The 72,089-nt window shown below is 42.5% G+C and overlaps 2 protein-coding genes across 6 annotated transcripts; both read right to left on the reverse strand.

Annotated features, from left to right (window-relative positions):
- Positions 1-645: 645 nt before the first annotated feature.
- On the reverse strand, positions 646-45,105 carry lrrc4b (leucine rich repeat containing 4B). Of its 2 annotated transcripts, XR_909112.3 has the most exons (4): positions 44,365-45,105; positions 19,197-19,706; positions 7,747-11,333; positions 646-7,247 (listed from the first exon to the last, which is right to left on the reverse strand). XR_909112.3 is itself a non-coding variant. In XM_004071226.4 (3 exons), exons 2-3 carry the CDS (start codon positions 19,440-19,442, stop codon positions 9,390-9,392), a joined length of 2,190 nt encoding a protein of 729 aa, XP_004071274.1. In that variant the 5' UTR covers positions 19,443-19,706; positions 44,365-45,105; the 3' UTR covers positions 646-9,389. The 2 variants fall into 2 exon arrangements, 1 of the variants encoding a protein (XP_004071274.1); XM_004071226.4 differs by having other exon boundaries at positions 646-11,333.
- Positions 45,106-49,506: 4,401 nt separating this feature from the next.
- med25 (mediator complex subunit 25) lies at positions 49,507-66,813 on the reverse strand. 4 transcript variants are annotated; one of them, XM_011477805.2, is made up of 20 exons: positions 66,668-66,813; positions 65,981-66,114; positions 65,852-65,897; positions 65,633-65,757; positions 65,441-65,539; positions 64,288-64,408; positions 62,651-62,807; positions 60,841-60,956; positions 60,640-60,700; positions 60,252-60,454; positions 59,883-59,975; positions 57,422-57,507; positions 57,292-57,349; positions 57,108-57,215; positions 56,339-56,515; positions 52,827-52,943; positions 52,594-52,665; positions 51,297-51,467; positions 51,095-51,218; positions 49,507-49,994 (listed from the first exon to the last, which is right to left on the reverse strand). In XM_011477805.2, the coding sequence occupies exons 2-20, from the start codon at positions 66,103-66,105 to the stop codon at positions 49,891-49,893; spliced, it is 2,163 nt and encodes a 720-aa protein (XP_011476107.1). In that variant the 5' UTR covers positions 66,106-66,114; positions 66,668-66,813; the 3' UTR covers positions 49,507-49,890. The 4 variants fall into 4 exon arrangements, with proteins under 4 accessions (XP_011476107.1, XP_011476109.1, XP_011476108.1 ...); XM_011477806.2 differs by having other exon boundaries at positions 49,535-49,994; positions 51,095-51,215; XM_011477807.2 differs by lacking the exon at positions 52,594-52,665.
- Between the last annotated feature and the right edge of the window lie 5,276 nt (positions 66,814-72,089).

Raw genomic sequence — 72,089 nt, forward strand, 5'->3', positions numbered from 1 at the left:
CCCACACGTTAAGGGAGCCCTTAAGCTTATGAACACATTTTTTGGAGATGCATTGAACATGGAATGACACGCATCATAAGAGGCAGCAGACACTAATTTAACATGCGTTGAAAGAAGAAGCAACAGATGCAAATTTGATGCCCAAATCGTGTCTGGTGTAATAGCAGCTTTACACTTGGCTTGGTGGATTTGTTCAGAAGTGTTGCACTTTTTCCTCAAAGTGAAATTTATATATGTTTTTTTTTTTTTGTGGCTCCTGCAACTTAAACTCTGGTGTGACTTATTCTCCAAAAATTACAGTAATTGAAGGGAACTTGTGTTCAGATTAAGGGGAGTTTGCTTACTGCTCACGCCCACACACATTTGCACACGTGTGAGCAGATCATTCTAACTCTGAGTCAGAAGCATCCTGAAACTGACCTCTCTGTAAAACTCCTGAGAGCAAAGAGTTCACCCGGGGCAAAACAGCATCACGCAACAACACATGCAGACATGGCAGCGCCAAGACACAAGCGCAGACGCAGTGCGCAGACGCAGTGCGCAGACCTAGCGCGCAGAGTGCAGATACAGGTCAACACTGAAAAGTGTCATTTTTTTGCTGATGAGACACGTTTTCCTGTCAAAAATAAGCAACACAATCTCACCTTGAAAATTGTGAAAAACGTTATTTTTATTTCATAAATTTCTCAGTATGGCACATAAACAGAGATTTAATGTTCTGAAAATAGTTTTGGCACAGAACCTTGAAGCAGAACAAGTCCTCCTTCCTCCAAACACACAAGCAGACACACGCCCCCCATGACATGTTCCTCCGGTGTTAATATGCACACACCTGTGGTTATAACAAGGTTAAAACACAGTCTTAAGAAACAATCACAAAAAAACAACCACAGTCAATATTGCAGAAGAAAAGCCGAAGCGAAACAAAGAAGCAGATGGAGGCCATGTTTAATTGAACAGAGGGAAGGAAATATCAGAGGCCTTGGTTTGTTGTGAGTTTGTTTATCATTTTCCTGAGAGACGGTCGCAGTTGCGAGGAAGGGGGGGGGGGGGGCAACACGAGCATGTGATGGTGTTTGGGTAGATGAGACTTAAAAGTTGACATCAAGCTGCAGGGGGGTGAAAAATGGCAGAAGGAGGTGGCGGGAGGGTTAAACAGTAAGCATGAGGTAGATAGAGAACAGCGGAGGAGGGGAACAGAAGGAAGATGAGAGCCACAGGAGGAGAAGAAGGGGGATAATGCAAGCGTATGCCTGTGAGCAAGTGAGCATAAGAAAACGCCTGTGAGTGACTCAGAGCCGGTGGGGGAGGCCATGATTGAGGCTTTGGCTGCATTTTTGGGGTAGAGGGTGAGAAAAAGGCAGAGGAGCGAGGGTAGTCAGCCGTGCTCCTCCTCTGCCTCCCCTGGGTCGGGGACAGAGAGAAGTCATTTCCCCTCTGGCACTGGGTGACATATAAGCACCACAGCGGCCCTTCCTCCTTCATGTCTTCATACCGGCCACACACGAACACGCATACTGTGCTCATGGAGCCCACTTTATACAAACTCATGCAAATATTGAACGAATGCTTGAAGAGCACCCAGAGTTCAGGCTTCTTTGTGTGCATGACATGCAAACTGCAAATCTATCAGGATATGGACTGACAGGGAACCTCTCAGTTATATCTTATTCCTTCTGTCATTTCAGTCTCTTTTCACTCCATGTCTCCGTTTGCTTTCTGCCTTTCCGCCTGCTCTGTCCTCCCTTGTCACTCCATTTCCTCTGAGCTCACAATCTGGGGAGGCCCGAGGCAACAGAAGCTGTAGCGTGGTAAGCGGGCCCACAAAAACACAGCAGCTCGGGCGCGATGGAGACGGCTGCTGCGCCTGCCAAGTGTCGCTCGTGGCGATCCAAGAGCACGTCGGGTAGGAATGCACGCTGCTGTACTGCATGTGGACGGCATGAGAGTCGAGAACATGTGCAAAATGAGGCTCCTAAAGGCCGAACCAGAGGAATAAATCAACACCAATGAGAAGAGATGAACTCACTGACATGTGGAGGTGGAGACAAAAAAAGAGTAAAGAAAAATCAATGCGGACAGGAAGAGTTTATTTCATATTGATGACTGTTTACTACAGTTTCCTGCTTAATAATAAAAAGAAAAATCATCAAGAGGAGGCTCTGATTCAGAGCTCAGCTGGAGCGGCGTATCTGGGTCAGAGCTGGATCCTGCTCCAGTTTCACCTTTCTGAGACTAAACGGCTTCCGACCCGTGAACTCGAAGGCAAGCAGAGGTTTGACCTCGTGTCATCAGAGGTCAGTGCCACCAAAAGAGACGGATAAGGGATGGAAGGTGCCGTCATCAAACCACCAGCTTGTAAACAGTACGTATTCAGCTGTCACTATCTCTTCCCTTTCCTTCACGAGGTTCTTCAAAAAGACCCAAATTTACACTTCAAAGCACTGAGAGGTATAGCCTTTTCCCAGAATCTAAGAACATCAAACATAGCTGAGTATGAACACTATCCTGAGCCATAAACAGCATGGATGGATAGTGGGAGTGTGGAAACTTAAGTCCTCTGAGAGGTGCACAGCTGCTGGGTCAGCAGTCCTTTTAATAGTTGAGGCTGCTTCAGAACAAGTCCCAGAGTCCACACACATCATCACACTGAAAAGGAAGCCTGCTGCAGCTCCCAGGCATGAGTTTGCTGCAGAAGTGTGTTTCCAAATCCCAACACGAGCTGCAACATCCCAGATTGTTTTTGTGAAGTAAATCCGTATTTGAAAGAGCAATATGGTTGCTGTCGGCTGAAAAGCTCGCACGGCCCCAAATGTCAGCTTTTCAGGATACGAGGAAAAAAGGAAAAGCCTCTTTTGAACTTGTCACACAAACATTTTTTTTGTTGTTTTTTTACCCCATGGCGCTTTAAACGGGTCCCAGCAGTTCAAAGGGCTGCAGAGCAAAAGTTAGAAAGGCTGGAGATTTGAGATTTTTACACGACGACAATAATATTCTCCTTTATAAAGCATTCACGAAAGGCTAAGTGATAAGCAGCGCTCTCGCATCGTTAAGCTGTATTTTACAATTTCATGGGCTGTAAGCGTGTCTGTTACAGCTTTACCGGATTTTTGTTTGTCTTGCTCTGAGCTCCAGTTCAGACACCCTTTGACTAGACCCATGGCTGAGTGACAAGAGGAGATGTTCATCCGAGACGAAGCCACTCCTCCCCGTTACGTCACACAGACAGTACTTACTCTGAGCCCACCAGGCGCCCACAGTGGGCATCTTGTGATCAGAGACCCGGTATCCAGAGCAACAGGGACATAAGGCATGTGCTAATGTCCCAGCCATTCTCAAATTAAGGACACCTTCACAGGATATAAAGCACGCACAGAGCGCCATGGCAGCCGGCGAGAGGGTTGCATTAACCTCCACTGCACTCAGCTGCAAAGTGTTGAAAAAGGCTCCTCCTCAATCAATAAATCACTCAGTCATTCAGTTTCAGCGAGTCTGTGTGTGTGCAGGCATGTGGCTCTAACTTGTACTTGAGTGTGTGGTCAGGTTTGATAAGTGGCTCCAGGGCAGGGTTTTCAATTTCACAGTGATGACACAGAAAAATGTCTGCACACATCTGACAAAACTTCTTCATTTTCCCATAATGTGACTGAACAGAATGACCGGGGCACCAAAAAAAAAAAAAAAAAAAGGCATTGTCATTAAGTCAGTTGAGGGTGATAAAACCAGCCTATGACTGCCAGCATCCAATGGCAGAGGCACTGCGAAGCCTGGCGAGCTGCTGCTGCTGCTGCTGCTGGCTGGGGAGGGGCAGATGATGACACAGTGGCACACAAACCCGCGCTGCATTTAACAGAATCATAGAAGCTGTCATGTAAGAAGACAAGCTGCAGCATTTGGCCAGATAGCTACAATGGCCGTGTGAAAAATAATAGCAATAACCACGCTTATAAATTAAAACCCAGTTTGATGCTTGTGGCCTCTGCAATATGGAGAAAATTAGCCCTGCTGCCTTTGCACATGCATCATTGACACCATATGTATCAATAATGCATTAAGCCCAGCTATCGCTTCACTGCTATTTTTAAATGGAGGGGGGGAATTATGCAGTGTGGAGCTTGCAAAGAGCTTGTAATGCAGGGGTTTACAAGTGTGTAGTACAGCCCTCGGGGGCTGGCACAAACACAGCCGTGGTTTCAACACTGCTGGTCACAAGGTGAACAAAACAGAACCTGGAATGTTCTCATCATTGAAATCACACAGCGGCCCCAGACGGTTTCGTGTGCATCGTTATGACTAAAAGTCACGTCTCCGTCAAGGTGATTAACCTTAAATACAGCTACTGAAAAAGCGCATTAAAAATCACTTAAGCTTCACCAACAGGTGCTGCTCTCCCATACAAATGGGCTCCAGCAAAACAATGAAAAAAAAGAAAGCTGGAAGCAGCATTGAACGCCCTCGCCTCGGCCCGTAATCACCCTTGGCTGAGCCTCCTGCAGATTGCGTAGAGCAGTTTCTATGAGGACAGAAAAGAATGGCTGAAGTTTTGATTTAAAGTGAGCCTGACAGGCTCATAGCAACCATCCTTTTCATGCGCAAGGAAAGAAAATATGATTTTTTTTGTTTTTGTTTCTTTTAAAAACAAATTTCCTAATTTTTCTTAAGGAAGTGTTGTTGGCATCCATGCCCACATTGTTACCATGACAACTGTGACAACAAGCCTTGTTTCACACTGTTCTTTTTGTCAATGTAATTAAGTACATGTGAGAAATGAGGAACGTTCCAAAGGTGAAGAACTTTTGCAGTAAGTTTAAAGGCCCACTCTGATGAAAATTGTGTTTTTAACATTATCTTGTGGCATTTATGAAGAAAACTAAGCTTAAAATTGCATTTCTGAGCATTTCTTTATTCAAATTGTTTATGAATCCAGTGCAGACGAACAAATACAGCTAGAAAAAGCTTGGAGGTGTGATGTAGAAGCTACTATGGCAAGGCACAAGCTCCCTGCTCCACTCCATTCTGATTAATCTACTTGTAGACAATTAGATTCATGAGTTGTTTTCCCCGTCTGAGCTAGAATCTATCTCCAAACTGTGCAGCTGCATAGTCCTATTGCTCATTTTTGTTGCACCGCTAATGTGAGGTTGGAGGTGTGAGGGTTGGTAAGCTAACGGTAGAGCATGTAAACAGATGGATGATGGAAAGTTAGGGAAGGCTCACTCCACCCTAAGAGTCCCGCTCACAACTCTGAGGAACTTTTCTAATGAACTCCCGCTGTTCTGCAGAAACTATGTCCTAGAAAACTACTTTTTTTTTTCTTTTTTTTTTTTAAATAGATCCAAACATGGTCAAATAATGTTTCATATACAATATAATATAATATAATATCATATAATATAATATAATATAATGAAATATAATATAATATTGTATTATATTATATAATAATAACTTAAAGCTCTAGTTATGAAGGGGACTAAACGATCGGCGCTGAATATTTGTCAGAAGATGTTTGTGTGTTTCAATGTAAGGTACCTTTGACAAGCTCCTAGCATTTTTGACTTTAGCTTCAGTAACCTGAACTCTGCCTGGTTGCCATGGTGAGGATGTTCTGGGCAGTCAAATACTTTATTTAAAGACATTTCGTACTGACGTCAACCTGGGATAAAAAATATAAGAGGGTCAGATTTTTGATTGTTTTTAAACACCAAAAGCCTTTTTGAAAACAGACTTTAGGATTCATTCTGATGATCAGGCAATAATAAACAGTCCAATTCAAAGTATTAACCTTGATCAAAGCCAAAACTACAGCTGTGTGCACTTGACCATTCGACCCTCTGCAAGCTGTGGCCGGGGGGGTTAAAAAAGGCCAGGGATGCTTTTCTGAGAGCAGAGGTCTGAGGAGTCCTTTTATGAATTGGTTTTACCCAAATACGGAGAGAAAGAGAGCAAAGAGGAGGGGATCTGCTTAAGTATATAAAAAAAGAAAATCCAGTTTTTACTTAAAGTGTCAGTGAGAGGATCATTAAAGCAGCCTGAAGCAGAAGGAGGCAGACAGAGCTGCTTTAAAGTGGGGATTTAAAATGGAGGTTTGACCGCCCCTCCTCCCTCTTAGCCTTCTTACACAACCACGCTCACAGAAGCCCACCTGAACCGTGCCGCATCAATAAACGTGTGACATCTTTCAAAATCTGCACGCGCACTACAACGGCCTGAAACGAACCACTATTTTGGGGGCTACTCCCTATGGGTGACTGGGTGGACCCCTTCCTGCACTGTAAACACAGCACTTCCATTAAATTGATGGGAGCTTGTTCACTGCTGTGACTCAGACACTGCAGCACGGTGACTGAGAGTCTCCAGCACCGCCACTGCTCGCTCTCACGCCAAAGCCTCAGTGACACGGCCTCTGCTTTGAGCCAGTTCACAGGAGCAACGGGGGCTACGCAATGCTTCATCAGGAGCTACAACAGGAGATGGGCCTGGTGCGACACAGCTTCATGACTAACCAAGGATAAACAGCTTTTGTAACAGTCTTTTGCTTTTCGGCTGGAGATGTACGATAAAAAGGAGACAAAAATCAATCACACAAGCATGCCCACGTGACACTTTCTCCTGTTTGCACACACAGAGGCAGCTGAATATGTAAATGAGTTGTGAGGAATATGTTCATGATGGGGTATGATTCGAAATCCTCAGGAGCATTGAAGTCTTTCGTAGTGGTCTTGGCAGAAAGTTAGTGTTCTGCCAGGGAAAAATGACCAAAATCCTCCGATAATTGAACGAATTTCTTTGCTCTCCAATAACGAGAAAACAGAGACCTATTTTTTTTTTTTTTTTACTGCCTGCGCTCGACTATTTAGCATTCAAAACCAGAATTAAACAGTTGTGATAAGAGCTGTCGCAGCAGCAACAGTTGCCAGGGAAACCTGATGGCAGGATGCTGGGGGTGGGGGCAGTGAAGACACGGGCACAACGCTCTGGCTGATTGGCCTCCACCGAAGGAACACTGGCCCTCTCGGTGAGATGCGGCGGCTCAGAGGAGCGAGGCTGACAGGGAGCAGAGTAGTGCCTCATGAGGCGCTGACGGTGACGCGGCTTGGCGCATTAGACCGACGCGTAGCCATGGTAACGGGGCATTGACACAGCGCAATCACGCTCTGAGTGTGGTGATGGTGATGACATTCACGGAAAAGTACACAGCGAGCACAAGTAAGCCTGTAAACCAGAGCAGGGCCTTTCCTGTCCCCCTGTGCAGAAAACAAAACAAAACAAACAGAACCATAAGAGGACCCACTGCTGACTAGTTCACATTCGCTACGTCTCATCTCAAGAGCAGCTACAAGGGATACAAACAGTGATACTACAAGTAAAGTTGATCAGAACGTGAAGAAATCAAAATAGCCACTGAATTTCACAGACTTCAATTGCCATTTTATGTGCCAGGTTATATATTTTGTTAATTTTTCAAAGTGACCTCTGCTAAAAGAACATCTCTCTTGATTATAACCAGTGTAATTAGCTAATTATAATAACAATAACAATATTACAATAAAGATAACACGTGATAAAAAAAATAACCAAACTAGATAAAAAACAAAAATGAAAACACATAGAATAGTTTTTTTTTTTTTAAAGGAGATCTATCGGGTTCTGTTTTTTTATTGTCTTTTTCATTAGAAAAATGTTTCACCCATCTCTGTATACAATACTGTATGCCGCTTTCCTCATGAAACAAGCTTCGCTTACCTTTCAAACTGCTTGTCTGTGGTCCATTTAGCTCTCTGCTGCCATAAAATCCAATCAAACACGGTAACACTGAGATACAGCTGTGAAATAATCCTCTGCAAAGGTGCAGTCTTCATCAAAAACTTCATGCCTTTCACGCCTGATAACACCAGGGTCCCTGACTGCTCCAGACATCACATGAGTTGGTGGAGACTGGACTTGAAGAAGCCATTTTTTGGAGGTTGTTTCTTTGTGTTGCAGGTGTCGACTCCATTGAGCGTGTCCCACGGCTTTAGGATCAGCTATCACTTTTCTTACACAAACAAACTCGTCTGGTACCTGTTGGCTCCCGAAGTAAGAATAATAGCATGTCTTCATCTATATTTTGAGTTGAAAACTGAATTCTGGAAGCCTGCAATTATAATGTTCAACCCGTTGATGGGCATTATTTGACCAAACCGCCCATCATATAATGTTGTTGATTATTAAAGGATAATCATGAAAAATGCTATGATCTTTATTACTCATACTACAGTGCCACCTGATACCAAACGAGAAGCTTCTTGTATTTTTGCAGGAGTGTAAGGACCCTCTGCTTCCAATGACCCTGTTCAGAGGGGAAACACCGTCTGTGGCTACAAAAAAAAAATCGAAGACCAAAATAAAAGCATTTTGCCAAGCTCACTAGATGCCACTTTCCACTTGTGTCCTTGCGAAGGGCAGTCAGGGTGGCTGTTTTATTCCAAGTTGAGAAAAGCTGTGAGCGGAAGAGCCACCAAAAAATCTCCCTGGAGTACTTTTTTTTTTCTTCCAATATATATTTTCATACATTGTACTTTTCAGTCAGAAGCTTGATAAAGATTCTTTATAATTTATTTATTTAAATGAAAATATATTTACGGTATATATAATATGTATGTCCAGTCTTTTTTTTAATCCTTTGACCTTTATTTTTATGCAGGAAGTTGCCTGTCCCGTGATAATCCCACTCTGCAGCCATCCTCCTTCAAAGCAGACAGCAGACAGTGTGAAAGGGGGAGAAAAAAAAAGCACAGCAAAAAAGCAAATCTGCCTCTGAAAAATACTATTTGTCGTTTTTATGTCCTGGGCAGATCCAGTGCTTTGTTCTAATTCTGGTTCACCTGGATTTGAATGCTTCCTGGAAACCTGGGTCCACAGCGCACACACAAATCAGTGTTTGTAATTCACTGCCTTTGCCAAACACTAATCTGACAACATGTTCAATGGCTAACACTTTGTCTACTTCCAAATATATACACTGAACGTGGCTGGAAATAATCAGAACAATCTGGACGGATCACTGCATATGTTTTTTTTCCACCACTGGCGTCTTTGTCAAGAAGGGTGACCTCTCTTCACTGACTAAAACAAGTCGCCCACATTCTGGTGTTTTTTGGCTAAAAGTTGGTTTTGTGTGGAAGCGTTAATAGGACTGTTGGACTGTCTTATTCTGTCTTCCTGTCTGCTTCTCTCGGTTCATAAACAGAAGTCACAAAACTGTGGTTTTCTGGAACATCATTAGAAAAATCTACAAGTACGAAAAGTGAGCGACAGCCAGCCTCTCACCCTCAGCTTTGCAGACGTTCTCTATATGTGCCTTTTTCCCTGTAGTCCGTTCCTCTTACTTCACGCCTCACTTTTATTTAGATCTGAGTCTCTTGCACATTTTCCTTTGAGCCACTCTTAAAAAGTAGTGGCTCGTTCTGGCCTTTACCCTTCAGGCCTTTCAGAGAACTGTGAAGGCCCAACTGGGAAAGGGGTACAGGTGAGGGCAGGGTGCAACTTGTGGGCGCTCCCCCACCACTAGCTGAAATCTGGGAGCAGGATAAGGTCTGTGATTGCGAGCACGGGTTGTTGTTGTTGTTAAGGCCCGCACCCGAACCCGTGCCAATGCCCAGGCCCATCATATTGTTGTTAAAGTGGTGGGTTTTGTAATAGTGGTTGAGGTGCTCCGATCGAGCCAGGTTGGGTATGTTGACTATCTCTGGATGGTGCAACCTGAGGCTCTGGCCCCCTCCTATTCCACTGCTTCCACCCTGCATCACTGTGGATCCTCCGGAGATGCCACTGCCCCGACCGCCGGCTCCAGGTCCCAGCTCATCCTCCACGTTGATGATCTCGATGGCCCGAGCTGGCCCATGATGTTTGTGTAGCTGATGCTGCTTCCTCAACTTGTAGAACACCACCAGCATCACTGCTGCCATAAAAGTAATAGCTACAAAGCAGCCAATAATGATCTTGGTGGTCTTCATCACATCATCCAGACCGGAGAAGCCCGGTTCAGTGATTGGCACAGTGAAGGTTGGTCGAGTGGCACGAGGGGAGGAAGAGGATCTGCCAGGAGGAAGGGAGGAATCTGTGGTGGGAACACCACTAAACCACAGTTCAGAGGACGTGGGACCAGGGTGACCCGGAAGGAAGGTCCCATTGATTGGAACCAGGTCATAACTGTTACCTCCTTCGCCCTCCGTCTCCACCGTAACCGTTGTAAAGTAGGTGTAGTTGACATTGGTATCAGCAGCAGTAACGTTGAGGACAGCGGTGGCCGTGGTGTTGCCGGCAGCGTTGGTAACCATGCAGGTGTACTGACCCGTGTCTCGCAGGGTAACATTTGTGAAGTTAAGAGTGCCATCATGCAGGACGGATATCCGTACCCTGTAGGACCCGTGCGTCATCAACGTGCCATTGGGGGTGATCCAGTTGACAGACGTTGTGGAAGTGCTTGTGCGACACTTCAGCTCAGCAGCCATTCCCTCTGTGACATTTAGGTCAGTGGGCGGCTCCACAATGACAGGTGCATAACAGGTAAAGTGGCTCTGGTCAAGCTCACCAATGTACTTGCCCTTTAAGATTGGGGGAGCATGACAGCGAGCACAGCAGGTGGTGTTACTTGGCACGGTCTCTTTCAACCACCAACTAAGCCAAAGCACATCACAGTTGCAGACCCAGGGGTTGTGGTTGAGATGGACTCTCTCCAGCTGGTGGAGCGGTGTGAAGAGATCATGTGGCAATGAGTGCAAGGAATTATGAGACAGGTTCAGCTCTTCCAGGTTCTTCAGGTCATCAAAGGCGTTACGTTCGATGACGGACACCTGTGAATGCATGAGCCACAACTTCCGAAGAGCCCCCAGACCCTGGAAGGAACCAGGACGGATGATCTCCAGCCGATTTCCTGACAACTCCAGCTCTTCCAGTCGCTCAAGCGCTGTCAGTTTGGGAATGTCCTTCAATCCACACATTCCGAGGTTCAAGTACCTTAGATTGACGAGGCCCACAAAGGCTGCATCTGAGATGAAATCCAACTTTTTAAGTTCGCCCAAATCCAACCGGCGCAGCGAGGGTACACGGTTGAAGGCGTAACCTGGGAGATCCTCAATGGGGTTGTTGCGCAACCATAGCTCTCGCAGTTTGCTGAGATACTCAAAAGCGTATGACGGCACCTGTGTGAGCCGGTTGTCAAAGAGTTCCAGTGTGTTGAGGTTGGGGAGGCCATTGAACGCTCCAACTTCAATCTGACGTATCTGATTCTTGGATAGTTGGAGGATTTCAAGATGCCTCAAGTGCTTGAAGGTGTCCGACTTTATAACCTGGAGGGACACAGAATAATAAAAGTTACTAAACATAAACAAATAAATGCAGTTTTACAGTTTTATAACTGCTTCAGAGCTTTCTTGTTGGTAAAAAGGTTTACTATAACATACTGGTTATTTTTTAAAAACTTGACATTTTTTCTCAAATTACAGAATTTACAGCAAAATACAACTTATGTTTTATAAAACTTATTTTAGGCCTTTCTTGGCCTCATACATGAATTTTTCTTACTAGAGGACAACCAACATTTTCTTTAGCTTTACTCCGTTGTTTACTTTTACATTGTACACTCACACACACACACATTAGAGTAATGGCAGTGCTGAACATAATTTATAACTATTTGTCAACAATCATTAGTTTTTTTTATGATTTTGTAGCAAAAATCCAACTAGAACCAGTTTGAACGTTTTGGATTTGATTCTGCAAAAAAAACAAAAAAACACAACTTCAAGCTAAAGATTCTGTTGAGGAAAGAAAACCCCCAAAGCAGACGTACTGAAAAACAAATAAACCTTAATCTCTGTTTTTACTGATGCCAGCAGAGTGCAACAGCACAAAGAATTCCCACCTGATCCCATGTACTGTACGTTATTTATTTTCAATGTAACGGCCTCACAACACCACGAGGAACCACTTCATGGATCCAAACAATCCAGACCGCTTAGGCTACCAAGGCGGTTATCTTTCAGAGGTGCAGCCAGATGTAAAAGTTAAGGTGACACAAAACTACAGAACATGTTACAGTTGGGGGTTGGATATCTCCTCTTCACTTGGAGACATTTAGCTTTAGTCCCCAAATGAAAAATGGTCAAACCTGTACGGGCCACACAGATGGCCCACTTGAAATACCAAAATTGTAAATTTCAATCAGTTCAATTCAATTTTATTTGTATTGTCCGAATTCACAACAAAAGTCATCTCAATGGGCTTCGTACCGGTAATAGTAAAGTGAACATACAATCAAAAGGATAATAGATGCATAGAATTCAATAGGAGAATGCTAAAATTTAACTTAACAGACTAAACTAAACTGGACATCCCTGCCCTTAGACCCCCCTTCGCGGTAAGGAAACTCCCAAAACAAAAACGGATTCCGGAAGAAACGAATAAACCTCAGGGGTGCCCACATGGAGGAAGGATCCTCCCCCAGGACGAACAGGCGATGTACCAGTAGACTGCTGTGTTAGATCGTTGAGTGAAAATTGACACAAGAAAACTTATACAATATGAAAAGGTAAATAAGGGTGAAGTAGGTGAGAAGCAGATACTGATTTTTTTATGTTTTCACCCCCCTAAACGGATTTGGGGGGAAGTCCGTTAGTGGGGGGGCATTAACGGGCTTTGCAAGGAGCCCAGTAGTGCTGTTCACGGGACAAGTACGTGTTTGACTGTTAAAAGGTTAGATATGAGACAATCACAGGTTTGTGTGGACATCCTACGATGTCGTACAAGCAATTACACAACAGCTACACACCCTTCGCAGGGGCTGGTACTCGCACTATACCAACAACTTGAGAGTGGCGTAAGGTCACTATACTACATACAGACTGGCCCACTGGCCAGAGGGCCCCGGGAAGACACACGCCGGAGAGACTACTGGGAACGCCACTGGGTCCCCCCCAGAGGAGCTGAAGGAAGTGGCCAGGGAGAGGGAAGTCTGGGAATCTTTGCTTAGACCGCTGCCCCTGCGACCCGGTCCCAGATGAGCAGAAGAAGATGGATGGATGGCATGCCACTTCCAGTCTACAATCCTCCACAGGCCAGACAGCCTAAAAACCTCTAGCACCCATAAAGATCCCCATCCCCCCACCCCTGATATATGTGCAGGCTTTTCTTATGTCTTTAGGACATAAAATCCTATGGAATCTTTTCTCGCTTTGTCTGTAGACGACTTTGGGACAGAACTTTTCACATCATCTAAATAAAACATTCTTTTAGCAAGCTTGTATTTCACTGTTGTTTTTGTGTGTTACTGCTTTGAAATCTCAAATTGATTTGTTTCCTAAAACGTGAAAAATAAATAAAGAAGTGGCTTTTGTTTTCTCTCTGGCTCTCTGCAGTGAGAGAGCCCCAGTTGACCTTTTTTATCTGGTTTCCTGTGAAGGCATGCCCAGGCCATCCGTTTGTCAGGCAGCCACCACAACACACTAACTTGACCTTTGTGACGTCCGTGTGCAAAAGGTCAGTCGTTACTCAGTGCTCACACAGCAAGAGTGTTATCATGGATGAACCTCACGAGCCTCAGCCAGAGGGGAGAATCACAAGTATCCAGTTTATCACTAATGAAACCTAAAAATATAACAGGGATTTACGTCAACAGACGCTGAATAGGTTTATTGCTGGCATTTCCTTTTTCAGTTGCTCGCAATGCATTATCACCTTAATCAATTTACAGAGAGGCTAACATCATTTTAACAAATCAAACTTGCTTCTTCCAGAAGACAAGCGTTATTGTCCTTCTCCCAGCGTGAAGTCATTTGTGCTGTAGCTTTTCTCCATGTTGATAAATAGAGGTGTTGTAGAAAAGCCCAAATCAATACCTTCTGCTGCAGAAGAACACAGTTCCCACCTTGGTTTAAAGATCACCATCAGATTTAGATGTGGCGGGGCAAATGAGTGTTGCAGTCCCACCTTGGAGAAACCGGGGTTAAAGAGCAGATACAAAAGTGACACCAAATCGGTCACATCTAGTTTATGGGTCAAAGCTGTTAAATTTGACTCTGTCACTGGATAAAATTTGTGTTTTAATTACACAGGCCGCCCACAGTCACACTTACAACCTCAACCCCACTGCATTTTTCCAAACTGAAACTCTTTTTCACGGCCGGTCGGACTCAGGAGCCAAACAGCCTCATTATAACAACTCGCTCAAAAGCACATAATCAGTACTGAACTATTTACATAAACTGCCAACATAAATCACAATGAAACCAAATCCACTCACTTTGTTTGAAACTGTGCGTCACTTTTCTTTCCTGCCTTTTCCAAACGAACAACCAGAAGACATAATTCTAAGCGTCGTGGGCGCCACGGGCCCCGGACGCCACTAACGAGCATTTAGTGTAGTCCAATTGGAGCTCATTTGGCGAGTTGTCAGGGGCGAGCCGTAAGTGAGCGCAACTAAAAGCCCCTCAAATCTCTGACTGTTGGAGACATGTGTGGCCAAAGCCCTCAGTGAGGCTCACGGAGCCTCCTGGAGGGAGGCCATCGCCACTTCTGTATGTAGAGCAGCAGTGGGGGTGATAGGCATAAAGTGGAGGGAGGGTGAGGGATGTTAAGAGGGGGTGGGAGCTGTCAAGGCTTTACTCTCAGGGTACTCAGTGGAGGAAAAAATAAGCCAGAGAATCTAGGATGCCTTCAGGTGTTAAAACATTTTTAGATTTTTAATCATTTCAAGTGGAGCTGCAGGATACAACAAACCGGATCGAAATTTGCAGGCTGAAAACCAAATGCAGCGAACGCTGCTGTTTCTTCTTTATTTTCTCCCCCTTCATGTTAGCAGCATCTCCCAGTACCTCACATCTTAAATCATGTGGTTTGATTCGCCATTTATGCTCCGTTAGCATCCCACACTTTAATAAGATGAGCTCTGTAAAGAATAGCCGCTTCCCTTATAATTTCAGCGCATTACAGACGAGGCGCTGGAAATTTTAACATTGTTTAGTAGCTTTTCATTACTGGAGATAAGATGTGGTGGAAATGAATTTAAACCCATAAAACAACAAAGCCCTGTCAGCAACAGGAGGATGGATGCAATTACATCAAATTCTATGAAGAGTGAAATCAACCCACTTTCTTTTACAAATTTAGAGTCTTGTAGTTTTTTTTTTATCAGCACTCGGTGGTTAAATGATCTTCCTTTGCAGCTGTGAAGCCACAAGCGCCGTCTAGGGACTCCAGATGAATTGGTAATGCATACAAAAGGCAGCGTGGTGTTGTGGAAATATGCCATGCTTTCAATTCATAAAATATTCGCTCAGTTCAGCAAAAGCCCCAGTGTCTTTTTCTGTCTTTAGAACTGCTTCTTGTCTTTTCTTTTCTTGGTAATAAAATTTCTTAGAAAAAAACAAAAACGTGATTTAAAAAAAGAATAGCAAAAACACTAAATAAATAAACCCCCCCAAAGATGTTGTAAACATGACCACTCGCAGCCATTTTTAAGGTGTGGGGTTAACATTCACGTCCTGCAGCAGTCCTGGACTGCAAGGACCAGATTGTTTTCACAATTCTTCTTTCTTTTTGCGCCTTTTTGTCACCGCCAGACTCAAAACTAACCAAATAACATCCAGTGAAAACAAAACTTTTGATACAGTGAACAATTTTTGTTGACCTTTCTCCTTGGGAAGAGCCCGTCATCTTGAATTTAATAAAAAGAACAATTAAGAACAACTACAAATTTAAACTCCTCCTAGAGATTTCAATCTATGGCCGCCTAACTCCTTGAGGATCATTGGGAAGCTACTTGGGAAAAAATGTTGGATTTAGTTGTAGATTTTAAAGGCTGTTAGCATGGCGAGCTCACCAAAGTGGCGTTCCCCTGTTGCTCGCACAATTTTACCGAAATATTGTGAAAACTACATGAATCGTTGGCTCAGGCTGAATGAAACAATAATACATACAACATACACATATTAGGAATGTGGGCATGGTTAACAAAAAACCTCTTCCAAACATTAAGTTTTGCAGATTTGACCCCCAGGGGATCAAAACGTGAAATGGAGATAAAAGCAACAGAAATGCCCCCATTTTGAACGACACAGATATTAAATACAGACAACAGATTTCTAATTGTTTCCTGTAGATGTCCTGAAAATGGTGAAAACTTAAAAGGTTTGTGTGTAAAACCTGTGCAAAAATCATTGACTGCATATAAGAACTGGACTAAGTGACCCCTCCGCCAACATTCCCAACAGGAAGTCCCTACTGGCTCCTACAAGCCAAAATCTCATAGAAAAGTAGGTAAGTCAGTAGACTAACTCATTTATTCCCAGCTATGAAAAAAATGCCACCTATATCTCTGCTTTCAATAAAATGCTAAATTACAGTAATTATGGAGTCGAAATTGTTTGATGCATATGCGCATCAAAAGGGATCAAATGGGTTATGTGTTGTCAATTTAATGTTAAACTAAAGTATAAAAGCTCTAAAAAATATTTTTTCCATCTTAGACCCACTTAAGAGCAGATAGATTTGTTTCTAAAGATAAGAAATGGTCTTAGTTTGGCCATTTTTCAGAGTATAAAATGTTGCTGACTAATTTTTCAGAGACGAGTCCAAAAAAACGAAAATGTCCTTTTAGTGCACTGCTGATTAGCTGGAATATACCAAATGTGATGATTTCAGTCACTTTTCAGCCAGCAGTTTGTGCTGCAAAAAGAACAAAAAGCTGCTGGTGAGGCGTCATCAGATGTGACAGGAAAGTCTCATCGATCCTACCGGCTTTGTGTGTGTAAGACTGAAATCAAACATGAGAACAACTTCAAACCAGCATCAAAGAATGAAGTTACAGACGCTTACTCTTGGACTATGACTTTCTGAGGAGGGCTGCCGCCAATGCACAGGTTTGTGGTGCACATCTGCACAGACAGACAGACAGCTTAAAGTGGAGTCAGCCGCCACAACCCTAAAATAGGGAAGGAAATGTCTCCACCAAAGACAGGGAACCTGGAGGCTTCACAGAAGCAATTGAAACCTGGTAATACCTGAGCAGTTTTTGTCAAGTCAACGAGACACTGAAGAGGAGAAAAGAAGTGACAAAATGTGTCAGACACTTCTGACAAACTGAGAAAGAAAGAGTTCAAACACTTTGCTGCACTTGAACTTCAGACAATACCTGAAAATGAGCTGCAAAACACACCAAGTTTTCGCCTAGTTTCTAGAGTGAATGTCTAAATTATTAGTAGTTTTTCAGAAAGATGCAACAACCTTTAGGCAATAAATCTGAAATTTCTTGAGTCATTTGATCCTGAAAACGTCTGTTTTGATCAATAATGAAACAAGCTTGTTTACTTCCACTAATATTTTTATACAGAAGTGTATACAAAGATTTTTATGACTAATATAAATTTTGAGACTGTGTATTCTTAAATGTGCAATTCTAGTCTTATTTTAAAATGATTTTGATCTAGAAATAAGGAATGTTGGACTGTTGTAGTGCTTAAAACTGTGTATGTTTGAGGGAAAAGTGTACGTATCTACTTTAAGAATACAAAACTCATTAAAAATAATCTTAGTTTGAAAAAAGTGACGAGAATCTTTTTCTTAAAGTAAGGGAGGATTTTTTTTTTGGGTGCTTCTTTCAATCCCATTTTTTAAATTGTGAGACATTTTTGACTTGTGTCAAAAATGAGGGCAGGGTGTTGCGTGCTCAAAACGTCCATAAAAGGTGGTTTTGTAGAGAAAATTTAAACCTGGTGTGGGTACCGGATCGACTCGGGCTGCCACATCTTCTCGGGGTCCTTCGACCAATGCTGACGTCACCCTACGGCAACACCAGTTGGACAAACTACTTAGCGATTTTACGTTTCCTTTTGTAAAGGAACAGAGCAAATATGTTCTGTTTATATTTTAAAGAAGAAACAATGGCAATATAAACTTATTTTTCCAATTTGAGCAAATGTATGACTGTATAAAAACAATATTTATTTATGGTGTGCAGTCTGGTTTAATTCTCCCAAATGTCAGTTTTCCTTTTTTTTTATCTCAGAAAAAACATTGTCATATTGATAACTATAATCAAAAGGAGCAGCCTACAGTCCAAAGCGTTAATCGAATTCCACACTATGGAATTACAGAACTTCATCAGATTGAACAGTTATGATTGCAAAGTTTATATTTCCTGTTTAAAACTTGTTGAAAGCATTAAAAAACTAATTACAAAAAACAGCACTTTTTCTGCTCAATTTTTATTTGTTCTTCATGTTTTATCAAAACAAACAAACAACCAAAATTTTTTTTTCCGATGTAATAGTCATCCATGTTTCTCACGAATAGCTGAAAATGATTATAGTATTATCATTCACCGTAAGTGTAACTGACCAATCACCATTGTATACGTCATCGTGCCAACTTACAGCCAATCAAATAGTGTAACGTCACCATTGGTCGAAGGACCCCGAAGGAAGATGTGGCAGCCCGAGTCGATCAGGTACCCACACCGGCAAACGAACCACCAGACTCTAGTTTAGGGTCCCCTTGTTGAGTTCACACAATTATATCTTTAATTGAAATCCATCACACTGTGGAGGGGCTTTTTAGTGCTTGTTTTGAGAGGGCAGCAAAAAAAGTCAAACGAAAGGAGCGAAAAAGCTGAGCAGAGAGGACGCCTTCACCTCCTCATTGAGTCATGTGACCTCGTGTGATGGTTAAGAGCTCTCACCTTAAATTCAATAAATACAGTGGATTGTGGATCAATAAAACACATGCGGGTAAAAAAAAAAAAAAAAGAAAACAGAAGCTCTGCGTGAGTCTGAGAAGTTGTTAAAAAACGAAGTTGCTTCGTTTTGTGAAGCTTTCTGCCTTCAGGGATTGTACATTGTACAGAGTTGATGAGTGCTTTTCGACAGGAACAGTTCTGGATATCAGTAAAAAAAAGAAAAAGGAAATAGGTATTTTATCATTGCATCCTGCAGAGACTTCCAGGTGTTTTAGCAGAACGAGGTAAACAGCAGCAATTAAATCAAGGAGCAAACGAGCTGCAGCGTCGAATCTCAATATTGACCTGATCTGTTCCCATTTTAAGGACATTTGAATTTGTTTTGTCAAAACCATGCACCCTGCATGAAGTGCATCACCTAAATCCACACAGAAACAACAGGATAGGACTTGATGAGTGACGTTCTCCCACCCGGACTCACCTGTATGGAGTTCTCCTGCAGGTTGAGGTATCGTGTGTTAACAGATATGCTCTCGGGGACCTGCTCCAGGTTTTGTCTGGTGCAGATGACTCGGCTGGCCTGGTTGGAACAGGTGCAGAGGGAGGGGCAGGAGGCGGCTCCTACGAGCTCCTGCCCAGGGAGGAGGAGGAGCCACAATAGCAGCTGGGCCAATAGAAAGAGGAAGGGGGAGGGGCTGGGAAGGCAGGTTAGCGTGGCGATGCGCATGGCAACTGGGACATGACCCTGCTCTTTAATCCGGAGGTACAGGTGAGGTGAATCCACTCTGGTGGGAGGAATTCTTTACTTTTAGTCCTGCTGTGCCAGTCTGCTCCTTCTAATTCCGCATCCCCGGAGAGGGTTTTGTCCTCCGTCGATCTGCGTCTCCTTCTCTTGTTTTTGAAGCCAAACTATGCAGATAAACAGATGCTATTCCTTTTTCTCCTGGAGTTGTCGGGGGATTTGAGTGAAGTGAGAGAAACCCAGGAGTAACTGTGAAGAACAAAAGCGAGAAAGACAAAGAGAGGAAGACAGAGAAAGCAGATATTAGAGACAGAACCCAGAAAGATTTTTTTTCTATTTTTTTTTTTTAACTTCACCAACACTGAAACAACAAACAAACGGTTAGACGTCTACAGTAGAGTCTATCATGGGAGGGATTGTCAAAAAAAATCTGTCAAAAGTGTTACGAAGTCTGAGTCACAGCTCGCATCAAATCCCGCCAAATCCCACTGCAGATATTTTGTAAGCAATCAAATCCACACAGGTAAAACTCTAGGAGGAGATAAAACTGACACAAGTGAACGTGCAATTTAAAGCAGGATATTAGGGATGTTTGCAGGATCTTATTGTACATAAACTAAATAAATGTTTGGTTTGTTTTCAGATCAGCTCAGAAGGTGCACAGTTGTATCAGCATACGCAAAAGATTATCCAAACAGGGAAACTCATTCTGTGACCATGTTTTAGGAATAAAAGAAACCTAAAGCCTTCAACAAGGCAGGATGATGATTCAACATGCTGTTCACATGCATTTCAACTTATAGCAACTAAAACAAAACAAAAAAAGCTCAAACAGAAACACAACAGAGGTCCTCAGGTCTTCACTGAGGCCAGTTTTTTGTTGGGGCTCAGATCGTTCACAGATCTTTAATAATTCTAATGCTAAACTCAATCAAACACACATTTATAGTTCAACTTTATTAAAGTACAAAACCCTCAGTTTGTAAACTTCCTGCTGGAGTTCACTTCTCCATCAAGAGATGAGTGAGAACAGAAAGGAGTAAATTTAAAAAAAAAATACTTCTGTCGTATCTAAAAAAAAAAAAAACAACACAAAACGACAGAACAGATCCTGAAAATAAGAAAGAAAAAAACCCACAAAGATTGGCTCTGTTTTGAAATTTCTTTGCTTCAATGAGATCAAATAAATTGTCATCTGTGACAGTTGATCAGTCTATGGTTCACCTTGAGCTATGAGAGCGACTCCCATGATCCTATGCAGGAAGAACTAGGAAGATCGTTTTCTTGTGTTTAATTTCAATTTTCTACTGTATTTCTCAGCATAAAACTCTGGATGGAAACTCCAAGCTGAAACTAGCAAGCAGGTTTGTAAACCTCACAGGTTTTTTGATTTCTTGTGTTTGCCGTCGTCTCAGAGTGAGTCTTCCTGACTTTAATAATGTCCTAATGTTCTGTGGTCTGTCAGGACGGCATTTGATGATCAAATATTCCTCTGTCTTGCTTTTGCAGAAACATTTGATTCATTAATACATTCTATCTTTGAACTGAGACTCTGCAAAGAACACTTTCTCTAAGTTGGCTAGAAAGCGAAAAGTTGATCAGAACTACAAAGTTGTGTTATGACGAAAGAAGGCAGAGAGAGAAATTATTATGTTAACAGTTTTAGGTTGTTAAAAAGCTATTTAAACTAGATGTGAATTTAAGATATGAAAACAAAATTGATGAAACTAAAAAAATGTTTTTTGCATGAAAGAATATCTAAAACCAGCTAAAAGTAAAGACGTGCAAATAAACCACGCAAAGAACACATAAATCTAAAACATGAACCGTGCGTGATTTGTTGCTTTGTTTTTATGCAATTCATTAGTGATTTATTACATCATTCTACTGTGATGTGTGCACTCTATACGCGATATAAAGTTATACATTGGTGAAAAGGTCGTGGAGAGCCACAAATTTGCCTATGCATCTTACAAAAACCACGCACAATTGCGTAACACTTTAGTAATAATTGCGTATAAACTACATAAAATACGTAAAGACTGTGTAACACAGCCTTAACATTTATCATTATTAACCGAAATAAGATGCCCCATTTAGACAACTGATTGTTGACACAAAGGTTTCTGTAGAGCAAAAGTGAAGACCTCAATTAATAAATTGTCTTTTTACAATCATAACAATAAAATCACTTTCGAATTACTTTTATCTGAATAAATACGATCAAAATAAAGTTTAATTAAACTACAAGATGTTTTAAAGAATTAAAATCTAAATACAACAAAACGTTTGAATAATTATTAAATAGATTTTTTTTTTTTTTTTACTTGAAAAACTTCGTCAGGCCTCGACGGGACCGAGGAGGCCAACCGGCCGAGGCAACCACTGATTGCCTCAGCGGAGACCCCGACCCGCTAGCCCCCCCGACCCGTACTAATAATGGGCCCCCCCTCCCCCCCAGAACGCCCCCCCCACAGGACAGGGCCGACAAGCCCCCCACCCCACCCCACCCCAGACCCCGCAGCCGAAGCGGGTGACACCCAGAGCGACAGGGGGCCCCGAGAGGGTTGTCCCGTCCCGCCCCAGAGCCAGGGAAGGGCCGATCCCAGCCCCAGGTGCAGATGGGCAGCCCATCCGGCGCCGCTGGGCCCCCCCCACCCGAGCAGGGCCCCCCGCCAACCCCCCCCCAGAAATAGATTTTTTTTAAAGAATGTCACAAAAATCTTACTTTTGAGAATCTATCATTGGACTTCTTCCTCTCAAGTCTGCTGCAGTTTTCTCTGCACTAATTACATCAAGGTGTAACAGTTAATATGACAATGATTTGTCAATGTGAACATGCTGCTCTGACCCCCTTTTAATTAACGTGATCCCATGTCCAGACTCGGAAAACAAAAAGCAACTAAACCCAGAAAGCAGCTGCGATGCTTCTCGCTGCGTGGCAACAGAACGGGGAGGGAGGGGGGGCACCAAAATGCTAATGTGAGTACTGCCTGGTATGCTCCGGGGGCTGGAGGATGGTGGCAAATGGTGCAGTCTACATTAGCGCTAATACATGGTTGGTTAAGTCAGACTCCGGCAGCCTGTAGAGGCGGAGAGCCTCTGCTCCGCTCTGCAGGTTGTTTAGACCTGGATAACCTTAAAAAAAAGGGGCATCCAGTAATCTGGATATTACTGATGAAAGATGTAATGATGGGACTTTGACACTCATTTTAGATGCTGAGTTCTTGGCAAAGTAGGAGAGTTTTTTTTTTTTTTTTTTTTTTTGGAAGGGGGGGCAGAATTGGACGTAAAGAAGGATTATTAATCTGATAGATGGTTGTATGGCTGCAGGCAGAGAAGGGAATTATCAACACTACAGCAATGGATGAATGCTGAACAGCTGCGAAGAAAGGGGCCGGGGAAAGAGAGACGGGCAGGAAAGAGGAGCGGGAGACAGATGGAAGGAAGACGGACTGAAAGGAATAAAGATGTAGGGAGGTATAAATAGAGAGAAGAGCAGAAAAGAGATAAGTTGCAGTGGGGAAGGGGGGGGTAAAATAGGGAGGGAGCAAATAAAGAGGCATTAATATTAATAATCTCTCTCTCTATAAGAATGAAAGAGCAGAAGAGAAAGGGAGGCTCAGCAGAGAGATGAATATAAAGCAGACAGAGATGGAGGGATGAGGATGACAACACACAGATGCATTTAAGATGAAGAGAGGCAGGTAGAAGCTGTGAAACAGGTGGAGAGCGAGGGGAGGCGTGGGAGGAGAAAGGACTTGGTGGCGTGAAATGGATCAATAACGCTGAAGTCCAATGACATTAAAACACACACAAGGACAGCACAATAAATCACAGCTGCAGCAGTGGGGGGACCGGTAGATGTGCGACCCGCAGCCGCTCATCGTCTGCAGCCTCGCCTGCGCCGCCCGCAGCAGCAAAAGAGCAGCTCCGAGGTATTTTTGGAGCAGCTCTCACCTTTTTATGTATTTAATTTCCAGCAACCTTTTGTTCCAGGTCTCAGAGCCAGAGCTATTTCAGGTAGACAGCTACTGAGCGGAGTTGAAGGGGTGTAAAAAATGAGCGCTGGTGGCTGAGGTTAAGACGCTGGCTCAGATGCTGCGCTTCAAATGTGAGAGTCCATGGAGGAGACTGAGACTATTTGGAGCTGACAGTTAGAGGCCGGGTGATTGTGTTCCTCTTCTTCACTGTTTTACAGCAGGTTCTACCTGTAACTCTTCCTCCACGTCCTCTCTTCTCTTCGTTTATCTCCCCTGACATCCTCCTCCTCCTATCTCCCATCTCCTTTAATAAAGGTGAGAACACATCCTTCCTCTCTGCAAACAATTTTGCAAACCGTCCTCGCGCCTGATCTTGTTCCTCCCTGCTATATTTCCTGGATCTCTGTCCTCCCCACCTGTAGTGTCCAGCATCGGTGGGTAAACACTGCACTGACCTTGTAGTTTGATGAAAGATTAACCTGCTACAATGATTCATATTAACCCTTACCCCCCGCTCGCCATCTCTTTCCCCCGAATACCGCACACTGCAGACCCCACCACCCCTCCCTCCTCCCTCTCATTCCTCTCTCTGCATTCAAATATTAGCCAACAGAGTTACCATGGTTACCTTTTCACCACAGTCTCCTGCTCTGTCCAGCTGTATCCCACCAATCCTGCATCCAGCCCTCTCCTCTCTGCTGGGCTCCCTCATTAGAACCCTATGCACTCGGACACGTGCGAACTGCAGCGAGGCAGGAGCGCCATTGATGCTCCACAAGTTGCAATCAGCCTTTTTATTTCAGAGATTAAGGACGGATGTGCAAACATGAAAAACTTCAGATCTATAAAAAGATTTCTGGAAGTTTCAAAGCCGCCGACAGAAGGAATTCTCATGATCAGCCTCTTGCTGTTTGTGTTGAAGATGCAACTCTTTGTTTGCCCAAGCTTGTTTGTGAGCACTGTGAATATTGACAAAGCAGATTAGTTCAATTCTGAAGTGTTGAACTCCGATTGAACCAACTTGAAAATGTTTCTTTATTTGTACGTCTCTTTTAAGGATCATAAAAAAAACACCCAAAACACTTTAATTCTAATATATTCATTTACTTTTGGAGTTTTTTTTTTACAGGACTGTTGATGCAGAATAAGCCTCCACTCACTTTCCATCATCCCTTTGCCAACGCCTTCCCCCGCTAGCTACAGCCCCTCACACCGACCAATCTAACATAACCAAAGCATTATAAATGGTGAGAAAACAAAAAATCTACATGAATCTATTTGTCTGCAAGTGGATGCATTGGAATGGAGCGGAGCAGGGAGCTTGTGGCCCGCCCATAGAAATAAGCTGTTTTTCATGTCATCCATTATGGAAAAAAATGCTACAAGATCCTCTTAAAAACACCTAAACCCTATTTTTATCAGAGCAGATCTTTAATGCAAGCATGCATAAATAATTCAGCAGCTTAGCTTTTCTACCTGAAGCCGCAGTGTGGCAACATTCACAGTCGAAGCTTTGAATCAGAACGAAACAATTGCACACTTGCAGGGTGAGACTTGTCAGCAGCAAGGTTCATCCAGCATCATCCGCACGTCTTCAGGTGTTTGTGAAATCAAAAAGGTGAGAGTGTGTGATTAGCTCAGGTGAGTGCGCGGGGGGGGGGGGGGGGGGGGGGGATCAGGGACTCATTTGCAGGTCTGAGACAAAAGTGCAGGTATATTTTTGCAATTATATTTTTAGATTTATGAAGAGGAAGGAGTCACTGTTTCCTCCCTATGTTTACCCACTGTCACCTGTTGCATGTATTAATACCACAAGTACTTGTGCTTTTATTGTGACAGGTTCTAATTCTGTAAAACAACATTGGAACATAACAATTGCACTGAAAATATGTAAAGCCTAAATCTAAGAAAAACGCTAAATTGAAAGACTATACAGAGATTACGACTCAGTAGATTTTTATATAAAAGTAAAATTTGTTTTATTGCATATTTATAACTCAGTCACAAAAACATCTGGACTTTTTATTGGACAAAAATTCGACCTTTCTTGTTAACCCTAAACACCAGCTACAATCTTGTTTTTTCATTACATAGTTTTAATTATTGACTTTTGATTTGTTAAAAAAGAGTTTTGCACATTTTATTACTATGCTTTTAAAGTCTCCTTTTTTAAAAATAATAGTTTTGTCTTTTACTTTCTTTTTTCTGCCCTAACTTCCATACGTTTTGATAGAAATTTCTGTCCGGCTCTGTTTTCTCTTTTTACTTCTGGCTCTGTTTTCAAACGTCACTACAACTACATCTATGTTTAGGCGAAACTGTTTTTTAAAGATTTATTTTAGATCATATTTTCCTCCATTTGAGACTGAACATCTTTCCGAAACTACATTGGACTCATATAAAACCAAAACTATAAAAGACAAATGCAGACTCTTCCATTAAAACCTTTTAGTGGATCTTTAACCCTATGAACACCAGTGAATATTTATAAAAAGAAAAACATATTTTTAGAATTAGAACAAGCAAAAAGATGATAAAAATGCTGTGCATTCCTGCCACAACACTGGTTACTGTACATGTACTTAAAAACACAAAGAGTCCATTTAAAGTTCACCACGCCAGCTGCTGTTTTGGAAATTAGGAAATTAACCTTCTGCAGCCTCATCAAGGTCAAACTAAAATGAAGCATTTTTCTTTTTTTTTTATTATAAACATTTTGATCTGAGTTTGTGACAATATTCTAGATATTTGAATGACTCTGGCAGAAGCAAACAAATTATTTGAATTTTATCCGATAAAAAAAATCGACATCAGCCTGGGTGGGATAACCCCATCTTTGCTTCCTCTGGTATAGTTTCTGAAATTCTCAACTTGATTTGGACTTCTTAAAAACCAGCTGCTCCACACATTAATTAGTATGTTTGGATTATTCCACTATTGACTACAGCTCACGATTTATCCTGAAATAGACAGATAAAGTGTGAAATTTGAGCGCGTCCTCATCAGCAGAGTGTAACCACGACTGTGCTGCAGCAGATGGTTGGATGGAAACGTTGCTCATTGCAGGATGACAGTCAAACGTGCAGCGAGCCGAGCAGACAGCAGCACCACTCTCCTCTCCAGTATTCTGTCTGCACATCAGCATGGAGGCCCATCAATAAAGTCTCGACCCTTGCCAAGATGGCAGCTCATGCAGCCTTAAAAAAAAAAAAAAAGAAAAGAAAGGCGAGCTCATCATGTCTGTTGTGTGCGGTGGGAATGGAGCCGTGACCTTTCCTGATGGTGGTGACATCCCCACACTCATCCTGAGAGGCTCTGAGATGGAGGGAAATCTGCTCACACACAGAAACCCCAATTTTTGAGACAAGGAAGTAATTTAAAATGATGACCTGAGAGAGCTTTTGGTCCAAACAGGAGATAGCGCCTCTGTTGACTGTGTCACAGCTGGCTCATGGACACTGTGCCATGCTGATTCAGTCAATTTACCCAATCAATGCAATCGATACACTTTTAATTAAAATTCTGTTAAAGGTGGTACATGTCCAAGAAGATAAATATCATAGGGCAACACGGGTCAATATCAGTATTGATCAACAACAACATTTGAATCTCTTAATTTGAGTAGAAGTCATTGAACACATCTATCAGGCTTCGTTTTTGCTGTTCTCTGCTTCCTTTGGGACTTTTTAAGTTCATTGTTGTGTTACTGCAGCTACAGAGGTTAACAATCCTGAAAAGGATATCCTGTAAGCTCAGTCTTTCAACTAAACGTCAGGAGAAAGAATGGAAATCAGACAAAGCAACCAACCAAACAACAACAGAGCTGCAGGACAGGAGGTGTCTTAAAGCCTGGCTCTATTTGTCTGAAGCTGCAGCGGTGGGGTGATGAAAAGGGCAGGAATAGGAACCCGGAGTGATCTTCTGATTCCTCACAAACCGACTCAATAGTGCCGTCTTACTGACCCACTCCAATGCATCCACTTGGTTTTCCTCGTCTGAACTGCCATCTGGCTCTAAACTGTACGGCTAGATAGCTCCAATATTGCTCGCCATTTTTGGTTCACCGTCAGTGTTAGGTTGCAGCAGATAGTGTAAACTAAAGGAGATTGGGAAATGAGGAGAGGTTTACTTCCATGCCCACTCACAACGTAGAGTGAACTTCTAATTAACTGCTACCGCTCTGTAGAAGCTTTGTCCTAGAAATAACAACACAAACTCAGGTGGTGAACGGAGGGGTTGGCCTCCCCAAAGGCATAAGGAAACAATCTAGGGTGCTTAACTTCTGGCTCACTCGTTTTCAGAAAAAATCATCTTCGTGAGCCCCATCATCCATGACTCTTCTTACACGTTCTCCTATCATCGCACTCACAATCTAACATTAGCGATGCAACAAAAATGGCAAGGGATATCGGAGCAATCATGCCATACAGTTTTGATCCAGATGCCATAAAGACGTACATGGATCTGTTTGTCTGCAGGCTGATGCATCAATATGGAGCGGAGCAGGGAGCTTGTGGCATGCTGTTGTAGGTCCTACGTTTCACCTACAAGCTTTTTCAAATGACTTTTTTTTTACTGCCCCTTGAACAAAGAAACGATCAGTAATTTTAAGCTTAATTTTATGTCCTCCATAATAAGAAAAATGCTACAGGAACATGTTAAAAAGACCCAGAACTCCAAGTCTTTGAGTCCAGAAGCCAAATTTCAAGACGTCGCTTGAATAATTGAAACTTCACCGACTTTTTGAGAGGCAGGACCGTGTGGTCTGAAGCATGTTGAGGGGGACAGAAATGTACGACAGACCTGATTATTTATTTTTCTTTGACAACAGTGGGGGGAAATGCAGCTTGTAATTTAAGTGAAGACTGTTCCTGCAGCTGCTTTCCTTCATAATGTGAGTAATCAGGATTTGACAGAGATTTCTGTAACAACAGATACATAAAACAGAAATCCCGACATAAATATCACGTGATCCAAATCAGAGAAGAGCTTGTTTTGTTTTAGTAAGAGCCAAAAAGGTATTCAACCTTTTCTAGAAAGATCTATTTATTGATGCAGCACCTCCAACAAATGCAGAGCAGTGCGTGTGGGCTGACAGCAGACAGAGGAACAAACCGGTGTGAGTTTCAGTGGGCGGCGTTCTCACTTTTCCTATCACAAGGCTTTGTTTTGGATTCGCTGTTGGCACAGTTCTGTTTCCACTGTAATGCATATTTAATTCTTTAAGAAAAAGCTGTGATTCCAGAGAAAAGAAACCACAGAAAGAAACTTTTCTCTGTTTCTATGGAAAATCTTTGGTTTAGGTAGAAAATGTTCTCCTGCAGTGCTCTCTGACCATCTCAGAAAAGGATGATATGAACACAAAGAGACAAATTAAAGGAGTCTCATCTCACTGCTTTTTATTGGATCAGAATGTGAGAGACCACAGAAACATCAGGGATGGGGTTACAATGGGCCCATCACTCGTCTGCTCTGCACAGCTCCTGCAGGAAAGATATCAGCGGCAAACAAGACTACCCTCAGCGTCCACTGGTTTACATAAAACAACCACTAACTGCTCACTTAGCAGGTGCTTCTTACTCGGCCTGCTTCATCTTGTTTGTCCCACCGGGAAGGTAGGAAGCAGCTCATGCAGAAAACATGCGAGTGCAGCACCAAGGCTAAATATAAACTCAGCCACGTTGGCTTGAAAACGTTACCTGATTTAGAACAGATCATCTGGTCCTCCAAAGATAGGTAAATATACCCAACAAAATCAACAACACACCCGGGACATTGCTTATTTGACTAAGACTTAGCCAAAACACAGAAGAAGGTGTGAAAAACAAAGCGCACACTGTGGTTCTTTGGCGTCCAAAACCAATTTCCGAATTCAAAACAACTAAAATGTTTTTAGTTTCTTTTGTAAAATAATATTCATGAATCATCTTTATAGCTTGATAAAAAAAATGACCAAACAAATCCAGGTCTCAAACTGATGTTCCAAACAGGAAGTACCCGCTGGCTCCAAGAAGCCAAAATTCCATAAACTTTTATATAGAAATAAACAACTAGTATCATTCTATTGGTCAAAAAACTGTTCTATTCTGGCGCTGATATCTTTTTTTTTTTTACATGTTCCTGGTAATACTCTTTTTTTTTTCCAAATATTTGATTGTCTGATTGACAGATTTCATGTCGTAGGGGTGTAGACCCCCAACAAGCTCACTTCTGACTGGCGAGAGTGGTTGCACTGCTGACTCCTACATAGTGGAGCCAGCAACTGAGTTGACGTCATTTGACCATCATTGAGCTTTTAAGTTTGTTGTAGTGTCCATTCCTTACGAAAAACAACCCCAAAGTGGTATTTTGATCCATTCTATTATCCCTGAGCAATCTTCTAAAATCCTGCTCTCCGAGTACCAGCCCCTCCCAATCTACAAAAAGGATCAGATTCTCACACTGTGACATCACAAAGTGAGGAACCGCCCCTTCCAGTAAGAATCTGTGCTGCCAGCACCACTTCCAGGCTAACACACACACACGCTTTCTCAAGGAGCTAGCAGTGATTGGCATAACACTTTTGTAAGGCTCCAAAAGTTTGGATGTTGTTTGTTTTCGTGGGCTAAACAAAGACACTCTGCCGAAGCAGACTCTAGGTTGATGTCATGAAATGGGCGGTACCAATAAGGAGCACAAGGCGGGGCCTCATAGATAGAGTCATCTTAATTTTGTGTAGGAAAATGAGCTCTAAAAGAACCTCATATTTAATAAAACAAATGTCTTCTTTACTGTGCCAAAGGTCATATACAGTCAGGACCATAAATATTTGGACAGAGACACATTCTTTTTAATATTGTTTCTTTACATTACCACAGTGAATTTTAAATTAAACAACTCAGATGCCATTGAAGTGCAGACTTTCAGCTTTTATTCAATGGGTGGAACAAAAAGATTGCATAAAAATGTGAAAAACTAAAGCATTTTTTAAACACAATCCCTTCATTTCATGGGCTGGTAAGTAATTGGACAATTGAAATAACTGAAAACAAAATGGTCATTACTAATATTTGGTTGAAAAGCCTTTGTTGGCAATGACAGCCTGAAGTCTTGAACTCATGGACATCAGCAGATGCTGGGTTTTCTCCTTCTGAATGCTCTGCCAGGCCTTTACTGCAGCGGCTTTCAGTTACTGTTTGTTTGTGGGCCTTTCTGTCTGATGTTTAGTCTTCAACAAGTGAAATGCTGCTCAATTGGGTTAAGATCAGGTGACTGACTTGGCCATTCAAGAATATTCCACTTCTTTGCTTTAACAAACTCCTGAGTTGCTTTGGCTGTATGTTTTGGGTGGTTGTCCATCTGTATTATGAAACGCCGCCCAACCAGTTTGGCTGCATTCACCTGGATCTGCGCAGACAGTCTGTCTCTGAACACCTCAGAATTCATTGGGCTGCTTCTGTCCTGTGTCACGTCATCAATAAACACTAGTGTCCCAGTGCCACTAGCATCCATGCACGCCCAGACCATCACACTGCCTCCACCGGGTTTTACTGATGATGTAGTGTGCTTTGGATCAGGAGCTTCTCCACGCCTTCTCCATACTTTTCTCTTGCCATCATTGTGGTAGAGGTTGATTTTGTTTTCATCTGTCCAAAGAATGTTTTTCCAGAACTGTGCTGGCTTTTTTACATGATTTTTAGCAAAGTCCAATCTAGCCTTCCTATTCTTGAGGATTATGAGTGGCTTGCATCTTGCAGTGTACCCTCTGGATCTACTTTCATGCAGTCTCCTTTTTATGGTAGACTTGGATATTGATACGCCTACCTCTTGGAGAGTGTTGTTCACTTGGTTGGCTGTTGTGAACGGGTTGCTCTTGACCATGGAAATGATTCTATGATCATCCACCACTGTTGTCTTCCGTGGACGTCCAGGTCTTTTTTGCGTTGCTGAGTTCACCAGTGCTTTCTTTCTTTCTCAGGATGTACCACACTGTTGATTTTGCCACTCCTAATACTGTAGCAATTTCTCCCTTGGTTTTTTTCTGTTTTCTCAGCTAAATGATGGCTCCTTTCACCTGCATGGAGAGCTCCTTTGACCGCATGTTGTCTGTCCAAAGCAAAATCATCAAAATGCAAGCACGAGTCCTCTAATCAACTCCAGGCCTTTTATCTGCTTCACTCATAATGACATAACAAGGGAATTGCCCAATCTTGGGGGTTGAACAATCTTTTTGTTCAACCCATGGAATAAAAGCTGAAAGTCTGCACTTCAATGACATCTGAGTTGTTTTCTTTAAAATTCCCTGTGGTAATGAACAGAAACAATATTAGAAAGAATGTGTCTCTGTCCAAATATTTATGGTCCTGACTGTACACGAAAGTCTTAGGAAATGCCTGATATATGCTCATGGAATGTTAAAGGTGTTATGAATATGTAAAAAATGCATTTTTGCTAAATTTTTGGACTTGAATCAGTTTTACATACGTTTTCTTGCAACTTTACTTACTCAAGCTGCGCTGCCATGTTATTTTTAGATAAATTAATCCTCATTTTTTGGCTACTTTTACTAAGCTCTGGTTGTTTTCTAACTGCCTGCTATGAATGTTGATGATTAACAGGCTGTAAGTGGGGTTTTTATTGTTTAGATGCTGCAAATCACGTGATTTCTCAGGTTGGTGTGCCGCAAACATTAGTGTTCATTATCGTCTTGACGAGGTGTGAACGCCTCAGACTGTCCCCGACCAGCAAAGGGCCTGAATTCGGAGCCTGTCACCTGCTAATGATCTATCACAAAAGCACCTGGCTGGAATTTTATGGCTAAAATAACGAAAAAAATTTCAAATAAAAGTCAATTTGCATAATTTCTAGACCAGGTCAGAACCTGATTATTTTTGCATCCTAAATAGAAAAAAATATTTCTCCTCCGCGTGAATGTACAGTATAAGGAAATGACTCGTTTTAGTTTTCCTCAACAGATTTGTGAAAATCCTGCCATAAGAAAACTGTTTCACAATCATCAGGCCATTATAATCCCATCCAGACCATCCCACAGTCTGCTACCAAACTGCATTCATTTCTAGCCATGCAGTCTGCTCATTGAGCCTCATTTCATCCTTCTTCACTGTCTGCTCCGTTCTGGTCCCGGGGTAGTCCATCACACTTAAAGCTTAGACTTTTCACAGACACTTACACTTTTAAGGCTTTTGACTAACTGCCAGGCAAAATCAACTTTAGGTTGAAAGACTGGGAGGCTTTTTAAAAACCAAAAGGAAAATTCATCACCAGGACATAAAAGCAGCAACTTAATAGAAAACAAACCATTTGCCGAAGACGCTGAGGGTTTTTTGTTTTTTTCATGATAATGGGAGGGGGTTGGGAATTTTTGAATAGATTTTCATGGAGATTTGATGCAATGACAGAAAGAAAGGAAGGCCCACACTCCCCAGCTTCCTCCCTTCAGTGTCATCAGCGGCAGTGTCCTCTCAGAAAAGAGCCGGACGAGCGCTGGCCTTGTTGGTGAATGGAGCCCTGACGTCAGGGCCCACACACTGATGCACAAACACTGGAAGCACTGTGACTAATAGCATGCAAACGCTCCTTGCTTCATTTCAACCTGATTCATGAAGCTCCCAGAGGAAGGAGGGCCCCGGGGGATTCGCGCATTCAACCATGTTAGATGTTAGCACAGGTGAATCAATGATGCCAGTCGATAGCCCCCCACCCCCAACTCGATAAAGACTCACAAACACATACGTGTTAGAGGAGGGCACCATTACAGTCAGAGCAAAACCAAACACAGTCACTGTCAATTTGGGATTTCTTTGATATTACATACAGCAATTTCATGCCAAGCCTGAGCCTGATATCATTAAGCGGGTGGCATGTTCTAATACGGGGGGTATGCATCATGGATCCTGCCGGCTATCTCTGAACAAAAAGATACAGCAGGGCCAAACACATATTTTTCACTGCTTCTGACAGTTGTCTTACGTAACCTTTGTGCTATCTTAGATGACCCCACCATTACATTGACGTGTTATTCCTACCATGACAAAGGTGGATAAAGGTGGAAAGATTTCATGTAATCTATGGACACCAGTGAAGATCACAAATCATTGAAGAAAAAAGGTTCAGAGCACTGTCTAGTGGGTCTAGATGACCTAACTCCCAATGGTAAAGTGCCTAGGATAGCAAAAGAGAGAGATTTGTAATGTTCATCATAGACACAGAATGAAAATAAATAATCCAGGAAATTAAGTTGTTTGATTCTCAAACATACAAGAATTCTGTCCCTCATAGACCTTTAACATCTATTAAGAAGCTCTTCTATCATCCAACTGTTGCTTGCATTTATACCAAGCCCCGGCTGAATACTCAATTCTGATTGGCTGCTAGGTGTGGTGCATGGGAGTGGAAACATCATGGCTTGGAGCTGCATCAGAATGATCCCAAACACACCACCTGGGACATGAAGGATTGACTACATAAAAGTATTTCACGGTTCTGGTTCAAGTGTCCTAGCCAGTCCCTGGACCTCATTCCAAAAAAGAATCTGTGTGGGGTGTTGAGGGGCTGTGTTGCCAAGTTGCCGGTATCACATAGATTGATATCTTGTTAGTAGATGACAAATTATTTTAATTCAAGTTCTTATACCCTTTCATTTTGCCGTGTCATCAGTTTTTTTTTTTATCTACGGCGTGTAAATTCAGTGTTGATGCCCAAAAACATGTTAAAATGCTACAGAACAAAAACTGTGTGGACTCACTCAATACAGAAGTAAAATATGACATTTTGCTTTAATGCAATTGAGGCATTATCCAATGAATTCTTAATAATATTTATTTTATATTTATATTTACATGTGCTTACTTTTTTTTTTATCATAACAGAATAATTTGAGGAAACTGCTTAAAGCAGTGGGACTTGTAAAAACAATTCACCAAACAAAATTTATTTTTTGCCCATGGCTGATCACTGTGAGCTCTTTTTAAAGGGACTTTGTCATGCAAAATCAACTTTTGAGGTTTTAAGTGTCATAACGTTAATTCTTCACAAAAACAACCATAAAGCTGTATTTTATCCATTCATGTATCTCTGAGTATTCCTCTAAACCCTGCTCTATGAGGACCAGTCCCTCCCAATCCACAAAAACGACTGGTCCTCACATTGTGACATCACAAAGTGAGGAACTGCCCATTCTAGGAAGAGTCTGCACTGCCAGCTCCACCCCCAAGCTAACAAACACACCCAGTTTCTATGTGGGGCTAGCGGTGATTGGCAAAACACTTTCCTTTCTTACAAACAATGTGCACCTCAATCGTTGCTAAAGTTCGGATGCTGTTTGTATTCGTGGCCAAAAAGCACGGCTGAGGTCGGCTCTAGGTTGACGTCATGGAATGGGCGGTGCTCACAAGGACTAAAAGGTGTAGCCTCAGAAATTAATTCGTCTTACTTCTGGGTAGGAAAAGAGCTCACGAAAAGAACTCATATTTTTTATTTTATATTCTTCTTTAGCGGGGGTCTTGGTGTCGGGATGGCTGGGCACTCCCCCTCCTTCTTTTCACATTCTACCATCCATTTTAGAACATAAACACTCACTTAAGCACAGAAGTTAGCTCAACTTTGCACTAATATTTAGCTTGATTGAATGAAATATTTCACACTAGTTGGTTTGAAGGCATAAGTATGCGTGTGTGAACACTATCTATTTTGTGTACATGTTGACATGTGGACATTTTTGCAGCTAGCAGGTGTGTTGATAACATTTGAGTGTGTGTGTGGACAGGCCCCGCCCTTTGAGATTTGTACTACATCTGAACATTACCGTAATGATAAACATCCAGTAGCTTGTTGCTTTATGCTGCTTCATGGTTTTATCCCCCCCCTTCTATGATCACCTCCTATCCCCCCCTCTCTTTAACTTCCCTCTCTCTTCTTCCTTTCTTTCCTTTTCCGTCTGGTTCAACACAAAAGATTTTCATATATATTTAGTTTGGCCTCGATTACAAAAGGGGTTTATTCAGACATACCTCTGGTTTGTGTGAAGATTCATAACCCCTGTTGTTAAAGTAAAATATGTCCAACACAAGAGACCTTCAGCACTCATCTGTCTGCCCAGCTGTTGGACAGGACAAGTTTAGAAAAAAAAAAGTGTTCTTTAGCGTGCTAAAGGTAACGTATTATCATGAAAATGACATACTCTGAAAGGCTTCAGAATAGAAGGATGTAGGCCTTTTAATTAATTTTAACTGAAATTACTGAGTCAAATATTCTGTTAGGGCTCAGAAACTCATTTTTTGTTCCTATTGACGTGTTGTTACAAGTCATTTTCTATCTGCTTCTATTATGTGTCTGTTTTATTTAAGTACCCTATTATTTCTTATGTAAAGTACAGGACAAAGCAGGTACCTGAAAAACAGAAATCATTGCTGTCATCAGTATAAAGTATTTTTCCTCACTGCAATAATAAAATAATATTAATTTGTTCTTTTAAACTTAAAATGTACAAGTCATGCCTTGTGTCTTGGTTTTTTTCTTTTACTTTACTACTTTGTAAATGATAGCAGGGCACCAAAGTGATAGATTTTGCCAAACTATTTATTTAGATCGAGTAAATGCAAAAGTATTAGGTGTGAGAAATGACTTTCATTTTTAAAATCAAGTCAAAATAAATGCCTCTCTCAATTACTATTGACCACCAATAAAGAAGTAAAGTGTCATGTTTGCACCACCAGGGCCTGAACCTCAGCGCCCTGGACTGCGGTGTCACCGTCTGCAGAAGGCCAGGTTTCCCAGCTGTCCTAATCCCATCCCGTTCCAGCGGGTCAATAAATATATTTATAAGTGCTGTCGGGGTAAATGTGCATTTGATGTCTTTGAACGCCCCGCTGCCACTTGAGCTAATCTGTGATTTTGTTCTCCTCAGCTAAACATACAGGAGGTCAATTGAGCTTATGCTTGTACGATAAACTATTAATTAGAGTGAAATTCCTCCTCATTTCCTCCCTTCTTAGTTATTAAGCCCCTTAATGTGATTTCATGGCAGGTCATACAGTTTGCGATAATACACTCCCACATTTTTATGTATTTTGCTACAACAAACAGTTTATTTTGGTTATTGCGGCGCTCTTACAACCAGGCCTTATTTTTAGAAAACGGCACAACAGCCTGATTAGGTTTTCCTTAAACTGGATAATTTGGCGTTCCACATTTTAATCACCACTCATCCTTGACAAATGGAGTATAGAGCCCCCACCCCCACCCCACACCCACCCTTTTCCACGCTCTCCTGCCTCGCCCTCCCACTCAAACCCTCCAAAGTGGCGCTCTCATTAGGATGCAGAGAGGAGCTCTGATCTATTCAAAGCGGCCCTCCAAGAGCAGGGACCTCCTCCCCTTTCGGAGGAGGCCGAGAGCTGCAGATTAAAAAGTCACTCTGTTCCTCACCCCGCTGAAGCTCTCCCATTAACAGACATTACCTCCACCCCACATGGTCAGATCCCTAACTGGGGGCTCTGTGCGTTCCATTAAGTGTCAGGATAAAAGTCTTCTTAATGTTAACATCTTCACATTTAGCTCTCTGCTTCAAATGAAATCCATTTATTACTGTCCGCTCTGCGGCGCTGCTTGATCAGGAAGTCGATTTTGGGAACAATTAATCCATATTTAAGGCTGCAGAGCCTGCTTTTGTTCTGCTGGAGTGGGGGGAGGCAGCAGCAAATCAGAATGTCTCTCAGCCATTGACTGAGCTGCACAAACTGCACAGTTCTCGCAGGGAAACCTTTTTCCTGTGCTGGCGAGCCGAGCGCTTGTTGCTCCCAGCTGTTTTGCAGAAGAGGTCTTGGTTCAGCGTTCCTGCGTTTCATGCTGCCCTCACTTTCCTTTATTTGCTGCTCATGAAAAAGCATGCGTGCGATTTCTCTCAAGAGGTCAAACGGTGCCATGTCAGCTCTTACTCTGTGACTGTTTGTGTTTGTGACATTTCTGTGATGGGGTCAGTCTCAGCTGCGTTTGGGATTTTGGCTTTCTGCTCTTGTTCTCTGGGAGAACAGAACACAGCATAAAGTGTCTTGTGCATAAACACATTTTTAAAAAGTTTTGAGTCCTCATTTAAAGTTATCTTTAGAGAGATCAGCAAGATTCTGTCTATTTCAATAAAAATTGGAACAAAATCCAACAGATGGACAGACAAAACCACAGAGACATCTGAACAGAAATATAAACGCAAGACTTTTGTTTTTTTGTCATGTGATGAACTCAATGATTGGAAACATTTTCTACCAACGCAAAATAACCATTTCTCTCAAGTAATGAGCACTTCTCCTTTGCTGATAAAATCCATCCCATCTCACAGGTGTGCCATTGTAAGATTCTGATTAGAGAGCAAGACTTTTGCCCAAGTGTGCCTTAGATTGGCCACAATAAAAGGCCACTCTGACATGTTTTGTTTTATTAGGGGGGGTCAGTATCTGGTGTGACCACCATTTAGCTCATGCAGTGCAACATATCTCCTTGGCATATCAGGTTGTGGATTGTGGCCTGTGGCATATTGGTCCACTTCTCTTCAATGGTTGTGCGACGTTGCTGGATTGACCGGAACTGGAACACGGCGTCGTCTACCCCGATCCAGAGCATCCCAAAAAGGCTTGATGGGTGACGTGTCTGGGGAGTAGGCTGGCCATGCAAGAACTGGGCTGTTTCCAGCTTCTGAGAGTTGTGTACAGATCATTGCAACATGCTTTAACATGAGGGGAGGTTCTTGGATTTACGGCACGACTGTGTTTTTCTTAGGATTTCTGGGCATTCAAAATGAAATTAATAAAATCCACCTACGTTCTTGTCCCATATCATGTCCTGACCACCACGGGCCACTCAATCCACAACATTATCATAGGAAAGCTGCTCATTCTTTGGTTATGGCTATTGTCTTGGCAGCTGTCCGAGTGGCTGGTCTCAGATGAGGTGACCATGCTGGATGTGGAGGTCCAAGGCTGGTGTGGTTACAAGGGGTCTACAGTTGTGAGGCTGGTTGGATGTGCTGCAAAATTCTCTTAAATGACCTTGGAGACGTCTTATGGTGGAGTAATGACCATTCAGTTCTCGAGCAACAGTTCTGGTGGACATTTCTGCTGTCCGCATGCCAAATGCACGTTCCTCAAAAGGTACATCTGTGACATTTCAGACTGGCCTTTTATTGTGGCCTGTCTGGCACACCTGTGCAATAATCCTGCTGTCTAATTTGTGTTTCTACAAAATGTTTCAGATCTTTAAGTTGTGACATATGGGATAAAAAACAAAAGCGTTGCATTTATATTTTTGTTCACTTTATATGTCCAAAAGCAACTTGAATGGCAGCTGCCCGACCTTAAAACAAACAAACGGTTATTTTTAGAAAGATAGAAATGATAAATTCACTAATGGATGGGTTCTGACACATTCTGGAAATCAGCGCTTTTCTAAAAATCACTCCAAACTAATGGATGCAGAATGTTTTTCTGTAACACAAAGCATACAGGGCCTGGCAATTACAGCAATTACTCCTACACAAATGTTGAAAATATAGCATCCAGCACACTGTTTGTGCTGCTGAAATTCCTGTTAAGCACAGTTTCAGACTACATTTATCTTCCGGGTGGAGATATAAATATGAAGGATTTTGGAAGCAGCCTCTGCATATGTATTTTTAACCTCCAAATATTCACTCTGCTTTTTGTTTATGAGGCTCTTGTGGCAAACGCAATGTGCAGCACAAAGTAATTCAACAAAACTGCATCCGATTGCTGGCAAACATAGAAAGAGAACTGTTTTCTGCTATAAAAGGGGGCCTGAACTACGCTTCGTCCTGACGCTTTTGTGCTTTTAAACTGTCACAAAATTGTGTGATGCCGTTTGAGCTGGCAGAATTTTCCTGCAGACTCTTCTGCAGCCAGTGAGCATTACAGGTTTAATGCACTTTGTAATAGACTCTGCAGAGGGGGGATCGATGGTTTGCACCATTTAGGTGATGCACGTTATGGATAAATCTAACTGTTGGAGGCAGGGCTGTATCACAGGAGGCCCCCATCGCAGCCAAGACTCCAAATACAGGATGTTGACTTCCAGAGCCTTCATTTCAAATTGACTCATGAAAAGAAAACTGTACCTTAGAGTAAATGAAAAAAGCTGACAAAAAAGTATTTTCCAGAAAAACTTAAAATGTAAAAAGAAAAATACAAAAATGTTGACTTGCTGGTTTAAAAAGTCACCTTTTTTGTTTTTTACTTATTAGCAAAACTTTTCACCGCCTCAAAAAAATTTGTTTGGTCTTCAGCAGAAAACGTTGGCAATCTGCACTTTATAGAGTTCTCTGTCCATATTGTCCCATGCAGAACTGTACCCTTGATGAAAAGCCCCCCACGCCTGACTCCTGAAACTGAAACTCAACTTTTAAATGTTAGCAATTTCTCCAAATCTCCTCATTGCATCACTTGAACCTTCTTATTGGTTAATCTCATGGTTCAGTCACCAACTTTTTACCTGTCCTCTGATTTATTTCATTATTTATGACGTTTTTAATAACTTCATAAAAAATATGTGATAAAAATATTTTAAACATTTCACTTCCAAATCTATAATATCAACATCTGCTATTGTTTTGCTCTGAAGTTGTAGAATTGAGAAAATAGCAGTAAGAGTTTAAAAGTCACTTTAACACTTAATTAAAGTGTGAGTGATGTAATCTAAATCAGAAATGCAGAACTGGGTGTGAAGCAGTGTTGGGGAAGAGATCTGCTTTTCTTCTGAAGTGAAACTAAAGTTTCTAATTCCTCACTGTGACAGTGAAATATTGATAAAATTAAAGACCTTTTTTTATTTGCAAATTTATCACTGAGTGTACAATAAGCAGAAAAACTCTTGTTCTGTCATGGAAGCCGCGTATTTTACAGTGGATTTACATTTTAAGTTTTAAAATTGCACGTGGAGGCGCGCGCGCCACCTCAGAGCTGTAGTAAGATGGTTTATCTTCTGCCGAACAAACAAACGGTGTGCGCATGCATGGGACCCGTCCAGAGACGCCCCGCCCCAGCCTTCTCGGTGAATGACACTGTGACTAACACACAGCCAGATAAACCCTCACGTTGACAAACACGATAAGGCTTTGCCCACAAACTCCGGCGCGGACTGAGTGATAGACGTCTCCATGGAGACCAGTCACCATGACTGACACTTTCGTTGCGGAGCGGAAGGAAAGGAGGCGGGGGCAAGAAAAGGGGATGGGGATTGGAGAGCGGCAACACGCTGCGCCCCACCGGACCCAAATGTATTCCAGCGCGCATGGATGCGGAGTGGGGTCCCTGCCCTCTGATCTGCCCTCCTTCCTCTCACCTGTCTTCTTTTACCTTTTTCAACCCCCCCCCCCCCATCTTCTCCTGCCCCCACCACCCATCCACACACACCTAAGGCCCCAGCTTTTCAACGCTTTTCTTTACTCCGCCTTTTCTCCGGGTTCTCCTCTCCACCCCTGTCTCTCCCTCTCCCACGCTGTGCGAAATGGAAGCTCTCGAAGAGACCCGAGGTTGCCATAGTAACCTGCCATAGTAACCACTCCCCATCTTGTGTGTCTCCGTCACGTCAGCTGAGACTCGGTGCGCCCGTCGCCGAGCTCCGCAGCTCCATGTGCGCTCAGCCGCGTCCATGGAGCAATCTGCGTCCAGCCGCGCAAAACTTCAGAAACGGGAGCGTCAGCCGCAGCAACGCTTTAGTCCCGAGCGTTTTTTAGGTCGGAAGTTTTCTTTTGAGTTAGAACAGGAAAATTAAATATCTGGCTGGGCATCTTTTCCACTAAAGGAAATCTGAGCCATTCATGCGCATACATGCAAGAGAAAAGGGCGAGGGGGTCAAGCCTAAACAAACCAGCGGCTCTAAAGGTCTGCGTCCACGTTGGGGGCTTGGAACATAAGAAGGTTGTTCCGGTTTGCATGACTAGAAACACGCGGCCAAATCTGTGATTTATCGCAGCATCGGCGCGCGCTCACTGCCTCCTCTGTGGCTCTCTTTGAAGCCCCCAGGGGCAGCTGGCGTGTCTCACCCCCCACACACCCCCTGGAGCCACCGTCTCACCGTGACATCAATTCCGCCCGCCCAAAACACAACAAGCTGCAAGCAGATCCAAAAAGAACATTTGATTACGTGTTATGTTGCGCGACAGCGCGCCCACGCTTCTCTCCAGGCATCTGATCCGTCAGGAGCGCTGTGGAAACCAAACCTGTCCGCGTGACACTGAGCCGCGCGGACTGCTAAACTGTTAACATCACACACTAGGTCACCATGCAGGATTATGATTCGGTGATTGCTGCGCTTATTCGGCGTCTCCTTGCTGCCATCATCAATATTGATGTTGTCATCAAGCAGCATCTGTATGCCGACACTGTTGCGCCTGCAGCCAGTCAGTGAGGCAGACAGAGCGAAGGCCGCAGCCTGTCTGCTGTTCGGGCTCTTAAGATACCACTGACCCGAAACAAACTCCCCCCAGTGTAGCTGCAAAGCAGGGGGGGTCACTGAGGCCTGACCACTCTCATTATCCACATTTACAAATACCAGAGGAGCACAATATCCACATTCCGCATCGGTAGCTCTGAACATGTGGTATGGCACTTCCAGAACCCCAAACGTTCATTTTTCAGGTCATGATGTGAAAACATTTGGAGGAACCCTCACCGTTTCCAATTATGTCCCCTCAACTGATTACAGCATCTGATTTCATGTCACATTACCCGCCGCTGCTCTTCAGAAGATTGTTCAATAATTAATACTGGGGCAGCAGCAGCGGCGCCCCCGCAGAGCTGACACGCAGCTTCGGACGGGGCAAAACCGTTACAGCTAAACATCATCATCCACCCATCCATCCATCACGGTACGGATGCGCTTGTGCGCCTTCAAACTGCGCCACGTCGTGCGCAAAAACCTGAGCGGAGGTTCGAGCACGCGCACAAGTTCCCAGTTTGCCTCCTCAGCTTCCAAGCTGCGCTCATCAGCAAGTTGTGCAGCCATCAGTCACTGACAACCCCTTTCTGTGAGGAGATCAGCGACCACCTTGGCCTGATTAAAGTGTAAGTGTCGCTTAAACCCTCAACGGTTCTCCCAGAATTACGCACAGAAATACACGGGTTCTGTTTCAACTTGTAGCATCGGTTACTATTTACAGCGTAGAAATCCACGTCATGTTTGCATTTTTATTGTTTCGTGTGCTTTTTTCATCTCTACTTGTTGGAGTCTTATTTTGAAGTGACACCATCTCTGCAGGCCAGGTGCGCTCTTGTTTACCGGCCTTGTTTCCATCAGCCATGGATAAGATCCGCCTTAGGAACTATAGATTTATTGGCGCGCGTGCGTCACCTGCACGCTACAATCCACGGGTAAAATGATGGGATGGTCGCATTTCTCTTTGGTAAATAAGAAACTCTATTATTGCTGTTATGATTCTGTAGCTCAAATGAACGAAAATGATAAAAAAAAACGTGTGAATGAACCAACATCCAATATCTAAATGTGGACATCCTTTTAACAAACCTCTTTTATTTGAATGATGCCCACAGGATTAAGCCAGTTTAATTGAGTCTTTTGATAAGCTTGAACATATTCCAACTCTTGTAACACACTGGTTTGGAGAGCTGTAATAATTCAGAGTTCAACATCAGCAAACTCTTGGCCTGTTGCAGCAGAAAGACGCACGGAGATTTGAAAGGGCGACTCTGAGCGAAAGGACTTTGTCTTAAAATGTGATTGTATATGTCGAGCTTCTCAGGAGAGCACGGCCTTGTGGAGAGGCTGGTGACTCCAAAGCTGATGATCATCACACAGAAAGGCCCCAAAACAGCGCTTAAAGCCGCCACTATGAGCCAAAAGCGCACAAGAGGACGCATGGATGATCCTCAATCAGCTAAGGGGGGGGGGGGGGGGGTCCCTTTGGTTTTGTGTCAAACTGATATTCACAGCCTACCTACTTACCTACCCCCCCACCCCCCACCCCACACGCACATACTGAGACTGGGCTCCAATCTGCTGAAACTTCTTTGATTCTTGGAACGTTTTCAGAAAATCCTAGAGCCCAACTGCCCCTCATCCGAACCTCCACCGTGTCCAATCCCTCCCCACATCACCTTTCCACCCCCCACATTAACAACTTATTTCCTTCACAGAACTCGGGGATCATCCAGCACTGCCAGCACCCCCCCCCCCCCCACCGCCCGGAGTTGACAAAAATCCTCCACATTAGCGTTTTAATCCGCTCATAACCGTGTCATTGTGTCGGAGATGGAAGCAGCAGATCTTCATTCATCACTTCTAATCTATACTCTCAGTTCTCTGCCGGAGGGGCTCTGACTCAAAGCTTAACCTACCACGATTGAGCCGCAAGGTGTCTGCGCATTTACCCCCCTCCCCAAATCTGGGGTCATCAGCAGGGGCCAGCCAGAAGAACTGGACCCAGATCAGACGGGCAGAACCGCAACGCACGGAGAAAACCTACAGGTTTCTATTAAGAGGGCTTCATATTTCAGCGAAAGCTGCGCGTTAACCGGATCACACGTTCAGCCCTCACTGGAGTGAGGACGCGCTTCACGCCAAGGTTACATGAAGACGCAATAAAAACGCGCACTGGTGCTATGAGTGGCAGCAAAGTTTAAGAGGAACAAATCGGATCCGTTGGTTTGATCTTGTTCAGTCTCGACACCCAAAAATCTCGGATTTCCTCGATGCGCAGCAGCTAAGAGGCTCCAGAAAACGCGCGAGTTCAGGTCACGCATGAGATCAGCACATGGATGCGGATATAAATTCCAAGCAGTTTGTTGCGCGTGGAGCAAACTGTCCCCCACAAGCGCGCGCGCGTGCACACACACACACACACACACACACTTATGCACAGAGGAGGCAGCATCTCCACATCTGTGAATGTCAGGCAGACTCACCTTTTCCGTGAGGATGCTGCCATCAGGTCCCGTAACGCATCCTGACCGAAGCGCGCCGTTCGGTAACCGAGAGCTCCCGGTTTCAGTTCCAGCGTATTCCACTGCAGAGCCGCCGCCGACGCTGTCTCTTCTCCCTCCTCTGTCTCCCCCTCCCTCTCCTTTCTCTCTCAGATTGATTCAGCCTTTCCAAGTGCTGCGCTGCCACCGCTGCTATAATGAGAGCTGTCTCAGAAAGCTTCAGGTGTGTGGATGGAGCCACTGGCGGGCGGGGAGGATGCTGGACCTCTGCGGCCGCTGACTTTGAAACTCTACATCTCTTTCATTTCATTCTTTTCTATAGTAAATATGTTTTTAAAAAGTTGCATCCCGGGAGTTTTAAACTGCTCAATCACACAATAAACGAATCATGACGTCATAACTCGCTGGTCGTCCTATGTCCGTGGGTGGATCGACACTCCTGCAGGTCGTCTTTTCCACTTGGCTGCACATTTTACTCATCCATGTCCTCCGCATGAGCTTCATCTCTGATGATGGTGGTGTTTACTGCTTGGTACATTTGCTGCTTGGCCGGTTGCCTTGGCAACACTCACATGCACTCACAGAGCTGAGCCCCACCTGAGCAGCACTGCCTCATTGGATCTGAGCCCTGCTGCCATTGCAGATCCCATCAGAAAGCCGGGTTTAGACGCCGCTTCTGCAGGTGTGGTGAGGATATCAGAGGTAAAGGGGGAAAAAAAGGTAGGTGAATTTGGTGAATTCTCTACTAAAGAGTGTTGGGGGGAAGGAGGGGGGGGGGTCCCTCACAGGGTTTGGTAATTATAAAGAGTGAGTAAAGGTCAGGCAGAGGTCAGATGGTCTGGTGAAGATTGAGCCGTCAATCGCCTCAGCAGGACAGGTGGGTGGTTCAGGTCTAAAAGAGGGAGGGAGCCGTTTTAGTGGAGGGGGCGGGGAGGGGGGTAGATGGGTGATTAGTGCAGGATTGATCATGTTCTATATTGAGAAGGGTAAAGCAGCTCATTCACACATCTTTGGAGCTCCACAGCAGACAGAAGGAGGCGTCTGAATGAGTGACCCCTGATTGTTCATTGTGGGTGCATCAGGGGGAGGCGAAGGTGGAGAGGGGGGTCTGTTTCTCTCGAGAAGCTCCGCGTGGCCTTTTCTGCTCTCATGCAGAACGTGTGATCTCCTTGGCGCTGCAGTGATGGAGGGGCATCCACATCCTGCCCCACACCTCTGTCATTCCAGCGAAGACAGCCCTCGCTCACAGCTTTTGCATTTCCCCGCTCCTTCCTGCTTCTCCCTCCCCCGCTGCCTTCCTGCCTCCCTCCCTTGCTCTATTAAATTTCTAGTCACACAACAGTGCAGTGGATATCCCTCCCTCTCGCTAACTCTCACACACTCCCCACCGCCATGCCCCTCCTCACCCGTCTTCTCGCTCACACATACAAACCTCTGTAATGTGTGGAGGTGTTGTCCTGGATCTCTCCCCCTCGCTCGCTCCTCATATTGACTGTTCTCTCCCCTCTTCTACTTTGAACTTCTCCATCTACTCTTTCGCCTCCAGTCGTCACGCCTCCTCGTCGGTCTCCTTTCTCCTCCTTTGCTCTGCTCGTTATTTAAAAGAGGTGCCTCACATCCCCCCCCCCCCCTTCCCACCCTGTTTGTCTCGGTACCGCAGTGTCTACATGGTGTGGAGAGTGCCCCCTCGCCTCCTCCCTCTGTGTGGTGGGTGTGTGGGGCCTCCTCCATCAGGCCAGCCTTTACCTGACTGATGGAGTGGACACCTCGAGCAGGTAAATGAATAAAGATGGTTTTGCCGCTTCTTACAAACTGCGTGGGACACGGATTGGCTGTCTGGGCTCAGTTGCAGCATTGCAGTCAAACCTTTGCTTTGGCCGGTTGGCAAAGTGAAAGGCAGGATGAGAGAAACCACGCCAGTGCCGAGGAACAAGCTGCTTCCTTTTCTCTCCCCCAGAGCGTCTGCGTTTCCGTCTCAACTCCCAGACCCCTTCAGCCTCTGAGGCCCAAACTGAGCCCTGATCCGTATCTGATGGTGGAACAGCAGGCCACCGAGTGCAGATTCCAGCCTGTGTGATATCAGACTAAACACCGGAGCTGCTGTGACTCTCAGGTGAGGGTTGAACGCTCTGGTGCTCGTGGGCACTCTTCACCTGCAGAGGCAGAAGACGCTCTTCCAAACACAGAGTTAACCAACCTTGCACCTCCTGCACTACCGTCAGCCCTCCTCTACTAACAGAAACAATCTATGTGGCAGCTGAACCCCCCCTCCTTCACCTGGACCACCTCAAATAAAACGAAGACAAATCCAACCTTAGATGTTGCACCTTTTCTTGTTCCCGCACATGCAGGCGGAACTCATCCACGGCCATCACCACATTTTCCAGATCATCAGGCTGAATAAGAAGATTCTTTGTCCTTTCCCTCCATCTCTCTCGCTCCTGTCAGCACCTCCTCCGGCAGGGCATAAAACAAACCCTGGCCCCAGGCCTATAAACCCCATAATGCTGAGCAGCGCTTCTGCCACCAGGCTGTATAATCTTCATCTGTAGCTCTTAGCCTCCCCTGATCGTCCCTTAAACTGGTCTGTTGCTTCCCTCCACGATGACAGAATAAAAACCAAAATGCCACACAATCATTAGCATTTTAATTTGGGGCCACAGCGAGGCCGACCCCAACCACTCAACAGTAAAAAGCCTCCAAACAGAACAAACCCAATTCCCTGTAAAGTTCAAGGCTAAGTGACTTTAATGCACTTAAATATATTTATTGCAGATGTGAGGCAGACTTAAAAATGTGCAGACGCAGGTCGAGTTAGCGCACCTTCCTCTGAAAAAATAAAATCCTCCGTCTGCCTCTTTGTCTAGAGAATATCTAACCTGAAATAAAACGAGCAATAAAGTGAAAATACCCTTTAAACAACATTTATGTTCCAAAGTAAAATATTTCTATTGCTAAAAAAGACTTCACAGGGAAAGTTGGATGCAGATTTGGCAGATCATGTCTGAGTACCATTGTCATGTATAAGCAAAATAACATAAACTCTATAAAAAAATAAAATAAATGTCTGCTTGTATAAATTAAAATATGATAATCTTAATCCAAACAAACTACTTTGGAACACAGTTATATAGACAGATAAGAAGATCAAAGGAGCTCAGGTTTTTCAACTAAAACTCTTCATGGAATGGTTAAGCACGGCAGGGGCAGTTCATGGTTTGGGTTTCCGATGTTCCCCACAGGACCAGGGAAACTAAAAGCAGCTGAGTCCGGCATGATCTGCTCGGTATATCAGTTTTCTGGAGGCAAATGTGAAGGCAGTTGTCTGACTAAACTATATTTTCTAAAAATGATCAAAAACACAGAGCAACAAATCTATCAGAACAAGACGGAAAAAAAATCCAATCAAACCATTTAAAATTCCCTGAAATGACCTTAAAAATGAATGAGAAAACTCTGGCTATCCAAAGCAAAATTGGACAAAAGGAGATTTAAAAAGGTCGTTTTTAATGTGTCCAAAAAAAGTTCTGCAAAATCTTTTGTATTGAAAGAATATTTAGTGAATGTTTCGGCGGTTGGATAAGGTGAACCCTTTCAATATGACAACAACTCTTAAAGTATTTAAAACTCCTTTTAGACCAAATCAAAGAAAACTTTCTGCCAAAATTAAAACAAATGAAACTGGGTGCAAACTAAATGACAGCCTAAAACCACAATTTTACACTTTTAAAAGCTGCTTTGTCATTAAAAATTCAACACTTAAGGACCAGGAAACGCAAAACACAACAGAGTGAGACTGTTTTTTTCTACAGCCCAACTTGACATCTTTGAGAGGCCCAGTCTTTCCAGTGACTTGAATCTCTCCAAAGGAACCTGAAAATAGCCCTGTGCTGACAGCTTCCATCCAACCTAACAGAGCTTGAGAGGATCTACAGGGAAAAAGAGCAGAAAATCCCCAGATCCAGGTGTGCAGAGCTTTCCGTTCCCGAGAAGACAGGAGGTGGTAAGCTTCAACCGAGCTCTCACAAAGGCTCGGAACGAACCGGAGCAACAAAACCCTCCATCTCCCTCTGTTACATCACAAAATACTGTTTATAAAGGGGCTTAAACATGTATTTGAGTCAAGTGCTGCTTTAGTTAACGAAACCCAATTATTTATAGAGGCTAGTTTTTGAAAAGTGAGGAACTACTTCAATATTAAAGGACTTCTGGTTTATTGTAAAAAAATCTTCAGAATTTGAATTTAAACAACAATTTTTTTTTTTAAATGAACAATCTAGTTGAGTTAAAACTGGAGTGCAGTTGCCCCACGTTGTTCACCTGAGCTGTTGTTAAAGGTAAATTTCTGCTTCTAATAAAAGAAAACCTATGATCTCAGTCAGGCGCTAATAGCTTGAGTTGAGATAGAGGCTGATAGATGGGAGATGGGGACAGCGAGCAAAAGAGGGGAAGAGAAAGTGAGGCTAAGCCGGGCTCGGAGGGGCAGGCCGCTGATTAAAGGATGGGAGGGATGAGCGCCAGCCACTGAGGGACCAGTGTCTATCTGTGCGAGTCCATGTGAAAGTGGGGCTGAAGAAAAGCTCCGAAACAAGAACCCTCTGTCACAGTAGCTTAGCAACCGCCTCCGTCTCCCAGGTGACGGGGGCTGACATCACTTCCTGTTGGTGAGAGTGCATGCGTGCACACACCGTCCAAGTCAGTGCAGGTCTGTGGATGTGCGTTTGTGTGAGGTGCAAATAGTTCACGAGTTTCCCGCCCTGCAGCTTCAGCGCCCGCCTCGCCACCAGGTGCACGACGGCGTCACCGCGTGAGCGATTTCACAGCAATGCATGGCGCTTCTATGCGAGGGTGCTGTGAAAGCGGACTGTGTGCATGTATAGTGAGTCTGTGCCATGTGCGCATGCAGCCAGCCTGATTGTACATCTTGCCAATGGAAACATGGCCAACTGATGCCATCTGGTAGATCTACTTGGCACAGAGACGGCCTTTATGGTCCTGCGACATATTGGAGTAGTTAAAATTAACACTGTGACACTATTTGGCAGAGAAAGACAGTAAGCTATCTATAACGGAATCTTTTCCCGCATTCACCTTTTTCCTGCTGCAACCCAGCAAACAGCAAAACTGGCTCCTAGATTTTATTCTCAAAACAAGTTAATAGATAACAAAAAATATACATTTGTAAATTTTCAGCTGTAGTCAAATAAGAAAGAACAGTTTAGGTATCAAAGTATAAAACATAAAGAGGAGGAGTTTCCGGCGATGAAGTGCTTCCACTGTAAGAATCCAGTGTTTTAGCATGAAGGATTAGCGTGCTCACGGTTTGACCATTTACATGAAAATCTAATGCTCACATTGTCTGACCTTAATTAACTGACACTGCTTAGGCCTCTGGATAAAAAGGAGAAACTACTCATGATTCATTTCTTGATTACGACGAACATTTAAACCAAGAAAGAAACAGAGCAGATGTCTGAAGCAGGCGGCCGGAACTAAAACTGAAGTCCTTCAGATCAGATCCATGAGAAGGTCGTCCTCCATGGCGCTGGAGACTTGCTGCATCCCAGTCTGGGGCACGGGTCCTCTCTGCCCGCCGGCCATCAGCATCTGACCTGAACGCAGGAAAGTGGCAAAAACATTCCCGTCTTTAGCAAGAATCGGAGATTTTCCACTTGATTTTCTTGAAGTCCAACCAGCAGAAGCATTTGCTAATGGACTTACACTGTCTATCTCACTGTTTGTGAGAATGAACAAACCGCACACGTACAGATAAACCACGCAAAGAACACGTGAATCAACGTAGAACATGAACCGTGCGTGATTATTGATTTTGATTGATTTGATTTTTGATTTTATTGATTTATTTCAAGCATTGTAGTCAAAGCAATAAAGAATTTACACATATTTATCAAACTCATTACAGAAATGATGAAATGCATAGATTAAAAAGACAGAAAACAAAACAAAAATGTCACTTAAATCATATATGCTTAATTAAATACAGTGATAATTAACTGAGGTATAAGTAGAGTTTGACCACCATTATGACTGCACCATTATTGCGCAGTTTATGTGCAATTCATGAGTGATTCGTGCTTCAATTATGTAATTCAAATGAGATATGTGCGGCGTTTATATATACAAGTTATATGCGTGAAACGCCCGTTAGACTTACGTGGAGCGGTCGTGGAAAGCCATAAATTTGCATTCCGCAAAAATCGCGCACAACTGCGCAAGATTTCCGTAGCAATTGCACGTAAAATACGCAAAAACCGAGCCAAAACTTTGAACAGCTCAAAACCAAACCCACGGCGGACATCGACAAATGACTAAGACTTTACGTATATCACACATGCATCATGAAAGGCCAAAATGTCATAGGTGGAAAATGTGCAACATGTACGCAGTGGCAGCGTGACGCAGCTTTAAGTGCCGTCGAAGAGGCTTATGTAACTCTGGGGTACTACTGTACAAAAATGTTTTGTTGTTCTACACAATAAAAGCAGCATTTTTACAAAAACACTTCATTAAACTCACAAAAGATCTGCTTTCATTTGAAAAGTGACTATTTTTAAAACACCCTCATAAGATTTCTTCTAAAAAATGTTCGACATGTTAAATATTTTTATTTATAGCAATGTTTAGTCTTTTAGATAACCTCCATATTGACATTTGTGTGGGACTCTCCCCGTTGTGACGGCTGTTTGCTGACCTGGCATGGGTTGCCTCCACTGGCCTTGCATTTGAGCCCCCCCTCCTGGTGCTTGGTGGACCAACTGTTGTCCTAGGCCTTGGTGAGACATCATGCCCTGCATGTGAGGAACCCCTCCCTGCTGCTGGGACACAGACACAGACCCTCTCAGCTCAGAGTTTTCCTACAGGACAGGTGACGGAGTCCTTCCCTGCAGTCTTACTGGCTGCTGCTGGCTCAGGAGGAGACTGCGAAGCTGAGGGTTGGCTCCTGGGGTTGAGAGGCGAAGAATGGGACCCTGAGGCTGCGCCTGGGTATTCTGCACCATCTGATTGGGCGGAGCTCCACTAACCGCTGACTGCTGATTGGTTGGTCCAGCTGTTCTTATTGTCATCTGAGTGAACGGTTAGCAACACAGTTTTAATCTGCACATGAGAACATCTGAGAAATGTTGACCTGCAGAGAAATGACGCTGTAGAAGTAAATCATTCTGTAAGGTTAACGTTTGGCAGAAATCTGACTTTCAGCGGATTTTGGAAACAAAGTCTGAAGCTTGAACAGAATTTATCATCAGCGATTGTACACCTTAACCTAAAAACCTGAGGAGAAACTTCCGCTTTAGTCACATGCACTTCTATGGGGATGCTGCAGGTTTTTGGGTCGTTCGGGCCCGTAGAGGGTCATAGAGACCCCGCATCTTAGGAGGAGCGCAGGTGTGTCTTGCTGTTCCCTTAAGGGACGTCATAAAGTATTGGTAAGTATTTGCAAGGATAATGTAAGTTCCACGCACGTGTGGCGTTCAGGTGAAGCTGTCGTCTGCTGCCCTCATGCCTCTATAGTCGCTGGTAAGGTGCGAGTCCCGGCCCCTTACCGACCGCGCACAGATGTCGCACACACAGGGTGTGCATTTGATACGTGGGACGCCTGGAGGCCCACACAATCTACACTCTGATTGTCTAATTTCCTCATTTCTAACAGTCAGGCTGAAGCGGGGAGCGTGCACGTATCACGTGAAAAGCACTAACACGGCGCTTGCTCGGTCTACAGGATTTGGATAACATGAAAAATCCATACAACCCGCATGCGCCTCACCTACTTCCCCCTTGCGTGTTTGTTTAAGAGTTCGCTGGGAACAAAAAATGATGCATCAGCATTTTCACTCACAGGCTAACTGAACACCTTCAGAATTTCCTGCGGGTTTGACTCCCCGTATCCACCCATAAAGGGGCTGCTGGGACTTTCAACAAGCTTCAATCGTTTCCCATCTTAATCGATATTTAAATTGTAAAACCTCTGAATGGCACCAACATGTGAAGCCACAGGGTTGAACACATATTCTGAACACACAAACACACATGTTAGCTAAATATTCAGCAGTAAAGGCATGCGGTAGTAAAAACAGGCACTGAGATGGTAGTGACAGTCTGAAAAGGTTATATCAGAACTCAAAGAAATAAGAAAAAGTCCAGCCTGGTGGAATCGAAACGTGCTGAATTGTAAGGAATCTCTTTGCATCTCACCATGTTGTTTTGTCTCTGCTGCTCCTCCATAATGGAGACCTGACTAACAGGAGGCATGCCCACCACCACAGACTGGATGCAGCACAGGCCAGAGTGGTGGAAGCCAGAACGCAAAAATGAAGGTGAAGGAAAAAGAAGAGTTACCAGTCAAACATGCAGAAGTGCAAACGTGCAGAAGAAACCCGGTGTCCAGGAGCAGGCAGGCATCGCCAGCGCAGAGCCCTGTCATTTACCTGAGGCTGGACGTTACCGTGGGAAACGGGAATAGGACCAGGGGCCCTGTTAAGAAAGTTCTGGTTGGGGGGAACTTGACCAGGCTGCATTGGGCCCCCAGATGCACCCATTTGTTGCTAAATGACAAAAAACAACACAAACAAACAAATCAAAAAATCGTTTGGTCATTTTTTTGGTTCAGTTTCCTACTCTTAAAATTAGAAAAGCACCAGATTTATTTAAAGTTTTTTAACTAAAATAAGCTGAAATGACAAAGAACTACAGAAAACAATAATTTTCTTATATCTAACAGCAATCAGGGACTTTTTCTAGAGTTGGAAATAAAGAGTTAAATCCAAATTTAGTCTTCCAGGCATCTAATATTTGGAGTCTCCCTTCATGTTTTTCCATTGTTTGGTTGCTAAAAATACTCAACAACAGAAAACTAACTTTATGTACAGTAAATTATGATGCCATTCAATAAGTAGAAAATCGAATCATCCAATCACGCTCTGCCAGTAAACTGTCAGACTAAAACACAAACATTTAGGTCATTTTCATCCTTTTCCCTGTTGGATGCTCGTCATTCCCGATTTCAGATGACAGCAGAAAAACAACAGAAAGACTGAACAATCAATCACTGATCATTTGTGACCAAAACACAAAGCTGCTTCATCATTGGAGAGGAGGAACGTTTGGAGCTCCAGCCTCCAAAACCAGCTGCTGAGACTGAGATTCATGTTTGATGACTTCAAAGAAAAACCTTTGAGAAAAACACAACCGGATTAACGGAATTTAGAAAAAAACAACGTTGTCTTTCTTTAGGTCTTTACTTTTACTAAATTAAGACCAATGTGAGAATAACTTCTTCAAAGTTGGATCATCTTTTTACTTTATTTTCTTAATTTGAAAATCGGAATCATTCACAAAAGTTAAAATCAAAAGAATTTTCCTAAACTTAAAAGTGAAATGATGAAAAAGGAGAAACTGGATTTCAAATTTATTTACAGAAAATCTTGACTTTTTAAACTTCACTAGAGAAAAACAAATCTTATGTTTTATTTCTTAATGTTAATAATCAATTATTTTTTTGTTTTTAATTGTGTTCTCTGTGCAGGTTATTACAAGGTTATGTGTGAGACAGAATTCAACACATACATTCCTGGCATGGAGCTCAAATTCATGTGGGCAGGACAGTTGGCACAGAGCAACCCCGCCCCCCTTCCCCTCCTTGATGCTGAGGGTTCAGAGCAGGGAGCTAGTGGCCCGCCCAGCGTATTTTCTACGATCTCTTTCAATGCCATTTTTTTGCTCATTATTAATAACAATTTGTATAAAGAGATACTCAGCTAAATTCTCTTTATACATGTCCTCCATCATCAGAAAAACGCCAAAAACAGGATTTGGAGTACTGTATCTCATATCTCATCCTTACTCAACATTATAAACACAAACAGATTTTTAGTTTGAAAATGTTTATTTAAAAAAAAAAACACCCTTTCTTTTGCAGGAATAAATAGACTTTGTAGATCATGTATATTTAGAATTTGCATATTTGCTCTGTGTAATTGGCATTTACTGAGTCAAGAATGCTGAAGGTGCGTGAGGCTCCATTCTGCATTTCTTTGTTAGGGCAGCAAAAGCAAACACAAAGGGAAGAAGAGATTTCACTTGAAGCACCACCTGCAGAGGTGTTTGCCACCCCGGATTTCACGGTTAAAATGAAGTAAATCTGGGGGGGATATACACCGTCCACATGCGGCTGAACATGAATCACTGCAGCAGCATAAACGGAGGAGAAAACCTGTTGTTGTTCAGCAGGCTGCAGAAAGGGAAGCGGCCATTATTTGGGGAAAAAAAAAAAAGAGTTTATCTGCAAAGTCCCGTCTAGAAGCTGCTCCTGAGCTCCCTCTCCTCTGCAGTTGCTGTTGTGAACTGTGCGCCTCCCCACTGAGGAGGAGACAACAGGGGAAGGAGGGGGCTTCTCACACCACAGAGAAACTAATAGGACTCTGGGAAAAAGCAGTGTGATGAAACATCCCTTTTAGCCATCCGTCTCGCTGAATCACCCTGGGATTTTTGCAGATACATGGCATGTTCTCTGACTGACGGCAGCAGAGCGTTTAAGGCCTTTAGAGGAAGCCACAGAGCAGCAGCTTGTTTCTCTGTTCATGATTCAGCTGCTGTAACTCATACGATCCAGCATCGCTTTGGAGAAAAGAACATGCAGTTCCTAAATGTTGTTCAAGGAACTTTCCTGACAGAAACCTCAACAACTGGCCCCAACTCTAAATTTGAATCATATTAAGGTTGCTTTCTCGTTAGCAATGCGAAACAGACCGTGTGATGAAACACAAACCAGACTGCTTTACAACGACATAAAGCAGGATCAGCAAACAACGACTTATGATAGCAGAGGACGAGAAAGAACCTGATGCAACTCTTAAACCTGAGGAGAGCATCTTTCCTGTGGAGGGAAATGTGCAGCTTGTGTGGATGCTGCATTGTTTCCCAGTCATGCAGCTCCTCTCATCCGTGATGCAGTGGAGTGTTAATCCTGAGGAGACTCTCACAATCACCTCCTCTCTGGGGTTTCCGGTTTGCAGAGACTTCACTGAAATTTTTCCGTAATCGGTTGCGGCAGCGGAGCTTCTACTTCAGGGGGGTTGAACATGAAACATTCGTGTATTTATTATTTTTTTTTATAATTCCCTTATCAGGATTTGAAGATAGAAAACTTTCAACGGAAACATAACATTTTCTTTCCTTCATTACCTGAAAATTGAAGGATTTTTTTTGCTAAAATGACCGTCTATGGTTTACCCAGACGGGGATTTTAAACAATTTTTTGACTAATTCTGATACCCCCCCATTTTTAACTCTATATATAAAGAAATATAGTGGTCCCATATTTATTGCAGGGTTACATTCTAAAAATAACCTGCAATAACTGACATCTACAAAGAAAGATTACTAATTGTTGTAAAACTCCTCACTTCACACTTTAGGGACTTTTCTCAGACAAAAACCTTGTTTGAAATCTTAAAATTCAAATCTTCATAGAAAATGCGTCCAGTATTATTAAAAGGAAAACAAAGATTGATTGACAAGGTCAAAAGCCAATCAGGATGCAGAACCCAGTGCACTGTTTTGAAGAAAAAAGTGTAAATTGCAAATAAAAAAATTAGCCAAAAGGGAACCTCAATATATTGATGGGCCACTGTATTTTGAAATGTTGGCATTAAGGTTAATCACAATATAAAATATACAAGTATCATTGCACAATGTGGCTGAATGAATGTGCTTTTATTTTGACATGTTCATCCGTTCTCCTTCACACCAACTTTGATTTGAAAAAGTCTGCAGCAGCTGCCGTGCTGGAAAAATGAAATGTCAGTAACAATGCAGCGGACTGCTAAGAAGCTGCTCAGCTCCCTGGAGCTCCTCTCTAAATCCTCCTCATTATCACATCTTTTAGCTCCACCCACCCCCAAAATCCTTTCCCAGCCTCCCGCCCTCTCTGGCCACTCACCGCTCTGTGCTGCTGGACCTGCTTGTGGTTGGTGATGACCTGCCGGATGCCGTTGACGAAGCCGCTCTGGTCGTTGGGGATGAGGCCCATGAAAATTTTCTTCTTGGAGGAGTAGAGCAGCATCAGCACGCGGACTTCACAGGGGGAGGTGGTGTGGGGGAAGTGGACGCAGCCCGCCTGCAGAGGGCCACAGGGCAGATTAAGGCCCTGACATGGGAGCCGGCTTTAATTATGCGACAGGGCCCGGGCTTCGGGACATAACCTACTTCTGAGCTCCTCTGTCCAATCAAAAAATGTTGCAGGAATGCAAACAGTAGAAACTGAATTCAAGCTGCGCTTTAGAGCTCACCTACAGGAAATCCTCAGGTTTTTCCTGTTTCTTTAGAGGTTTTGGTGCACTAAAAAACCGACCAAAGGAAAAGGTCGAAGCTAAAAACAAAACAGATCTCACAAAAACCTTTGAGTTTTAATGAGATCAACACGACAAGGTTTTGTGTTCAGTCCACCTTGTGGACAGAAACAGGATTAACACTCCTAGAAAAGGATCCTTAACAGCCTCACTTCTTTAAATCATAAAAAAGGAAAAGAAACGCTCTCAATTAAATGCATTTCTCTAACAACATTTCAAAAAAATGCAAAACCTTTTGAGTGAATTCTAACAGAATACATGTTATCATTCAAAAGCTGCATGAAGGTTCTGTAAAACGGATAAACTGAGACCACGAATACAAAATGGAAAAGAGATGGAGAAGAGGCTCTGAAGACGTACAAAACCGTTTGCCATAATGCGATAGAGGCCTCTCAGCGAGTCCAGGTCTTTGTTTGTGAAGAGGAACTGAACCATTCGGGAGTTTCTGAACAGGGGACCTAAGGTGGTCTGCAGAAAGACAGAAGCAGACGATGAAGCTGAGAGCGAGGCTGAGACTGCAGACACCACCAAACGGCGAACTCACGAGTAACTGCTGTGGGATCAGCTGCATGATGAGCTTCTGTGGCCACTGTTCTGTGTTGCTGTTGAGAGAGAAACATGTCAGCAGCAACAAGCCACAGATGGAGTCGTGGTGTTTCTGCTTTGCTGCTCACAGATTTTCTCCTTGGTTAACGTGGACCTGACAGGGCAGGGAGCGGGTCAGTTTGGTGGCTGAATCCATAGACGAGGCTTTGGGTTTCTGTGGGAAGAAAAAGCAGAAGAAGTGAACATTAAAAACGTTCCTGAGGCCCAAACGAGGACGACAGTAATGTTTACACCAAAAGATTTAGTAGCAGAAGCAAAGAAAAAAAAAAGAAACGGAGGCTTCAAGTCACGCTGAGAGACCTGCAGCTGATCGCAGCTCTGGTCAGTCTTTTACCAGAGACCTCCATCAACATTTATTCCAACAAAGACACACGGGGCATTTATTAGAAGATGAAAGAAAGAAAACAACAAACAGGTGCTGACTAAAACCCAACCGGAAAGCTTGACAGATTAAGAAAAAAACTTTCAACATACTTTAGACACGACTGCAGTCTGTGGAAACTCCCAGCATGCTGGCATCTCTGGTTTAACCAACTACTATGTTCTCCAGATGAGTTTCAGATTCTCCATTTCAAGCCTTTCCAACATCACCAATAGCTCCAGCAAATAATCACGTCCAGAAGCTAAATGCAGGAAGATGATGAGCTAAATGCAGGAAGAAGTGGCAGATCAGGAGCGATGGCTCACGCTCCTCATGCGCCACGGTTGTTTGCGTCTTTCCACAGATGGAGCTCGTCCAGGGCTACTCATTCTTAGTCCAATTCATTTACCTGACTTCAATAATTCTGACAAACAGATGAGGAGGATCAGGCTGCTGCTGATGAGGAGAATTGATCCATCCTTGGCCACCATACAAAAGCATGAAGACCTCATGAGTGTCGCATAAAAGCCATCAACATCCATTTTCTGGGTTCAGCGCTGCAACTGTAAACTCCATTGACTTGACCTCATGCTAAACCAATACGAGCGGTGACGAGCAATGAATCAAAGTGTAGGGAAATCCATCTCGGGTGGTTATTAAGACTTATGACCTTGATGGGGCTCTGCAGGAAAAGAACCGGAAAGGCAATTAAGCAAAAGGAAAAAGCTTAGGCTCCAAAATTTGAGGAGAATTTTGTCTAAAAAGAAGAAAAAATGACCTAAAAACCTCTACTTGGAACCCAAAAATGTCATCCAGCAAACATGCTGCAGAAACCCTTTGCGTTTCTGCTGGCAGAAGCGCTCAAACCGTTTCACACATAATGTAACGTCTACCTCCATTCGTACCATTGACTGCACCATTAACCATTGACCACTGGACTGAGGGACTCCTCCCCCAATGGACTGAATGACTCCTCCCCCCGGTGTTGAAACAGGAAGTGGTTCCAAGAAGCTAAAATCTCACAGCCTTCCATTCAGAAATAAACAGCTATTACTTAGTCATCATATTAGTCAGAATGCTCTGATACAGTTTCTCAACATGTTCTTGATAATCCTAATACATTTTTTATGATATTTTTTTATTGCAGGTTATTTAAAGAATAAACTGACCAATCAGATGCCGACTCAGACTGACTGACCAATCTCTGCTCACTGACGTTATCTGGCTCCAACATGGCAGCTGAATTGACTTTATTTGGTGGGAGCCGGAAGCTATGTCGATGATTTGTACCCACAGCTAGAGCTGTGACGGTGTGGGAATTTTGATCGCCGCGGTGATAAAGCACCAATAGTCGCGGTGTCTGGACTCTTGCGACCCCCCACCCCCACGCCAAACACAAAATCCTACAGCGGGCATCGCGCATCCAAGAACGCACGCAGCTTGTAATGGAAATGAATACAAGGGAAATTCCCCCAGGAGCCTTTGACGTTTGAACACAGGACTCGCAGAAAAAGTAAATTTTAGCAAAGATGAATGTGTTTTTTGTAGTTTAAATCACGCACCATGTGTAGAACTTAAAAAAAACAACATAGAAATGAGGTGATAAGATGATCATCGCGGTGATGCGGTTATCGTCACACCCCTCCCTACCCACAACCATCGATTTGGTCTGAGGTCAGAGGTCATGGGCATCCTGACTTCTAAAGACACTTTTGATCTCCAAAGGCAAAGACAGGAGCAGGTTAGGAACCGCAGCGAGCGGCTAAGACCAGAAAACCCAACTTAAGTTCAAACAAGATCACAAAAAGCTGAACAGGAAGTTGCCAGGATTAAAGACTCGTCTTCTGCAGTTCCATATTTGGACTGTGAGTCAAAAAGGAGATAAACAGCATGAATTCATTTAGGTGCCATAAAGTCACATCTTTGCTCATCATTCTGATGGTTATTTAACCTTAAGCTTTAGAGGCGTGTCTTCACAAAATAAAAACAACTTAAAACCTTTCAGGACTCATTTACTTTGCACAATCCAACATGCAAAGACTTTTCTTTTAGGCGTACAAATATTTATGCTGACACATCTTTATTTACCTGGGAACAGGTTAAAAAGTATTTTTCCTGCAAAATGATAAACAAACTGAATTTCCTCTGTGTGATGTTATGTTTTTTACCTCTTGCCACTCCAGGACGCCGGTCCACGCCACGACTTTGTTTGCCACACTGGAGGGCTGTACAATGGAATTTGCATTTCCTTGACCGGCAGCCTTAAAAAAAAAAAAGAAGTTTGGGAATTTAATTCCACAGGAAAACATCAAACGGTCAGAAAATAATAACTTTCCGACAATTTTATCAAATATTTTCATTTTCTTTTAAAAGTCAAATCTGATCTGGGTGGAAGAAGCCAACGCTCCCGTCTTGTTTGGATGCCTCTGCAGATCAGCACATAAGAGCTGACTGAGCAGCCGATACTAATGAGAACGACTGACACCAATGGGGGAGTCACAACCACCTCACTGGGACACTGGTTTATCCTCTTTTACCATGTTGGGCTGCCCTGATGGCGCCGTGGGCTGGTTGGCCGATTGCTGTTGCTGAAGCGGCGCCTGAGGCTGCTGGCTGAGTGTCGGCTGTCCCGGGGGCGGCACCAGCTGATTGGGGGGAACCTGATGGGGCATCGGTGGCACGGCTTGTGTGGGACCTGCTGATATGTTGGGTGGATTCATCTTTGGTTGAGAAACGTGTGCTGGAGGACAACAAGAAAACAAAGACTCTTTAAGGAAACAGAAAACTTTGACCTCGAGGTGAGGCGGTTGTTGCTTGTAAATGTTTAAAATGTAAAAACACGAAGGGTAAGATTGTCTTACACACACAGCCTGAACAAAAGGACAAATGCGCATAAGCTGCTGCTCATAAATCCAGTTTACTTACTGCGTTTATTGTAGGATTGCTCCACGGTCATCGGTGGAGCCACCTGAGCGTTGGGAAAATTCTGACAGAAAGCAGATTAAAGGCAGACAGTGCTGAGTTTTTCCAGAGGAACACAAACACTACATCCTGAGTCAAAGCCAAAAGCAGGTAGTGGGAATTAGCCTGCAGGGAAAACAGCGCTGGTGGCTGCTTGCCCATTACCTGTGCATTGTGGTTGGGGTTTGTGGGTGGAGGGGCCTGCGAAGCACCAACAGGGTAGGTGCCAGGCAGAGGGGGGAGGACAGGTTTGAGCGGCCCGGGTCCTCCACCCGAGGAAACTGAAATTATGAAGAAAAAAAAACAAAACATTAACGGCAGCTTTGCTTTATTCAAAAGTCTGTTAACATCCTTTCCTGAAATTGTATGTTGGTAAGAAGCTTAGCAGACCGCTGCTGCCAAAACTGCTAAGCTACAAAGCAGCAGAGTTCCCAAAAGTTATTACAGGAAACACACAAACGTCCTAATGTAAAGTCTTTTCAACGACCTCTTCCTGCCGTCAGTAAACAGCACAGCATTAACAGAAAAAGTACAAAGTTAAACAACAGGAAACTGAAATCTGTCAAAAACACGAACAGATGACACAAATTTAACTTCGCAGAACTTTTGAAGAAAACCACCAAGTGTTAAGACACGAACGTGGATGCTGGACCCAACGGTGTCAGGATGTGCCTCCATGTCCTCGGTTAGTTTCACTGGACTAACTTTGTTTGAATACAATCATACATTTATTCAGACTGCACTAAAAAACAGGGAGAAAATGGCGTTTCCAACAAAAGCACAACACCTTAATTCAACCCAAGGCTAAGATGGAGCAAACTCCTCCACACCCACCCACACCCACACATTCATTCATTTATTTGTCTTTGCATCATTTATGCACATTGAGATTTAGAGGGTAACAAGACATAAAGACTGTGCTGCAATCAGATGGAAGGTGTCTAATGCTTTAAAATGTCCAATCACGCTGCCGAGACGTCCATTTGGCTATAAATAAACAAAAGTAATAAAGAACTTAAAGAGCCGCTCTAATCATCTTTTAATCTATTTTTAAATTCTCAATTATGCCGTTTTTAGACTCAAAAAAAACCTGTGTCGTTTTCTAGGATGTAGTTTCTTCAGAGTGGCAGGTGTTCATTTGAAATTGACCTCTGACTTGTAGAGAGGTCTGGTGCAGACCCCTACATCCATCTGTTCATCTACTGCTAGTTTACAGCCCCTCTCACCCCTGACCTAACATTTGCAGTGCAACAAAAATGGCGAGCAATATCGGAGCTATCCATCCGTACCGGTTGGAGCCAGATTCCAGGTCAGATGAGGAAAACAAAGACGTTCATGGATCTATTAGTCTGCAAGTGGATGCATCAGAATGGAGAGGGAGCTGGTTATTTTCTACAACACAAACATCTCCTCCTGATTCACAAATACTAAATAGATTAAATATATTGATGTAAATGTGTTACTTTAGAAATACTTCAAGCTTAATTTTCTTCATCTAGCTCCTCCATCATCAGGAAAATGCCACATAATATGTTAAAACCACCAAAAACCTGATTTTAATTGGAGTGGGTCTTTAACAAAGTTATCCAATAAACTTATAATGCGAGGTAATGTTAAGCACATCCATTCCAAATAATCAAAGTCATGAAACATCTGAAACATCTGTATGGACACAGCCCTTCTCTGAATGAACAAGGACATCCTGTTTTTGAATGTCAGGACTCAGTTTGTCTCCAAACGCGGAAATCTTCAACATTGCTTATTTTCAAGGGCATTTTCCCTGAAAGCGGGCACGATTTTTCTTTCTCCTAAAATTGTGACAGTTTTATGATCTTTAATAGCTGATGTTAGAGAATAAAGAAACTCGTCACTCTAATGAAAGCTTGCAGACGCATAACCTTGTAGCTCGGTGCATTACAAAAAGACTGACGGGTCAGGGAAGTGCACAAACGGCGCCCTCTGTGTGGTTTCTCACCAGGAAGTGAGATGCCTCTGATGAGCACCATGTGAAAGGGGTCCTGGCTGTAGTCAGGGAGGGGCTCGACCGCCCCGTTCAGCGGTGACGCTCTTTCAAACAAAGACCTCAGAGCGGGGAGCTTTCGAGGCGCCACCACAGAAAAGTGGATTCCTCTCTAAAGAAATATACAACATACATTCAATTAAAAACACCATCACTTCACTCTTTATGCTCTAAATTCTCTTGGGGGGTTAAATAGCTCTGCAGTGTACTAACTAGGATTATGAAGAATAATGTTTAGTCTTTATGTAACAAGTCCGAAAAGTCCTACATACATATTTAATAAACGAGTCTATTTGGCAAATTGTAACATTTATTTTTTATCCTTAGCTTCAGAATTATATTTCTAGAAGCCTAAATGTCCCGCAGTTTCTTTGCACATTTCCCTGTTTACATATTTCATCTTTTTTAATTTGTTAATTAGAAGGGGTTCATCTACTTAAATGATGAATACATTTTTTTTCTAGTCCAAAGAAATCGCTCCGTCTGAGGAAAGTTGCTAACGGAATCAACCGACAGCATTTTAAGACAGTTTCAAAATGAAATAAACCGATTTTATCGATAATGGAAAACGCCATTTGGGTTGAGGCGCAGTAGGTTGATGTGCATCACTGCAGACAACACACATGTGACGACGATCATTCCAGTCCAATGTGTGGAAACACTTTGAAATTACTAAAGTCATGTGACCAAACAGTGTCTAGAATGTTCTAATCTTGTTCCCTTTGGATTCTTTGGATGTGGAAAAACAACAGTCGGCTGAACTTTAGGAAACTCAAATGTGAATGGATTTGCCAATAATTCTTGTTTACTTGTTTGTTTGTACTCATATTTAATTGACACTTGATTATCTTGAATATTGACTAAATTGTTTCAGCAAATCCGCAAACTGAGAGGGCAGCTTGGGTTGTTTCTTTAGTTATTTGCTACTTTCACAACCGTTTTCTTTGCTGTCCACTTTTCTTCCCATTGGTTAATCAGCTTCATGAACTCGTACAAAATAAATTTATTTTACTTTGATTCTTTTTAGTTAAAAACAAAAACAAAAAAAAAACACACACAAAACAACGGAATGAACTGCGTCGCATTTATAAGACAGACCCTGTCAACCCATCGGCTCCTCAGAAAGCTTCAGTAGGAAAGTCGCCTCAACAATATTAGAAAGTTTTGCTTTCACAGCCTCATGGATGTGAAAGTCAGTGTAAAAATATTGTAATAGAATGACAGCAATTGAAATTGCATTGAGATTTTCTTCTTTTTGGTTTGTAGTTGTAAAATATTCTTAAAAGAATGCTGTTCAGACAGACTAAACAATTGGTTTGAATGAGAAGATATTAATTCCTATTCAAAAAAATCTATTTCAAATATAATATATTGTGACAATAATTGGAAAAACTGAAGATTTGAAAACAATTCTGGGGAGGGAAATCTTAGGACATCATCGCTTAGACTAGTTAGTTGGACGGTCAATTTGATGGACGGATTAATTCATTGAAAATTCCCCCTTAAATCTGAAATATTCCCATAATAAAAAAGGAGAAATGCCACAACTCATAGAACTGAACAAAATTAAAAACCACAGTAGAAAAACTCACATCTCTGATGATTTTGGCCAGGCTTTCCGCTGTGCATCCGGTGTAGCTGACGCTCTCCACAGCAGGAAGCAGATACGGAGGAGAATTACACAGAAGCACGCAGACCTTATGTGTTTGACCTCTGCAGTGACACACGCAGACAGAAACAAGAACAATGACTGTTAAAAATCCTTCACAGTATGTTTAGAATACTGTAAAAGTCAACATCAGACATTGGAAGTCTACGTTCTCCCCATTTACCGTGAAAAAAACTTGTTTAGACAAAACTTAAAAAGTAGTCAGTGATGTCTTAAGCAGGGATCTGCAACACGAGGCTCCAGAGCCAAACTGCTCCATTCTGGCTCTTTGGTTGTGATAAATATCGTAGCATTGATTTAAATGTAGTTTCTTAGATTTTTGGCTAAAATGCTCCTATAACAATAAAAAATGAAAACGGCCTTATGTTTCTCCCAGAATGCACACATTTCAAACACTCAGCAAATTACATGTGTTCTTAAAAACATTGTAATCCTTTAAGTATGTTTATTATTGGGATATACTTAAAACAAATTATGTTACGCTGCAAAATAATGTTTAATAACTGCCCAGAGGGGGAAAGAGAAAGACATGTATATACTTTTATACATGGCTCTCAGACCATGATATTTATCTTCAGGTTATATTACTAAGCTTGGAAAAGGGCGATGACACACCAAAGTAGACTTATATAAAACAAAAGAAAAAGCCTTTGTTGATTTACATTGTATAACATTTTCTTTGAAGTATATTTACGGCAGCAGATGTGTCTTTATTTTTTTAAAAGTGTCCACTTTTCTCAGGAGGAAAAAACAAATTCATGTGAATTGAATAAAATGCTATCATTTATTTTTTCCCTATTGTTTTTATTTAAGTCAAAATAGCTTAATTAATATATATATATCAAAAAAAGAAAGCAACAAATACAAAGGAGTTTTGAATTTTTCTAGAGGGTGAAACAAGACTTCGGAGCTGCTGCTGTTTTTGTCAATGGGAAACTGGCCTGAATGGCTTTTTTAGTGTTAAAGGTTGCAGACCCTGGTTTAAACAAAAGTTAGGGAGCTAAAATGTACTTTAACTTTTATTTTAATAAACACAGAACAATGTTTTAAACATCTTAGACGAAATGATACCTTACATTTGCTCCCTCATTTTTTTAAAGTCGTCAAAGAGCTGCAAGGCCACAGAAAGGCCTTCTGCAATCAGGCTGCAGCTTTCTGCTCCACCACCCATGAACCTGCAGGAAAACACCCATCACATCTTTCAAGAAATTCATGGGAGTTTTAGACAAGATCCCTATCTGCTTTTTTAATAAATGTAGCCAAGTTACTGGATGCTGTCGATCCATGAAACAAACTCGTAGGCAGAGCTGGTTGGTGCGTGACACTGAACGTAGGATTCAGGAGCACAGTCCACTGTGTTGAACACCACCAGACCATACTGTGTTCCACCATACTAGGAAGAAAAACAGATGTCACTTATTATTACAAAACGGGACTAAAATAGTTTAAAAAACTGAAATACTAACAAAAACAGAAATTACACTCACGTCTCCACCAAAATCTGTTTCTGCTGGGGGCCCTCCATTAAAATATCTAGAAAAAAAGAAATAAGATATTTACTGTTTTAATGTATGAGCAGCTCACTCTGTAAAGTCTGCACATCTTCTGCTTCTTACTCAATAGCTGGAAGGATGTAGTTTTTTCTCAGTGATTCAAAGTACGGTCCCAGGTTTGCCGTCCCTTCGATGACAAAAACCACATCGGCCACCTGGTTGGAGCCAGGTTTACTGGGCGGCTCCATGTCCACAACCTGGACGTGTGGGAGACACGGGAAAAGGGGAAATAAGGGTGGTATCATGGAGCAAAACACACAAAATACTTTATTTTCCTCTACAGGCGGTACTTGGTGAAATATTAATATATAAACATGTGTGATGATTATTTCAATGAAATTCAAGCTTTGAAATGTCACAATTAATGGATTCTCTAACCATCAGACAGAGTGAGCATCTAAAATGTTTCTCTTCATCACATCTTCATTATGTGTTAACTTGAAATAAAACGTCATGATTTGGCATATTGTAAACAATTTAAAAACGGAGAGCAGGAACAAACAAACAAAGCCGTGTGTGTGTACCGTTTGTTTAAAATGTCTCTCTAGCTTAAAACATGACAACGAATAATCTAACAATTCAACTATGATTATTATTAATTACGCGTTTATGTAACTGAGGCAGTTTATGAAAAGGAAACCACCGGCTGTAAACATTAGCCGGCTTAGCAAGCATGGAAAAAAGACTAAATAAATAATACGACTGGAAAAGCCTTTACTGTAATTCAAGAAGAAATGAGACACAACTAACCTGATAGTGAACACCTATTATTCCTTAAATATGAGATTTACTAAACCGAAATATAGGCAGTTGTTTACAAAAAAAAATTAAACCATAGCACAAAACCGCATATACGTTTGTTTTATTTTACAAGGAAGTGACGCAATGAAAATTCAATGGAGACGCTTCCTCTTCGTTGAATATAATGTGCAGATAGGATGTCTCTGAGCGCACTGCTGCCCCCTAGCGTTGAGTCATTCCTAGTGAAACAGCACTGTGGTAATAAATAAATAAAATATAAATAAATTAATAATAATAATAGTAATAATAATAAAATGAAAATCCCATGTAAAAGAGACCAAATTGCGCTTTATTTTCAATCATTTGGTAACAACGAGGTGTTGCTGAAATAACTGGTAAAAACAATAAAGTTCTTTTTTGGCGTAATAATAAGAGAAGCTATTTGTTAATAGATTTTAAAGTTATTATTCCAGATTTTTATTTTAGGTAATGTGTAAGTCAAACCAGTAAAGTCCTCTATGTTCATTTTCACCATATATCAGTGATAAATGAGATTTTTGAAGTCATAACCATTTTAATGTCTTTTCAACAGCAGGTAACTATGAAGTTCACTATAATGCGAATAAAACCTTTAGATTCAGATTAGCCAGCTACATACATTTAAGCTTCAATTGGACCAATTAATGCTTAGAGTTTTCAGCTCTGAATTCAGTTCAAACCTTATAACCAAATGCATTTCAATAAAGTGGTTACCTTTTGGAATAGTCAGAAGAAATATGTGCTTCTGGATGAGCCTAAAACAATAAAAACATTGGAGGCAGAATGAGCAGAGGACCAACAGGAAGTTCCAAAATTAATTAATTTTGATGTTTTCCAATTAATTAACTGCATTGTGAAATAATAGGTACAATCTGTCTTCAGAATTATGAAAAACAAACAGTTGTTTTTCACATTTGTTGAGGATTTTATTTCAGATGTGAAACAGAGCCGGATGCAGAAAAAATCCAGATGTTGATGATCCACATCTCCAGGAGATGTCAGCAGATCTCCACAGTGCAAAGAGAGAAGACATCAGAATTACAGTGGAGAAGATGCAAGCGTGCATTTGATACTAGCTCTAATGATGTCTGCAAAAGAAAATTCAGATTTTTTGTTTGTTTTTGTTTTTGCATCTTGTTTAAATATGTAAATTTACAGGCCAAACTTGGTGTTCTGCTCCACACGCTTTTGAGCTTTTGTTATACAGATTTTTTCTTTTTTCAAAAGTGTAATTTGATTTTGGTTACTTAACAAAAAAAGGAGTTTATTTACACCAAGCTTGATTAATGTTGTTAAAAAGTGAGCTCAGGCAGACAAGAAACAGGCCTGTAGAAAAATGCCAGACATTTAAGGATAAAACTTATTCCTGCCCATGTGTTTTTGTACCGAGAAAGGTAAAATTTAATGACCTGTTTGTGGTAGAACTTGTGTCTTTAACACATTGATGTAGTTTGTGTGGTCGGTTTAATGGCTTCCGCTCCCTTGTGACAAAAGCCAGTAAGCTGAACGTTCAGCTTAGAGGCTTCAGAGCTCATCAAACTCAAAACCCTCCCACAGACACAATGATCCATATCAATTCAGCCCAAATTCTGAGAAGGAAAACAAGCTGTGCGCCCAAGCAGCTTCGCCTTTTGGGTGTCAAAAAGCAGGGCTGCTTATGGCGGCTTAAGTAAAGTTGATCTGGAGAGGGTTTAAGCCCGTGGCTATCCACGACCTGCAAACATTTAGCTCCCCACGGATCTTTTATCCTGACAGTGAAACATGGCCAAATTAAAGTGGCAGGAAGGATTGCATGCACAGGAAGCTCTTTACTTTGCAGCTCTGATGCTTTTCTTGGAGACATTTTGTGCTTATTGTTGTCTTAAACTTTAGCACACACATGGCAAGCAGTTGCCAAGCAATTACAGAGCGCCGGCTCTCTGGGTGTGCCTTTAGAAAGACACACACTGCTTCCTTTTTTCCCCGTTGTTGGTCAGAAATCAATAATCTGAATGCAGAAATGTGGTTCTTTAAAACTCCACGTCTGCAGGCGGCTTTGATAAGACAATCTGTCTCCTGACCATTTTACCTGACCTACTGGGACTCTGGGCCAGATGGTCTTCTCACAACAGGTAATCACAGGCTGCTTGCTGATGCACTTTGATCCGCACAAATGGGTAAGCACAACAAAGCACACCTTTTGGGAACCGTAAGCCCCACTGCCATCAGCAGCAGCTGTTTTTCTAATTTATACGACATTTTTTCCCCGTTATTTATATGAAATTCCTAAAATCCCTGCCCAAGTCTTTCTTTGTGTGTAAAACACCCTTCAGAATAAAAGCACAACAACAATATAACAAAAGTATGAGTTCACAACCGTTTTCTTTGCTGTCTACTTTGCTGTCTTTATATAGAATACCAAGTAATTACTAAGTAATTTCATTATTGCAATTGTCAGAAAATTCAGAATCTTAAATATAGTTCTCAACCTATTGGAACACTTAACATTTGTGGTTTATTTTGAAAGAAATGAAAAAGGTGCAGCTCAAGTTTGCAGATCTGCTTATAAAGTACATGTCAAACACCAGAAACCAAATGTTCCAGGCACTAAAGTGGAGAGGAAAATGGAAATGTAAAAAAACCCAAAATCAAACAAAAAATCTTCTTATATGGATGGATTATATTTGTAGTCTTTTTAAAAAAATATGAACAGTGTGTATCAGAGAATTCTAGACTCTCATTTTTTTTTTTTGATTCCATCAGAGTTACTAAATAAAATCAAACTAACAAAAAGAGTCTGGACTTGAACAGAACGCAGAAACCAAACTGAATGCATGAAAAGCAACAGGAATTCAAACAAGATGATCATTTACCAATACACAAAATGATAACTTCAAGAGAAGGCTGAAAACTGTAAAATCATGGAGTGCTTTCAATTATTTACAGGCTCATTCTGCTTTTTGACCTACTTTTTGTTGAATTTGATAGATCTGTTGTGTTGGAATCGTTCTGAATTCTAGTGAGGACAAAAATGTTTGTATCACGACCTAAGAATAACAAGGGCTGAGAGGTTTGGTGTGATTTTCGAGGAGCAAAATTGATTTTTTAATCTCACCTGAGACTAGTTCAGCGAGTTGATGCCAAGTTGTTCCTCGGAAGTGCTTAAAAGAGAAGGTCATATCCGGAGGCTCAGCTCTTTTATGAGCATGCAGGCCTCCTGCAGAGGCGAGCGGCTTCTCGTGCATTCAGTTCACATAAAGAGTTTTGGGGGTAATTTTATGTTTTTGGAATCAAACCCGTATAGTGACTTCCTGCTGATTTTACTATGATAAAAGATGAGGACTTGTCAGTTTCCAGGTGATGAATTTCCACCTGTTTCTTCATGACAAAAGAGCAGTTTTGGTTTCTACAGATGGTCCTGTCGGAAAAACAGCAACACCAAAGCATCCCCTGAAGCTGCGGCAGTCATTTAAGCGATGCAGTGGGAGGCAATTATCATCATGCATTGCAATCATATATTAGCATTAAGAGTTTATGCCCGGCTGTCAGCTGCTGGATACCTTCAGACGAATGCCGTCAGCCTGACAGAAGCAGCTCTGTTTTCTACACACCACCCCCAGAGTGTAAGCCCCCCCCCCCCCTCCGCCTCTTTCAGCTCACTGAACTGAGTGAAATGTCTTTCTGAGTAAATTATTTTTTTTATTTCTATTTTTTTTGCTCTGTGGGAAAGTTGCCATGGAGACAGCAGCCCTCCCCCCTCCTCCTCTCTCAGTCTACAGCATTAAGGCCATGCTAACTAGCGCCTCGTCACGTCTGCACGTGTGTGTTTTGCTCCTCTTCAATTGTTAACATGCTGCAGGTCGCCCCTGTGATGAGTGTGTCTATAAACAGAACTGTCCTCCTCCACCTCGACTCTTCGCACACGTCCTGCATGCACCCATCTCCTCTCTGCTCCAGGTTTTCCCCGCTCTGCTCTCCTCAGCTTCCTCCTCCTCCTCCTCCTCCTCACTGGCATTCCACAGCTCTTCATCTTCTGTCATTTGTTTAATCCTCTTCCACTTCTCCTCCTCCTCTGTCATTCCCCCTGTGCAGCTCAGTCATCCACCTCGGTCTGCTTTCTCCTGGAAAACTACAGCTGCACATTTCTACGACTTGACCGTGGGATAAAAAACACACAACAAACCGTAAGATTATCTAAAATAAATGAGAGACTTAATAGAAGAAGAAGAACAAAACAAATACACCCACAAAAAAGAATTTAGGGAAATCAGGTAGCAAAATAACACGATGTAAAGTGTGAAGCAGCAAGTCAGAGATCGGAAAAGTTACCTACGGTGGCCCTGAAGTGCAAATCACCTCAACATATCACTTCATGCCACAACAAATAAAGATCACAACGACAATTAAAAAAAGCAAGACAAACAATTACATTCAGAAAACTGAAGTTAATTTCAGAAATCTAAATGAAATATGAAAAAACAAAACAAAAGAAGAAACCAGAAAAGGTAGATGGTATGGAACAATAACTGATTGAATGTTGACATTGGATTTTTTTAAGCTCTTTCAAATGTGTCTTTTATGTCAAGTTTTATGACCAATAAAGAGCATTGCCAGTTTGGCTTCATGCCTAAAAAACCTCCCGTTGAAATGATGGATAAACATCATCATCCAATCAGTGATGTCCCATATACCTACAGTTTTCAGTTTCCTTCTGTCTTTTGTTTGCCAAGCCATTCAGTTTGATTTCTGGAAATAACTTCAGTTTTCTGAAATGTTTCCTTTTTAATAAATTTCATTTTTTATTTTATTTTAATCTTTAAAATATAATTTTTTTTAAATTTTTTGTTTTGCTTCTTTAATTGTAGTTGTGATCTTTAAAGACCCACTCCAATGAAACATGGCGTTTTAACGTGTTCTTCTAGCATTTTTCTCACGATAGAGAAACATGTACAAAGTAATAGTATTTCCTTCTTCAAATCATTAAGGATAACGAGCCGAAAAATACATTCCTTTGGAAAAAGCCTGTAGATGTAGGTGCTATAAACGGACGGCGGACAACAGCTCCCTGCTCTGCTCCATTCTGATGCATCTACTTGTGGAGAAATAGATCCATGAAGGTCTTCATTTTCCTCGTCTTAGCTGGAATTTGGCTAAAAACTGGTCGACTGGATAGCTCAAATATTAGCTCCAATGATAGGTTGGGGTTGTGAGGGGCTGTAAGATAGTGGGAGACATTGTAAACAAAGGAATGATGGGAAATGTGGGACTTTAATATGTTTTTTTGTGATTTGCACTTCCGAGCTGCTATAATTCCTTGATCCCAGACAGTTGTCATTCATTTAAGCAAAAGTCATAAAGCATGCTTGAAACTTCCAGATTTCTGCCTCCAGCGCTTTCAGAACAAGTCAGGAAG

The sequence above is a fragment of the Oryzias latipes genome, chromosome 8 (assembly GCF_002234675.1).
Source record: "Oryzias latipes chromosome 8, ASM223467v1".
Classification (NCBI taxonomy): Eukaryota; Metazoa; Chordata; class Actinopteri; order Beloniformes; family Adrianichthyidae; genus Oryzias; species Oryzias latipes.

Excerpts from the sequence above, each read along its gene's own strand:
- lrrc4b (XM_004071226.4), bottom strand. The coding sequence starts at position 19,442 with ATGCGCATCGCCACGCTAACCTGCCTTCCCAGCCCCTCCCCCTTCCTC. Across the intron at positions 11,334-19,196 it reads TGCAGGAGAACTCCATACAG|GTTATAAAGTCGGACACCTT; the intron begins GTGAGTCCGGGT and ends GTGTCCCTCCAG.
- med25 (XM_011477805.2), bottom strand. The coding sequence starts at position 66,105 with ATGGAGCCGCCCAGTAAACCTGGCTCCAACCAGGTGGCCGATGTGGTT. Across the intron at positions 57,508-59,882 it reads GCGTCCTGGAGTGGCAAGAG|AAACCCAAAGCCTCGTCTAT; the intron begins GTAAAAAACATA and ends TTCTTCCCACAG. Across the intron at positions 56,516-57,107 it reads GCATTATGGCAAACGGTTTT|GCGGGCTGCGTCCACTTCCC; the intron begins GTACGTCTTCAG and ends GGCCCTCTGCAG.